We start from the raw sequence: 72,089 nt of genomic DNA on the forward strand, positions 1-72,089 counted from the left end.
CTCCAGAGACCAGCCCAACACCACTGTTCACTTCATCTGACCATCATCATCATCATCACTCCAGAGACCAGCCCAACACCACTGTTCACTTCATCTGACCATCATCATCATCATCACTCCAGAGACCAGCCCAACACCACTGTTCACTTCATCTGACCATCATCATCATCATCACTCCAGAGACCAGCCCAACACCACTGTTCACTTCATCTGACCATCATCATCATCATCACTCCAGAGACCAGCCCAACACCACTGTTCACTTCATCTGACCATCATCATCATCACTCCAGAGACCAGCCCAACACCACTGTTCACTTCATCTGACCATCATCATCATCATCACTCCAGAGACCAGCCCAACACCACTGTTCACTTCATCTGACCATCATCATCATCATCACTCCAGAGACCAGCCCAACACCACTGTTCACTTCATCTGACCATCATCATCATCATCACTCCAGAGACCAGCCCAACACCACTGTTCACTTCATCTGACCATCATCATCATCATCACTCCAGAGACCAGCCCAACACCACTGTTCACTTCATCTGACCATCACCATCATCACTCCAGAGACCAGCCCAACACCACTGTTCACTTCATCTGACCATCATCATCATCATCACTCCAGAGACCAGCCCAACACCACTGTTCACTTCATCTGACCATCATCATCATCATCACTCCAGAGACCAGCCCAACACCACTGTTCACTTCATCTGACCATCATCATCATCATCACTCCAGAGACCAGCCCAACACCACTGTTCACTTCATCTGACCATCATCATCATCATCACTCCAGAGACCAGCCCAACACCACTGTTCACTTTGAGCCCAATCACGCTTTCATCTGAGGCAGAGTTTACATGTCTTTCAGTGCAATTTGAACACAATAATACCAGAGAAGCAGCAGCCCAGTCTATATCAACCCCTTCAGCTGGAGCTTCTCGTTATCCTCACAGCTCCTCCATCTCAGCTGAGACTACATCTGCAAAATACAAGAAATGAGCAGAACAATAAACTGGATTCCAGCGCGGGACGGTCCGATGGCATGAACAAACACGTCGGTGCAGAGGCTGCTTCTAAAGTTCACTACACGTTTCTTCTGGACAGTCTGTGTGAATGGAGCAGTCGATCAGTGAGATCAACGGTTTGGTGTAGATCTTTCTTTAGTTAGATTTTTCAGTTGTGGTGCTTTGATTAGTGTGCTGTGTTTTCAGAAAAAGTTGCATTTGTAAAGTTCCTCTCCTTCATCCACACACATGCAGACGTCTTTGGCTGTTTTTGAGCATCTCACCATAAGCTTTGCTGTTAAAGATGGCATGGAAAGTTAAAAAGACTTCTGAAAGGTCGCAATGTAACAGAAGTAGCGGCAGATCTTTTCTTCTGTATTGTGCCTTACATCTGAATGAAACCGTTTATCGGAAAAGAAGAAATGTAGGGCGGGGCTTGGTTCTGTCCAGCAGTTGTTGATTGGATGGAGGCGGGTCTGAATGTAAGGGGTGGGGTTTAATTGCACTGAATGATTGGAGAGGTCCTGCACGCATCATCACCATAGAGAAGTCTGTCCTTTCACCGGACGTTATATTTAGATTTTTTTAAAGAACCGCTTTTTTCTGTTCCAGTCCAGTGCTCTCTAGAAGAAACCACTTGATCAGGGTTCCTTAAAAAGGTGACTTTTCTCTCAAAGATATTTCTTTGAATGCGTTTGTGACTCGCTGTCTAATACCATAGAAAGATGTAGACTCTTCTATTAGTTTGCAGAACAGAAAGTCTTTATAATAATGGAAGTCATTCTGTTTAAACGCAGAAATGAGAAGCTTGTGGGTTTTTTTAAGCACTTGTATTAATTCTTTAGTTAAACATGAGTGATATTCACGCTAAAGTTGTTCTTTGAGGCGGGACTAATGAGTGAGAATGATTGGCTGTGGTAAAGGACAGCTCACTCTACAGATACGGTTTAATAATTACCTGGAATATTCTTTTATGCACAATTTCACTCGGTTCTGCTGGAGGGTTTGTAGTTTGATTCTTTGATTGCTCATGTGTGGAGATTAATTGAATCTGATTTTATGAATGACCACAGCAGTGACTTACATGAATCACTTACTTCAGAGGACTAAATGCTTCCAATCTATATTTACTATAGCCATATATTAGCACAACGTGGCATGAAAGTGCATTTCAGACCTGAATGATGAGAACATTACTAAAATACTTAGTAGTCAGTTTCAGCCCTGATGGAAGAAGGTCAAAATGAGAAAGGAAGGATGTTTGTGGATGTGATTGGACAACGAATATTTTATTGCGATCATCTAAAGATGGTGATGTTGGATAAGGAAAATGTTTGTGGGGTTTACAAAACTGGACGCTGTGAAGTTCATTTCAATCAAGTGAAGCATTCAAACGCAAATCCTGGTGTTGAAGCATTTATACCTGTGTGAAATAATGTATTTAATTTGACCTCACCTTTAGAAAGCACTGATGATCTGGCACATGCTTTTCAGTTATTGCATGGAATAAATCAGCTATTCAGTTTACAGAAGCTGAATGTGTTCATGAAGACGCAAAAAGAAAAGACAGACATACAGTAAGTAGCAGCTGAAGAGAGTTTTCACTTCCATCATTCTGTCTGAGTCTGAGCTGATAATGAAGAATCACTGGAAAGATCTCCGTCGTTCTCTGCGGTTCAGCGTCTGGAAAAATTATGGTTTAAGTGATCGTTAAGAGACATTACAGGAGACCAATCAATGAAGCTGAAGGACATTAATGTCATTAGAGGCTTTATATATATATATATATATACAGTATATATATGCTGCACATGTGATGTAATGAATATCATCATACCGTTGATCTCAACTCATTTCTTTTGCATATGTAATCCACAACAATCTTGATGCTTTTCCATTATTAAAGCAGGGTGTTCATTAGTGACGCGTGTTCTTGAGACTCTTCTGTGTCAGTCAACATCGCAGAGGTTTATTTCTTTATTTTTGCTTTTCTACAGAAGACTTGTAGGTTAGATTAGTGTATTTTGTAGTTTTTGGTTTAAAGTTATTTGCAAAAATAGCTTTATTTTGATAGTACTTTATTATTTTGTTCAGACTCTACTAGTTATTAGTAGCCATTCAGCCATTACAGTACCATAAATGACTATTTAAACATTAAAAATGACAAAATCTTTAGTTTACCATCTGTTGATAATCTACTAAAGATCAGTTGGTTGTCAACAAATATATAGTTTGCGATCAGTAGACTGTTAGCAGAGATTCTCAATACATCTTTTAGGACTATCTTATTAGAGTGAAAAACTGTTGATATCAGTAGAAAGTCTATAACCTCCCCTCCTTGAACTGCCACCTTAACGTGGTGGAGGGGTTTGAGTACCTGAATGACCCTAGGAGCTATGTTGTCTGGTGCTATATGGTAGGGCCTGGTAGGGTCTCCCAAGGCAAACAGGTTCTAGGTGACGGGTCAGACTAAGAGCGGTTCAAAAACCTTTTATGATGGCATTAAATCCAAGGATCGTGATGTCGCCCGGCATGGCGCAGCCGGGGTTCCACCCTGGAGCCAGGCCCGGGGTTGGGGCTCGTATGAGAGCGCCTGGTGGTCGGGCCTTCCCCCATGGGGTCCAGCCGGGCTCAGCCCGAAGGAGCGACGTGGGGCCGCCCTCCCGTGGACCCACCACCTGTAGGAGGAACCATAAGGGGCCGGAGCTTAGTGGATCGGGCGGCAGTCGAAGCCGCCCAGCTCAGCCGCCATGTGTTGGAGTTCACCCCGGTGAACGAGAGGGTCGCTTCCCTGCGCCTTCGGGTCGGGGATAGGTCTCTCACTGTCGTGTGCGCCTATGGGACTAACTGTAGTGTAGACTACCCGGCCTTCTTGGGGTCTCTGGGAGGGGTGCTGGAAAGTGCTCCGACTGGGGACTCTGTCGTTTTACTGGGGGACTTCAAGGCCCACGTGGGCAGCGACAGTGACACCTGGATGGGCGTGATTGGGAGGAACGGTCCCCCCGGATCTGAACCCGAGCGGTGTTCAGTTATTGGACTTCTGTGCTAGTTACGGCTTGTCCATAACGAACACCATGTCCAAGCAAAAGAGTGTCCTTCAGTGCACATGGCATCAGGACACCCTAGGCCAGAGGTCGATGATTGAATTTGTGGTTGTTTCATCTGACCTCCGGCCGTATGTCTTGGACACTCGGGTGAAGAGAGGGGCGGAGCTGTCAACTGATCACCACCTGGTGGTGAGTTGGATCCGATGGCGGGGGACGAAGCTGGACAGACTCGGAAGACCCAAACGTACTGTGAGGGTCTGTTGGGAACGTTTGGCCGAATCCCCTGTCAGAGAGATCTTCAACTTCCACCTCCAGCAGAGCTTCGACTAGATCCCGAGGGAGTCTGGAGATATTGAGTCCGAGTGGACCATGTTCTCCACCTCCAGGTGGCCGTAAGGTCTCCGGTGCCTGTCGAGGCAGCAATCCCCGAACCCGGTGGTGGACACCGGAAGTAAGGGATGCCGTCAAGTTGAGGAAGGAGTCCTATCGGGCCTGGCTGGCTTGTGGGACTCCTGAGCCAGCTGACGGGTACCGGCAGGCCAAGCGGACTGCAGCCCGGGTGGTTGTGGAGGCAAAAAATCAGGCTTGGGAGGAGTTCGGTGAGGCCATGGAGAAGGACTATCGGTCAGCCTTGAAGAGATTCTGGCAAACCGTCCGGCGCCTCAGGAGGGGGAAGCAGTGCCCTACCAACGCTGTCTAAAGTGGAGGTGGGCAGCTGTTGACCTCAACTGGGGATGTCATCGGACGGTGGAAGGAATACTTCGAGGATCTCCTTAATCCCAGCGACACGTCTTCCATTGAGGAAGCAGAGGCTGAGGGCTCGGAGGCGGACTCGTCCATCACCCAAGCTGAAGTCAGCGAGGTAGTCAAGAAGTTCCTCGGTGGCAAGGCACCGGGGGTGGATGAGATCCGCCCTGAGTACCAGAGGGTGTGTTCCAACTATAGGGGGATCACACCTCTCAGCCTCCCCGGGAAAGTCTATGCCAGGGTACTGGAGAGGAGAATACGGCCGATAGTAGAACCTCGGATCCAGGAGGAACAGTGTGGTTTTCGTCCCGGTCGTGGAACACTGGACCAGTTCTATACCCTCTCCAGGGTGGAGGGTTCATGGGCGTTTGCCCAACCAGTCCACATGTGCTTTGTGGATTTGGAGAAGGCATTCAACTGTGTCCCTCGTGGCATCTTGCGGAGGGTGCTCTGGGAGTATGGGGTCCGGGGCCCTTTGCTAAGGGCTGTCCGGTCCCTGTACGACCGGAGCAGGAGCTTGTTTGCATTGCCGGCAGTAAGTCAGACTTGTTCCCGGTGCATGTTGGACTCCGGCAGGGCTGCCCTTTGTCGCCGGTTCTGTTCATAATTTTTATGGACAGAATTTCTAGGCACAGCCAGGGGCCGGAGGGGGTCAGGTTTGGGGACCACACGATTTCATCTCTGCTCTTTGCGGATGATGTTGTCGTGCTGGCCCCATCAGACCAGGGGCCTCATGTATAAAACTTTGCGTAGATTTCATCCTTAAAGTGTGCGTACGCACATAAGGCAGAATTTGCGTACGCACAAAAGTTTTCAGATTTATAAAACCGTACGTACGCCAGAACCTGCGCAAGGTTCACTTTATAAATCACAATTATCTGAATATTGTGCGCAGGTGCACGTGCTTATAGCTTACCCCAATCTCCTCCCGAAATAACCATATTTGGAGGTTAAGACCGCCTATTTTGAATATGTATGATCTCCCTGCATATTAATACGACCGATAATTGTCAATGATCTGTTTGGCTAAAAATGGAAGAACAGAAACGAAAAGCAAAAAAAATAAACTTCAAATAAAAGAAAGATATTAGAATGGGAGCAAGTAACAGAAGCAGTCAATGCTGTTACCTCGGTGCCTCGCACAGTCCAAGAGACAAAAAAAAAATGGTCTGACTTAAAAGTAGTCGTAAAAAAAAGAATATGTGCACACAGGCGCAGTGTCGTAACAACTGGTGGTGGTCAAGGAATCACTGACCTCTCAGCCTTTGATGCAAGGGTGGGTGCGATTATAGGGGAAACAGGATTAAGTGGAGTTCTTCCAGAATTCCAAGGTGATACGGATGTGATTTGTGGTGACGATGGTAAGTAATTGATTTATCTACACATTATATAAGTTTTTGTCTGTTTAAAATTCTGCTTTTTTATTGTGTATAATTTAAATCAACCAATTCAAATTCCGTGGAAGTGGAAAGTCCTAAAATATCCAAGTGACAAATCTAGCAATAGATGCAGCTGCCCTTAAGATATACGTTTATTAAAATAGTCGATTTTCCTGTTTATTCATATGCTAAAAATGTAACTTAAAAAGACAAAAGCAAGTCATCAAGTGCACATTTTATTTCACACATTTACAGATATGCAATACAACCTTTATTTAATTAAACGTTTTTTAATGATTAAAGGAACAGTTAATCCTGGAATGCCTTCAAGCCCGGTGAGTGGTCCAAGTGGGGTAGACAAGGGATGTAGGCTTAGATCCTACGTGCCACCGCCACTGCCATCCTGTGTGCCTCCACCTCCACCACCAGCACTAAACTAAAAATAATCACCTAAATACTTCATACATAACTAAATACAGAAGTACTCGGTCACGTGTTAACTCTGCCAACACACAACCCCAGGTAGGTGTATCTGATTCTGATAACATCATAAGCCAATCAAATGAAAGTGTGCCAAATCTACATTTTTGGGTTGTATTGTCGGACAAACTGCTTTAGTCAGCTCGATCCGCCAGCTCTATGGATTCACTGGAGAGAAAAGTCCCTTTTTTTTGTAAAGTTTATGTTGGAGAAACCAAGAAATCGTCTTTAAAATTAATAAAATGGTTGCAAATGATTGGCTTGTTGAAATGTAAAATTAAGTGCAAGAAATGCGGGCATAAAATGAACATGGTTGCCTCCCCATCCAAGGACTATTACTTCTAGTAAGAATAAATGCTTTGTTTTTATGATTTAATATAATAAAAAAACTTGTATATCTTAAATTATATGAAAAGTGTTAGTTATTATTTAAAGAGGTGTTTTGGGGAAGTAAAAGCAGGAATCGCGATATGACAATGTATTTAATAAACTTCAAAAGGCTATATTATTTAAAAAAATATGAACGCTAACTTACACGTTTCAAAATAAAAAATGATGGTCTAGTTGCGGGCTCTAGTGTGTGCTGTTTCAGAGCAGTTGGCAATGAATACACACCTACGTCAAGTGATCCACTGTTAATGAATTATGATTTATACTTATGGTGTTTATATTTCAATTTTGTTTTTATATTTTATTTATCTATTTGTATCTATACTTATATATTTATATAAGCAGCTGGAAGTAGTAAAAACATATTTCAAAATAAAAGTGCTTATTTATTTCAGGTTTGTTTATAATAAATAAAAAAGTCACACATTAAGGATAAAAATTTGGTAACACTTTTAATGTCCTTGTTACACGTTACATGTATTTACTACAGTAATAACTATAAATTGGACATTATTACATGCAACTAACCCTCAACCAAACCCCAATCCTACCAAAACGTTATAGTACGTACATGTAGTTAATTATTATTACTTAGTACTTAAATGTATACTTACACTGTAACGGGGACGCATAAAGTGTAACCAAATAGTTTTTTTTCCCCCACATTATAATTGCTATTTTGGTGACATAATAAACTGTAACAAAATATATTGAATTTAATTCGATGTAGCTTCTCTCTGGGCTGCCCGTCACAGAAAATAAGAACATAATAATGTAAAATAACATAATTTAACACATTTAACAAATATATAGATTTTACTAGTATCAGCACACTAATTTGTTTGCTGTCTTTTTTTAAACACATTATTGTATTACATTTTTTTTTATATTGCTCAACATCTGTATCGACATATTGGTACTTTCAAATTTTATGCGATACCAATACTTAACATGATTTTTACACAAGCTTTTGTAAGGGTTAGTAGTATGAAGTATTACTTATCGCAGTATTAAAGGTGCATTGCGCAACATTTCATGTTAAAAATACCCGTTTTTCTAACCCATACATGCTTAAACAATTGCCTGATGGGCTGAATGAGCCCTTCTCTGATCACTGCGATTGCCTCTATAATCCTGTACAGTAAAATAAATAAGAGGGATTCGGGTCGGAATTTGAGACTTGGCGTGGCGTCATGCGCGTTCAGTTGCGCTCAGAGACTTGCGCAATGCACCTTTAATTATATTAGTATTAATTATAACTTATCGTGTGTGTGTGTGTGTTCCAAGACATAGGCCTATATTAAAATGCTTATCATACAATTTGATGTCCTGAAACTTCCAGGGAGTGTTGATGTAAAAAATGTGGATGGTTGAGAAGTGTCAGGACAATCACACTGCAGTCTGTTTAGGTAAGCAATGCAAACATATTACATAACTAGATTATTTGACATATTTCAATATCTGTATGGTGCATTTTGAGTCCACAGAGCACAGTTGCATTACAGCATGTTATCATAGTTCATGGTAGCATAATAAATATTCTGGTCACTCTAATAGCAAAGCATATCCTATTCAAAAGTATTTCCTGAAATTACATCCCACCATATGTTTCCAGATATCTGACAGTAACCAAAAAACTCTTTTTAAAAGTTAATCAAGTTGACTATATTTTGACCATACTTTGAATTATTATTAAGGATGTCTTATAAAACATTTGTTTGGGCTTCTAACAGAAGATTATGGTGGTGACTATGTGTCACTGTGGTGCTTTTCAAAAGTTTAGTCAATTACTGTACTGTTCTATATTGCACTGTTTAGTCAGCTATGATCCGCGTTAGCTTGAGCGTCTGCTGTTGGATTCGACTGCTCTGTAAATTGGCCCAGTTATAATCTTCTCGGCAGAGATCAGTTCTCTGCTGCACCAGTTATTGAGATGGCCCATCGCTCTCCTACATTTAGTTCTGGCTCCAGGCCTGGGCCTAGACCAATCTTGGTCAAGTTTCTGCATTTTCAGGACAAAGTAAAGATTTTATGTTTGGCCAGGGAGAAAAAAAGAACTCTCTTATAAAGGTACTCGAGTGCACATTTATCCGGATTTTAGTGCCGGTTTGATCAAGAAGCGTCGGCAGTTTGATGCTGTGAAGAAGAACCTCCGTGCTGCGGACTTTAAATACTCTTTGCTGTATCCCTATACGTTGAGGGTGATGGTGCATGTGTAACGGAGGCCAGCTAGTAGTTGCTTTAGCCTCCTTGTTAGAGCGCCTGACTCTCATGCCGGAGACCCGGGTTCGAGACCCGCACGGAGCGGGGTGTGAAGGACCCGGTGAGAGGGGTTGCATTGGTGCCGTGACCCGGATGGGAGTGAGGTTTAGGGGGGTGAGTGTAACGGAGGCCAGCTAGTAGTTGCTGTGCGAGTAAACCTCACTCCTCTGATCTCAATAGGCGCTCTAGTGACAGACGCTAGAGGCTGCAGTCTTTAGCCTCCTTGTTAGAGCGCCTGACTCTCATGCCGGAGACCCGGGTTCGAGACCCGCACGGAGCGGGGTGTGAAGGACCCGGGTGAGAGGGGTTACACATGGGAAACCGATATTCCGCTGCCCTCCCTATGGAGGATCCCTTTCCCACTCTACAGATAAAGCGTTGTCGGGACAATTCGTTTCGCGTACCTACCCCTAAGTGACAAAATAAAATAAAATTCTGTATCAAAAATTATAAGGAAACGCCAGTACTTTGTTTAGGCTTGGTCTGTAGGGAATTCCAAACCTGCGCACATATATTCTAACGCACATAACTATAGAACCAATTGTTAATGCGCATGTGACCGCCATCAGCGTTTCTCACAGGTTCGCGTTTAACGTCTATGTAGAGAGAATGGTGTCGTCTTAGCGGCCCCTAATTTAATAACAAATGATCGTTGCGACGGAAGCGAATCAATCAAAACTAACTTTAGCTGGAAAATAACTTTATTAAAGAACCGCTATAAAGCCAAAACAATCTCTGTTACCTTAAATTATACGCTTATCTCTGTAAAGCTGCTTTGAAACAATCTACATTGTTAAAAGCGCTATATAAATGAAGAATATGACTTAACTTGAGAAGCACAATGAATTGATTATTTTGGGTGATTTTAATAGAAACTGGTTGGACCGTTCCTTTGTTAATGATAGAAATTTATTTTGTAGTGTAAATCTTACCCAGTTAATCAATGAGCCTACCAGAGTTAATTATCGTTCTTCGTCTTTGTTGGATTGGATACTTGTTACTAATCCTGAAAGGATAATTAAATCTGGTGTATTGTCTGATTGTTTAAGTGATCACTCGATTATATATTGTGTCTGGAAAATTAAAACTCCAAGTTCTCCTTGGAGAACTTGTACTCCTTTACCGTGTAAAAATATGAACGTGGGTGTTTTTTTTTAAGACCTAATTGATATAAACTGGGATGGGTTTCAGTTAATTCCATTTGTTGAGGACGCATTGGGTTTTTTTCATCCTGAGTGTCATGATTCCTGTCTTGTGTTCCCCTTGTCTTGTGTGGATTTTTGTAATTTCCTGTCCTGTGCCATGTTTTGTAGTCCTTCGTAGTTTTTCTCGTTTATTAGTCTCCCAGGTGTTTCTAATTAGACCCACCCCCTTGTTATCTTGTTTAGCTTTTTTGCCTGTGTATTTAAACCACTGTGCTTCAGTTGTTGTTTGTCGGTCGTTGTAGCTGTTTCCATGTTCCTGTCCTAAGTTCTGTGTTCTGTTGTCTGCCTGATTTACCTGTTTGTTTTATTAAAAGTAATGCTTGCAGATGGATTCTCTCCCTGCTTCATTCCTGCCTCATCATAACAGAACGACCGAGCAAACAATGAATCCAGCAGTTTTAAATGGTAATCTCCAGCCAAGTAGGCGTCCACGCCTTATTCTTATCCCCAGGATGCCTGCCGCCACATCTGCCGAGCCGGAGATTCTTCACGTCATGCCTACCAAGTCTAAGTCTCTTCGCGTCATGCCTGCAAAGCCTGAGTCTCTTCGCGTCATGCCTGCAAAGCTTGAGTTTCTTCACGTCATGCCTGTAAAGCTTGAGTTTCTTCACGTCACGTCTGCAGAGACCGTTCACGTCACGTCTGCCGATCCAGAGACCGTTCACGTCACGTCTGCCGATCCAGAGACTGTTCACGTCACTTCTGCAGAGACCGTTCACGTCACATCTGCCTATCCAGAGACTGTTCACATCACGCCCGCCAAGCCAGTGTCTCCGGACAAGATGGCCGCCGCCGAGGCAGTGTCTCCGGACAAAATGGCCGCCGCCGAGCCAGTGTCTCCGGACAAGATGGCCGCCACCGAGCCAGTGTCTCCGGACAAGATGGCCGCCGCCGCTGAACCAGTGTCTCAGAAAAAGATGGTCTCCGCCGAGCCAGTGTCTCCGGACAAGATGTCCGCCGCCGAGCCAGTGTCTCAGGACAAGATGGTCTCTGCCGAGCCAGTGTCTTTGGACAAGAGGGCCGCCGCTGAGCCAGTGTCTCCGGACGAGATGGCCGCTGCCAAGTCGCCTGAGCCCTCAGCAGAGATGGCCGCCGACACGCCTGAACCTGAGCCCTCAGCAGAAATAGCCGCTGCCACGGTCTCTGTTCCTGAGCCGGTTCTGTTCCTGTTCCTGAGCCGGTGTCTGTTCCTGTGTCATGGCCACCTGAAGGGTCGTCTCCTCCCTGGCCTCCTGAACCGTCTGCTCCGCCCTGGCCGCCTGAAAGTTCGTCTCCTCCTTGGACGCCTGAAGGGTCGTCTCCGCCCTGGACGCCTGAAGGGTCGTCTCCGCCCTGGACGCCTGAAGGGTCGTCTCCGTCCTGGCCGCCTGAAGGGTCGTCTCCGCCCTGGCCGCCTGAAGGGTCGTCTCCACCCTGGCCACCTGAAGGGTCGTCTCCTCCCTGGTGGCCTGAAGGGTCGTCTCCACCCTGGCCACCTGAAGGGTCGTCTCCGCCCTGGCCACCTGAAGGGTCGTCTCCGTCCTGGCCGCCTGAAGGGTCGTCTCCACCCTGGCCACCTGAAGGGTCGTCTCCTCCCTGGTCGCCTGAAGGGTCGTCTCCACCCTGGCCGCCTGAAGGTTCGTCTCCTCCCTGGCCGCCTGAAGGGTTGTCTCCTCCCTGGTCGCCTGCACTGCCTGCTATGCCTGCCTGCCTGCTTTTGTTATTTCCTGTCTTGTGCCATGTTTTATAGTCCTTTGTAGTTTTTCTCGTTTATTAGTCTCCCAGGTGTTTCTAATTAGCCCCACCCCCTTGTTATCTTGTTTAGCTTGTTTGCCTGTGTATTTAAACCTCTGTGCTTCAGTTGTTGTTTGTCGGTCGTTGTAGCTGTTTCCATGTTCCTGTCCTAAGCATAGCTGTCAACATTGAACATTGAAAATAAGGGAGATTTCCCGGAATCCATCGTCAAAATAAGGGATTTTTTTTTACACGATTCTTACCCAAAAACTTTTTAAAAAAGCACTAATCATTAACAGTCTAAAGAGTTTATAACTACACAATATATATTACAGACCAATGGATATGTTTAAAGAGCTTTATCTATTAACAAAGTAAACATTCAGGGTTTCTGCAGGTTTCAGTAAGTCAAATTTAAGACCTTTTTAAGACATTTTAAGCCCATAAAGATTCAAATTTAAGACCCTACACGTGACGACGCATTATCCAAGTTAGATAGATAGTTACCTCGGGATCATTATGTATCTATCTATCTATCTATCTTTCTATCTATCTACGATTATCTGATGTGTGTGTGTGTGTGAGACAGAGGGAGAGTTGAACAAACTTGAGCGCGCAAAAGACGCGATATGTGAACGGCGTCTGGCCGAGCTAGCTCATATCAAGCCACGAGCGACTGGTAGCACGCGAACGGAGGCTACAACTCCATACTTTTTTGCTACGTTTTGTGACAACTTTCTGCGGCCAGCGTTTCTGGAAATAAACGAGGGTAAACACTTTTTTAGACCTGTCACCTGACTAAATGAAATTTAAGACCTAGGATGAAAATCTGGCCGTTTTTAAGACACGGGATATTTTACGGGAAAATACTAAAACGGGAAGACAGCGGGAAAAGAGTTAAAATACGTGAGAAACCCGGAAAAAACAGGAGGGTTGACAGCTATGGTCCTAAGTTCTGTGTTCTGTTGTCTGCCTGATTTACCTGTTTGTTTTATTAAAAGTAATGCTTGCAGATTGATTCTCTCCCCGCTTCATTCCTGCCTCATCATAACACTGAGATTATAAATATAATTAATAAACATGCCCCTATGAAAACGGTTAGAGTCAAAGGAAGACATTTACCTTGGATTAGTTCTAATCTTATCAAAATTTTAAAGCAAAGGGATAAAGCATGGGCTAAATACCGGTTATCAAGGTATCCCATTTATTGGGAAAACTATCGATACCCACGGAGCAAGCGACGTCTGTGGACGTACAAAACAGGTTGATATCAAGTCCATCCGTCCAGGCCATGATCTGAACGTCCATTGACAGTCAGAATTAGTCGATTAATGACACTGAGAAATTATGTCCAATCTGGCCATAATCTAAACGTCCACAGACAGCCAGAACTAGTTCAGAAAAGACGTTCAAACTGGCTATAATCTGGACGTCCGTTGACATCCAGAAACAGTCCATAAATGACGTGAATAAAGATGTCCAATCCGGCCATAATCTAAACGTCCACTGACAGCCAGAACTAGTTCAGAAAAGACGTTCATACTGACTATAATCTGAACGTCCGTTGAAATCCAGAAACAGTCAATGACTGACAGCCAGAACTAGTTCAGAACAAAATGACAAACAATATCTGTAAATTAATTAACTGACTGTTAATTTACGGACTATATCATTAACTGTTAAATTGATCTTGCTGGTCAGACACCAACAGGGTTCATGATGCACACATGGCGCTTTTAAGTCCTCCTGGGAAGTTTGTATTCATGAGGTTTGACTATTTGTTTTTTTAATGTTTTAAATAAATTTATGAAGCCACTGTAAAATTTATCATTACATGTTATATTGTTATACTATAATACTGTCATATTTTGTGCAGGCATTAGCTTCCTTCATCGTAAATAGAAATGCCTGACAATGTAACTGCTAAATACCAAAGTATTGTGGTATTACATGTTTCTCACTGACACACTCATAACTCTTCAAGATCGGGCTAAAAGAAAATCCCAAGCTTCCTACTCATATTTTCATCATTGTGGCAGCGTTCATGTATGTTCAATTTGTAAATACGATCTTTATGATACAGGTATGTCTTGAATGCATCAATAGCTCTAGTTTAGGGACAATCCATACAAACAATCTTTACTAAACAGACTGTCACAGTGAGAAGATGTTTGTCCTTTATCAATGCTAAAGGCCTAACCAATGCAGTTAACACCATGCTGTTGAATAAAAGTCTGTAGACAAGTGTTAAGGTTAGGGTTAGGGTTAACCTTAACCCTTAATTTCTAACCCAGACCCAGTTTCACAGACATGGTTTAGATAAAGCCAGGATTTGTCCTTAGTTCAATTTGGGTATTTAATTATAGCTTTTAAAAATGTGCCTTAGAAAAAAAAAAAAAAAACATTACTGGCGTGCATCTTGAGACAAAACAATGGCACTGCCATAAGATATGTCAGTGCAAGTTGCTTTCAAGTAATACAGCTCAAACATGCATTTTAGTCTGGGACTACAGGCTTAAGTCTTGCCTGTGAAGTGTGAAACCCGGGGTATTATGTTGTAACTTGTATATAATTATGCCAATGTTACCAAAGTGTTGCGCTGGACAGAGGATTAACTCTAAACCAACAGGTTGTGTACCAGTGCCACACAGGGTGAAAAAGGATGTTGACATTATTAGGCATAAGTTTCTAAAGGAAAGGTCAAGAATTTGTGAAAGTGTAAAAGGGTCACTATGTGTCACATGAATGTAACTGTCACTACCATGATACCAAATCATTAGATTTTCATATAGATCTACATACAGAATTGTATATGAATATATGCAGTGTTTGCTCTGTTTGTTTGCTCTATTAAATTGCGCTTTATCAGAACAGTGGTAAATAAATATTATATATGGTCAGTTAGCCTACTAAGTTCTTACAGTATTTTTAATCTTTAATTTTTAATGTTTAATTTTTAATCATGCTGCAATGAAAAAAAAAAAAAATTTTAACCAATTGATTAAATATAAAAGCCAGCCTACAAATACAACCAAATAAATAGCACATTATATTATATATATATATATATATTCATATTTTCCTGTAATTGCAATGTTGCCACACTATTGGCTGTCTCTCCTAGCTGTTATGAGCATGATTGGTTATTCTCTGTTTATTCTGACTGTCATCCAGGAATCTAGCCAATGACAACTATGCGCGCCTTTACGAGTCAAGTTTGAATAAACGTCAGTTAGTTCAGTTGAGTGAGTCGGTGTTTGCTTTGCTGCTGCGCGGGATCTTCAATATTAGCCTATTCTGTGGGTTTTACATCGTTTAAAACATGGATTATTTTATGTAATTTATTATTTGGATGTAAATGAAGAACAAACAAGGAATATGGACAAAGAATTTTAACAACGGACATATTGCAATCTACGGAAGGTAAATAACTTTATTTTATACAAATTCTGCTACATCAAGATATAGTGTATTAAATTGAGAATCTAAACGCGATTAGAGCAATATTATTAGTGCATACGGTATTCCAATGTATTAATGTTGTGTGCTGCTAGCATGTGTAACTTGTCTAACTTAGTTTATGATAAAAAAATAAAAAAACTCAGCATGGGAGCTTTACAACGAGTGAATGAGAATATTGTATCTTTAGACAGAAAGGAACTGTCACAATCTTACTCTAAGAATCTGCAAACTAGGCGTTTGAATCTATTGTTGATCGCGGGATGGCTAACCGATCAGTTAAATTAACGAGTCGTAATAACTACACTAATATTTACTTCCACTATTATGCATGTCCCACCTGACCTGCCATTTCTTCTTAATTTTTGATTTTTGATAATTGTCTTAATAACTTCTTTACCAAAGGGAATGTTCATACGATACAGGATAGTCCCCACAAGCGCTGCACATTTGATATGTCTTCCTCATAAACACACCTGACTCCACTCATCTGCTCATTAGACTGCAGAAGCGGGTGTGTGTCAGATAAGGAGAGGTACAGAATGTGCAGACTGTAAAACATGAAATGGGAACATGGTTGGGAACCCCTGCTCTACTGCAGTGTGTAGAAGAAGTACCCAGAAAGATCATGAGCTTTGTAAAGACAAGGGGTCTCCATCTGTCCTAGACTTCAGTTCCAACACACCTGTAATTTTCAAGCAACCCAGAACACAGAGATTAACTGCTTTAACACCTAATTCAACTATTAATACAATTGGGAGTCAATTATCTACTTCAGGTTCTGTTTGGCTCAGCATTCTAGAATTTTATATAGTAAAATTATTATATAATAATTTACTGTTTTATTTATAACAAACATTTTCATTTTCTTTAACCCAACCTCTTGAGTTAGTAAACGGATATATAGGCCTATGGATTGCCAGGTGAATGTGCCAAGGAAGCCAAAGATATAGACATTAAAGTAAATTAGTAAGACTGAGGTGAAGTTAATAAAACATTGTGAAAAGTAGATGGCAGAGACAATGGGAGAAAGAAAAAAACAGGAAGATGGCTTTATAACATCCAAAGAAATGCTGGTAAACAAGGAGAAATAGAGAGGAATATTCTATTATTTCTAGACTTAGATTTGAGCATACATTTAGTAGCTTGGAAAAATGGGGAAACATGAGACAGGATGCGAACATTGTAGACCTGATGAAAGGAGAATATCGATTTACAATTTTAAAAGAATTAAGTTGAATTTCGACTTGCAAAACATATTACAAAGGAACTCATATGATGAAGTTTTGATTTGTTTTTTAATGCTATGACTGATTTAGATAAAAGAATATAGGCATTTAGGATAAATTAGGAAAATGGTGTTGCGATCTCGACCACACACTCCTAACCAGCAGGTGGCGGTACTTTGAGGTTGTATACCAACCGCCATAAAAATCATTAAAGGGTAACTAAACCCTAAAGCAGTTTTTTTTAGTTAATGATCTGTAAGAATGGGGCTTTATTAGTGCTGGTCATTGATTCGAGTAACTTTTTTGACATTCGGGTATAAAGTGTTTTAATTCTACAATGTATGGTGTAAGAACGTCTGAGTGCTGCCCTCTTCAGGCTGAACGGTGGCTACTGCAGTTGAGTTTCCCTATTGGATGTTTGCGGTGGCAGGACGTAGACTTCCGCGGGCAAGATGGCGAACTGAGCACTCGTTAACCCAGAGCTCCGTTTGTTTGTCCCCAAATTCTCAGACTAGTCCTTCTTTTAATAATTAAAAATTACACCAACACAGCTACGTGGATAGGTGACTAAGTGGACTTACTCAGCGCGAGTTCCACACTCTGAAATGCCGCTATCTAACAAGATGAAGAAAGCTAATGCAGCAACAGCACATCCTTCCAGCCGACCGGGAGGCGAGAGCAGCAGTGTGGCCTCAGATTAAGCAGGCCAGAGAAGCAGGTCAGCGGGCTTACTTCAGAGGCCCAATTGGATACATAAATGGAAAAAGGATTGTGGTTCCTTAACCACACATCGTTTCACTAGCATCTCACTGTCTGACGTGAAGAAATTTGTTTACATTTCTATGAAGGACTTCCGAGTTGACTGTTTTTAAGGGGACGTTGCCCAATGTTCACATTCCAAAGCAGTTTTCTCCTGCTGATATACCTCAGGTTAATTTATTCTTTTCTCAAGTGGTGAGTTCCTGTTTAATGTTTACTGTTGATTCTAATTTTTGTTTCATTTCATTTAATGCAAGGGGCCTTAGAGACAGCATCAAACGAAAAGCAATTTTCCTCTTCTGTAAAAGCAAAGAAACCAAACTGTGTCCTGCTGCACGAGACTCATTCAATCAATACGGATGAAAAATGTTGGTCCAATCAGTGGGGTGATGAAATCGTATTTTGTCATGGAACTAATCGTTCTGCGGGTTCTGCTGTCCTTCTGAACAACTTCCCTGGGAAAATTGTGACTTCCAAAAAGAGCACAGATGGTCACTGGATACTATGCATTCTTTCAATCAAAGACTCTTTTATCATCCTAGGAAATATCTATGGTTATAACAACATAAACCAAAACAAAAATCTACTCTCTGAAATTGATGGTCTCGTTAAAAATTTGAAATTGCGTTATCCAACAATTCATATTATCTTAGGAGGAGACTTCAATATAGTATTTAATGAATCGTTAGACCGCTCGCCCACCAAGCTTCATAATCATCACTATAACCCTCATTTAGTCAGCTTCTGTAGCACTCATAATCTGTCTGACCCAAGGCGCTTGATGCACCCCAACTTAAAAAAATTATCTTGGTTTAAGCCGGATGGTTCAATCAAATCAAGGATTGACTTTTGGTTAATCTCCGACAGTGTAAAAGATTTAGTATCTGACTGCTCTATATCTTCTGCTCCTCTATCTGACCACTGCTTTATTAATCTCACTTTGAAACCCAGTAATAATCCCAAACGAAACCAGGGCAGAGGTGGGTAGAGTACCCAAAAACTGTACTCAAGTAAAAGTACAAGTACTTATAGAAATATTTACTCAAAGTAAAAGTAAAAGTAATAATCTTAATAGTTACTTGAGTAAGAGTAAAAAAGTATCCAATGAAAAAACTACTCAAGTAGCGAGTAACTTACTTCGGATTATATATATATATATATATGAAGAAGACTTCAGATGCAAAAGCTTCTGAGTGCCATCTGAAACTTTCTTCTAAAACAAGCATTTTTATAAAGCTTGTATATTTAAGTACAGTAATTTCACTTTAATGCCAATTAATAGGTACTTTTCATTGCCATTTAAGTGAAATAACTGAACATAAACGTACAAGCTTGATAAAAATGCTCTTTTAGAAGAAAATTTCAGATGGTACTTAGAGGCTTTTGCATCTGAAGTCGTCATATATATAAAATTATATTATTTCAAATTTTTATTTTTATTTAAATGACTATTATTTTCATAAGTAGACTGTCTGGCTCTCTTTGCAACAAAAAGCATTTTCTCCCATCTGTAGCCTGAAAAAGAAAATCATTGCCTGTCCTTTGGTTTGTATAATAGTAATATAACTTATACAACTACATTTGGATTATTAGACAATGTTGAAATAAAGTGAATCTGTAGAGTGTTGCATTCAAAGGCATGCAATTGACACAGAGAAGAAAGAGTTAAAACTCTTCACATGTGCTCGCGCTCATGACTGCTACTGAATATCTGAACACACACAAAAAAAAAAAGTACATCGACGAATCTTCTTCTGTCGGTTCTCCAAAATATAATCAAATGTATATTTCTGCAAGCATGTTTAAACTGGTTAACTGTGTCTACGGCAGGCAATTAAAGGCATTTGTTTTCAAGTCGAGTTCGCACGCCACTGCCCAACAATACACACAAACTACCGCGGGATGGCGGGTGTTCATAAACTGTGGGCAATGGTAGATTATTTAATGTATAAATTAATGTATATGTCCAAAAAACGGGTAATGTCATACTTTCTAGAAGTGCTATCATGGCGTAATAATCTGTTTGGTTGTAAAATGTATTACCTGAGTGAAATGAAATCGAATATATCGTCCTGTGGAATCATTCATTCACAGACAGCTTACGAAGATGTTCAACTAATAAAGATTATTAGTCGCTGGCAAATATATGATGCATTTGCAGATTTGCTCTCACTTGACTGTACTGTAGGTCCACGTCCACTTCATCTAACGCTCTTGATGTGCTTAAATCTTCCTGTTACGACTCCGAGTCGAGTGTGAATTGAAATCGCTTCAGATGATTCAGTGCGTGCAGGAACTGAACAGTTCATTCAAACTGATTCGCGAACCGATTTAGACAGACCTGCCAACTTGTTTGATGAAGTCTTTGAACAGAATCGACTCAAAAGAGCATCGCTCAAGCCCAGAAAAAAGATACATCGCACTTACGCATTTAACAACACATATTGCATTAAAATAAAGTAACGAGAGGAACGTCGCCCAACGTAACGAAGTAAAAGTACCGTTTTTTCATTAGAAATGTACTCGAGTAAAAGTAATAAGTACCCACATTCAAATCTACTCTTAAAAGTAAAATTTTTCCAAAAAACTACTCAAGTAAATGTAACGAAGTAAATGTACTTCGTTACTACCCACCTCTGAACAAGGGTTATTGGAAACTCAATGCCAGCCTGTTACAATCTGAAAAATATAGCCAAGGGATTAAAGACATAATTAATGAAATTACTCAAGACCCCAACCTTCTATCTTATAGCTCCAAATGGGAATTTTTAAAATTCAGAATAAGAATTTTTTTCAATCTCTTTCAGTAAACAATTGCAACAATCTGCCCTTTTAGAGGAGACCAATTTAGCAAGAGAGATAAGTCTCTGCTGTAACAAACTCGCGCTTACGGACACTGACAAAAAGAAACTACTTACTCTACAAACCAAATTAGATCATATTTATACACGAAAAGCAAATGGAGCATTTATCAGATCCAGAGCAAAATTGATCGAGGAAGGAGAAAGGAATTAATCTTATTTCTGTAGATTAGAAAAAACTCGCCAGGAAAGGAATAATATAGGAATTAATGAAAATGATTATGAAATTAATGAAAATGAATGCTCTGATCCTAAAACTATAATCAATAAAGTTTATTCCTTTTACAGTAATCTATATTCTTTTAGATTCTCAGCTGATGCATCAGAGGCTTTCTTTAATAAAATTAGAGGTTTTATTCCCCAAATAAATGAGGACTTCCAAAATACATGTGAGGCAGAGATCACGTATAATGAGCTGGAAAAGGCGTTGCAATGTCTGACTTCTGACCGCTCCCCTGGCCCAGACGGCCTGGCAGACAACTATTATAAACATTTCTGGGAGCATATCAAAGCACTTTTATTTGAAACACTTAAAGAAGCTTTAATTAACCATTCACTTCCAGAGACGTTTAGGCAAGGTGTAATTGTTCTCATTCCAAAACCAAACAAAAATCCCAAAGTCTTGGACAATTGGAGACCGATAACACTATTAAACAATGATTATAAATTGCTAACACACATAATCTCAAATCGTCTTAAAGAGGGTCTTCCTCAAATAATAAATGACACTCAATCAGGATTTATGAGAAGTAGACCAATACACAATAATGTTCGCCTTGTCCTTGTTTCACTTGAGTATAATGAGCATGTTAAAGATGATGGCTTTATTCTTTATTTTTTATTTTTACAAGGCGTTCGACACGGTAGAGCACCCCTTTATTTTTAAGGCTCTGGAATTCTGTGGCTTTGGGGAAAAATTTAGAAACACTATAAAATGTTTTTATAACGACACCAACAGCTCAGTATCTCTCTCAGGTGGCACTACGCCTCGCTTCACTATCAACAGAGGGATACAACAAGGCTGCCCCATCTCACCATCACTCTTCATAATTGCAGCTGAAATGTTGTCAATCCTCATTAAAAATTCAGATATTGAACAGTTAAATGTCTTTGATAACCAAATAGTTATAAGTCAGCTGGCCGACGACACCACTCTATTTCTTAAAAATGTTGAGCAGGTCCCAAAGGCTATAGAAACTATAGACTCATTCTCAAAAGCATCTGGGTTAACACTGAACTTAAAAAAGTGTGAGTTGTTATCTATACATGACTGATGATGATGATGAATTTTATTTTTAATGCACTATACATTTGACATCAAATCTCAAAGTGCTACAAGGCTCAAACAGATAAAAATAATTAAAACAAATACACAGGCACTTAAAAATACGCTTTTCTGAAAAGAAAGGTTTTCAATTCTTTTTTCAAAACATCTGTGGTCTTGGGAGCTCTGAGTTTTTCTGGAAGGGCATTCCACAGACGAGGAGCGGATGCTTTAAAAGCCCTGTCACCCATAGTCTTGAGCCGTGTCCTAGGTGTAACCATGAGGTGCCGTTCGCCTGCTCTGGTCCGGGTGGAGGTGTGTGGGGAAAGGAGATCAGTGAGGTATGTGGGGGCTGCACCGTGCAGACAGTGATGGGTGTGCAGAAGGATCTTATATTCTATGCGGAGGTGAACAGGGAGCCAGTGAAGGGATTTTAGGATAGGGGTAATGTGCTCATGTTTCCGCACCCTCATTAGGACCCTGGCAGCACTATTCTGCACAAACTGGAGCTTTTGGAGGCTCTTGCCAGGGATTCCCAACAGGAGTGCGTTACAGTAATCCAGCCTGGAGGAGACAAAGGCATGGACGAGCTTCTCTGCAGCTGAAAGGGAAAGAGAGGAACGCAGTTTGGAAATGTTACGGAGGTGAAAAAAGCGAGGTTTTACAAATTGAGGTGACATGATTGTCAAAAGAAAGGTTGGGGTCAAACTTGACCCCAAGGTTAGTAACGGAGGGAGAGAGGGAAATAGTATTATCAAAAAATGAAACAAGTGTGATGGGAGACGAATGTAGTTGATGAGGCGTTCCGATTTGGATGGCTTCTGTTTTAGAGCCATTCAGCTGCAGAAAATTTTGATTCATCCATGCCCCGATCTCCTCCAGGCAGGAGGTAAGGCGGGAAATGGTGGCAGAAGGGGAGCCGGAAGGAGTGATATGAAGATAAAGTTGTGTGTCGTCAGCATAGCAATGGTAGTGAATTCCATGCCTGCTGACGACACGACCAAGGGAAAGCGTGTAAATTGTAAAAAGGGTTGGACCGAGTACGGAGCACTGGGGGACCCCACAGGTAACAATGTGTGGTGAGGATTTTGCCTCCCCCAAGGCTACATACTCAGTCCTATCTGTGAGGTAGGAGCGAAACCATTTTAGGGAAGTGTCGGAGAGACCAATATAGTGCTGAAGTCTGTGAAGGAGGATACGATGATCAACAGTATCAAACGCAGCAGAGAGGTCGAGAAGAATAAGCAGAGAAGTGGAGCCAGAGTCAGAGGCCATAAGGAGGTCACTGGTCACTCTGAGGAGGGCTGTCTCTGTGCTGTATTGAGAGCGAAAACCAGATTGATATTTATCATACAGACCTTTGGAACTGAGATGGGTATGGAGCTGGGAGGAAACCACTTTTTCTAGCATTTTTGAGATGAATGGGAGGTTAGAGATGGGTCTGTAATTTGACAGAGGTTCAGGATCTAGGGTGGGTTTTTTAAGAAGAGGTTTAATAATAGCTGTTTTTAGGGCTGTTGGAACATTTCCTGTTTGCAGTGAAAGATTTATCACTTTAGTTATAAGAGGGCTAATGGAAAGATGGTGGGTTTTGAGCAGAGCAGTGGGGAGTAGATCAAGAGAGCAAGTGGATGGTTTAGATTTACGGATGATATTCTCGACCTCTTGCTGCGTTGTAGACGAAAAATGTGACAGTTTTTGCGTGATCAGTACTGTAGGGATGTCGGGAGTGGAACATGTGAGAGGGGAGAGAGCTGAACGGATACAGTCTATTTTGGAAGTGAAAAAATGCAGAAATTTATTACAATTTGAGTCGGTATGGCTGAAAAATGAGGCAGTCTGTGGTTTGAGAATGTGGTGAATTGTGGAGAACAATTTTTTGGAGTCACCTGCATTGTTGTTAATCAGCATGGAATAATGCTGTAACCTAGCCTTTGAGAGAGCTCTAGCATAGGCCCTACGGTGCTCTCGGTAGGCCAATTTATGCACCATCAAGCCAGATTTTTTATAGGTGCGCTCCAGGACACGACCAGACTGCTTCATCTCTCTAAGTTCTCCTGTGAACCAGGGTGCGGACCTAGAGAAAGTGACAGTCCAGCTTTTAACTGGAGCATGACTATCCAGAATGGAGCTAAGGCTGGTGGTGTAAAAATGCACAAGTTCATCCATTGACAAATCTGGGGAAGGGGAGAGAAGATGTAAATCCTGACTAAAAGAGATGAAGTCGATGTTCTATATATTTTGGAAAGTCATCTGACGTTTTGGTTTATGAAAAGAAGATGACAGTAGGATTTTGAATAATGTTGCCAGATGGTCAGAGACGCCAACATCATACACCTCAAGGCCAGTAACTGTAAGAGAGTCAGTAATCGCTAAATCCAGTATATGGCCTTTAGTATGTGTTGGGACATCAACAAGTTGATGGAGATTAATACAGTCTAATGTGTATTTGAAGTCAGACGCCAGTCGGCAGGTCTGGGAGTCCATATGTACATTAAAGTCACCAATAACTAAAATGTTGGAGTATATTGTACAAAGGGAAATAAGAAAACTGTGTATGTCAGAGATGAATGTTGGATGTGGTTTAGGCAGGCGATAAATAAGAGCTATTGTTGCAGAAAACGGATGTTTACAATTAAAAACAAGACTTTCAAATGTGTCCGTATTGGGAATGGCCACGGGGGATAGCACCAGATTGCTGCGATGTATTACAGCAAGCCCCCCACCCCGGCCAGTTGTACGAGGCTTAGAAAGGTAACAATACCCAGGTGGGCAGGCCTCATTAAGAGACCTGCCACCTTGAGGCAGCTTATGGTATCCCTATTAAAACTGCAGTCAAATACTTGGGTATACATATAACTAAAGATACTAAGTTGAGTGAAACATTAAATGTATGCAACAAAATGGATGAATGTAAATTAGTGCTGCACGATTAATCGTATCGCAATCACAATCGCGATGTCAAGCCTACGCAATTATATGACGCAAAATACTGCGATTTTATATTAAATAAACAAATTAGTGCTGTTAACGCACTTATTAATGCAAATGCTTTTAAACCATTCATGCGCGATAAGACATAAAAGAACAAGCTGCCTGTGAATGTCCTCCTGACACACACACAGATAGACGCGCGCCAGTATCAAGTTCTCTTTCGCGGTAGAACGAACAACATGATGCCAAAATGAACGCGCTGCCTGTGAATGTCCTGACTGTGACAGACAGAAAGACTCGCGCTAATATCGTGCGTGCGCACAAAACAGCATGACAGAATAGTTCTCTTTCGAGCTTGAACGAACAATAACACACACAATTATGCCAAAATGTCATAACATAAGAGTAGTCTTATGATGAACATGAAGAGTTGTGATGACTCGTGAAAGAATGAGGCGCGTGTGAGATCCGCGTCTCTGACAGCGGCTGGTCTTAAAGGGACAGTACAGTAGCCACTAATGTCGCTAAAGTTATTCTTTTTTTTATTTTTTTATTTTTTATTATTATTTTTCTTTACCCCTGACATGTATGGTTATATGTACTCTTGTATGTAAATTATGTTTTGTTCTTGTTAAAATGCAATAAAAAAATAATTCTGTTGCTGAAGTTAATCAAAGAACAAAGGGAACAGAGAAAAACACTCACTGCTCTTGACTAAAGAACTTTTTTCTTTAGGCTGATTATCACTAATCTGTGTGTGCATTTATTTTCCTTGAGAACCAAGCAAGTTGACTCATGAAACCATTTGTTTATTATATCGCATATCGCAATCGTAATCGTAATCGCAATATTGACCTCAATTATCGCAATATGACATTTTCCCCAAATCGTACAGCCCTAATGTAAATCAAGATTAGACAGATGCACATGCATCGCGACTGAGTGTGTTGTTGTGATTGGAGCTCCGTTGAATTAATTTGTAATCCTTAATTTTCTTCTTTACACTCTTTTACAAACAAACATTTTCATTTTTACAGCGTGTGAACATATCTGGAATACTATTCTCTTTAAAAAACAATCGGATTGCTTTGATATCGGTACTTATATCCAACTTTCCGAACTTCCGCTACTAGCCTTAGCCCGCTAGCATTGCACGCGTGGTCGCGCCTATCGATCGTCTTATTTACACCCGTATCACTGAAAGCTATAATTCGCCATTATAGCACATCTGCTATAATGGCGAATATATTGAATGTGTGTCTAACGTTACCTGTGAGTGCAGGTGAGGACACGTTCAAGCTGCATTCGGTGCAGATGGACTTGGAGTCGGTGGACAAGCAGATCCGCGTCCTACTAGAGTATGTAAGGCCCGCTATTTTGGTCCAATCTGCCGGTTCGCCAATACACGGGGAAGGAATCACGTGTTCTGTCCTCACTCATGCAAAGTATTGGTTGGTTAAATTTGTAATTCATTAATCATATGTATACTCGTTTATTTCATCTGTCCTGCATCTCAGCTTCACATTGCGCATGCGTCGCGTCTGAACGCGTTGTCTTTGGAGCTCTATCGATTTGATTTATAATTCTTGATTTTCTCTTTAAACTCACTTACAACGAACATTTTCCACTTTTCCTCACTGAGAAGCACTACTGCTCAAACCTCATAGTTACAATGCGAACTGTTGAGCAGACGCGTCTCAAGCCTATTAGTGATCCAACGCTGGATACTCCTATAGGTTACGTCTGTGGATCACGACTGAACGCGTCTTCTCCACACTCACTTACAAACAAACATTTTTTTTCGCCTATCGTGCATCTACTCTACACCCGTACCACTAAAAAGACGGATTATATCCAAGAGTTTAGTCATAAAGTAGTATTAATACTGATAGCATCACTGGTAGCGTCGTTGCTAACTTACTGTCCATCTGTTAAAATGGCGAATATATCAGATGTAAGTAGTCTACCTTTTGGTGCAGGTGAGGACACATTTGAGCTGCACGCGGTGCAGTCTGAGCTGGAAGCTGTTGAGAAACAGATCCACGACCTTTTAGTGAGACAAGCCGAGCTAAGAGACCGGCGGTTAGCTCTTGAAACATCACGCACCGATGCTCACAAATCAGTGATTAACGTTACTAACCCACTGATTCCGACCTCGTCTACTCCGTGCGTTACTCAGCATCAGTCCGGAGCGCCGAGGTCGCGATCAGCCATGGTCTCGTTCACTCCGGCTCCAACACGCCACCACGAAGCCTGGATGGTTCCGCAGCGGAATACGCGAGTCAGGTCTAGACCAAGACTCTCTCCGACCCTCCCGGTTTTCGAGTTATCCACACAAAACCGCTTCTCCCCTCTTCGCGAAACAGAATGCGATGCTATGATCATCGGCGATTCCATCGTTCAACACGTACATGCTACGTTAGGTAAAAGTAAGGTGCACAGTCACTGCTTTCCTGGTGCTCGTGTTTCTGAAATCGCCGCTTGCGTTCCCGAGATTCTGAACAGTGACGAGCGCGTCGGAACTGTGGTCCTGCACGCGGGAGTGAACGACATCAGGCTGCGCCAGACGGAGGTTTTGAAGAAAGACTTCAGGAATCTGATCGATACGGTACGCAGCACATCGCCCGAAACAATGATTATTGATTCAGGACCGCTTCCCACGTACCGACTAGGACATGAAAAGTTTAGTAGACTATTCGCGCTAAATGAATGGTTAATGTCAAGGTGCAATGAGCAGAAACTGCTCTTTGTAAACAATTGGAATCTGTTTTGGGAGCATCCTAGGCTTTTCCGTGCCGATGGCTTACACCCACCCAGATTCGGAGTGGATCTTCTGTCGGATAACATCTCCAAAATGTTAAATACCGTTAGATGACTAGTTACCAAAAGTCCAAATCATAGTCTCTGCTGCACCAATTTAACTGATATAAATACTAGTGTAGAACATTGCATAGAAACTGTGTCTATTCCTCGTTTAGTGAGATCCAATAATAAATCTACTGCAGGATCTAGGGAAAATCTAATTGTTATTAAAACAGAAAATGTTGCTATTAGTAAACAAAAACAATTTCTAAAGCTAGGTCTTCTAAACATTATATCACTCACACCTTAGGCAGTTATTGTAAATGAAATTGTCACTGACAATAGCTTCGATGTACTTTGCCTTACTGAAACCTGGCTTAAACCAAATGATTATTTCGGTTTAAATGAGTCTACTCCATCTGGATACTCCTATAAGCATGAGCCCCGTCTGATTGGTCGTGGCGGCGGTGTTGCAACAATCTATAGAGATATTCTCAATGTTACTCAGAAAACGGGTTATAAGTTTATTTCGTTTGAAGTACTTGTACTAAATGTTACGCTCTTAGATGTTAGAAAAAAATCCCTATTATCTCTAGCCTTGGCTACCGTATATAGACCGCCTGGGCCTTACGCTGATTTCCTAAAAGAGTTTGCAAATTTTCTCTCAGATTTATTGGTCAATGTCGATAAAGCATTAATTGTTGGAGATTTTAACATACACATAGATAATCCAAATGATGCGTTAGGGGCTGCGTTTACAGATTTATTAAATTAATTTGGGGTCAAGCAAAACGTCACCGGACCAACTCATCGTCTTAATCATACACTCGATTTAATTATATCATATGGAACCGATCCAACCGATATAGATATCATTCCACAAAGTGATGATGTCACTGACCATTATATGGTAACTTGCATATTACGTACTGCTGTAATATGTCATGCGGCGCCGCGCTATCGACCAGGCAGAACAATCCTTCCAATCCACCATAGATAATTTCTCAAATTGCTTATCTAATCTGTCTCAGCTGCTCAGTGAACCCAAACAAACAGATGAATTAGAAGAACTAACTAGCACTATGAGCTCCATTCTCTCTGAAACACTGGATATTGTTGCACCAATTAGATTAAAAAAGGTCAGAGAGAAAATTAAAGCACCATGGTACAACATTACTACGCGTGTTCTAAAGAGAGAAACCCGTAATTTAGAGCGTAAATGGAAACAAACTAATCTTTCTTTAGAATCGCGTGGAAAGGTCTTTAGAATCGCTTGTAAAGACAGTATGTCACGTTATAAAAAGGCCCTAAAAGCGGCCAGGGCTGAGCACCTCCGCAAACTAATAGAAAATAACCAAAATAATCCAAGGTTTTTATTTAACACCGTGGCTAGACTAACAAATAAACAGACATCACCCGAACAAAATATCCCGTTACAGTTTAGTAGTAATGATTTCATGAAATTCTTCACTGAGAAAATAGAAAACATCCGAACCACAATTGTAAATGTTCAATTGCGCCTTATTATTCAGCCTCAATTATCACCCCGCAAGAACAATTACAGTGCTTTACAACTATAGGACAAAAAGAGTTAAATAAACTTATCATTTCATCTAAAACAACAACATGTTTATTAGATCCTATACCAACTAAACTATTGAAAGAAGTGTTACCTGTAGTGGAAGAGCCTCTCCTCAATATTATTAACTCGTCTTTATCTTTAGGTTATGTTCCAAGAACATTTAAACTGGCAGTTATAAAACCTCTCATTAAGAAACCACATTTAGATCATAATAATCTAGCAAATTATAGACCCATTCCAAATCTTCCATTTATGTCTCAAATTTACTAGAAAAAGTTGTGTCCGCTCAACTGGGCTCTTTCTTGCAAGAAAATGACATCTATGAAAAGTTTCAGTCTGGATTCAGACCACACCATAGCACTGAAACTGCGCTCGTTAAAATCACGAATGATTTACTTTTAGCTTCTGACCAAGGCTGTATCTCAATACTAGTTTTACTTGATCTTAGTGCTGCATTCGATACTATAGATCATACAATACTCTTAGATCAACTACAAAATTATACTGGTGTTCAAGGACAAGCATTAAGCTGGTTCAGATCATACTTATCAGACCGCTACCATTTTGTCTATTTAAATGGAGAAAAATCGATCATAACTCCAGTAAACTATGGAGTGCCGCAGGGATCTGTGTTAGGCCCTCTATTATTCTCAATATATATGATGCCACTTGGAAATATTATAAGGAAACATGGAATTAGTTTCCATTGTTATGCTGATGAAACTCAAATCTATATTTCATCACGGCCGGATGAAAACGCTAAATTATCCAAATTGACAGAGTGTGTTAAAGATATAAAAGATTGGATGACGCGCAATTTTCTTTTATTAAATCCAGACAAGACAGAGGTACTAATCATCGGTTCAAAAAACCACCCACAAAACCTCTCACAATACAACTTGTCCCCCGACTGAGTCTGGGTTCTCCCAAGGTTTTTCTTTTTTCTCCATTAGGTCACCTGATGGTGTCACGGTTCCGCACAAGGAAGAGAGCGAGATGAATCCAAGTGCAGTAGAGTGAGGTTTATTAAAGGGTAATCCAAAGTCGTGGTCAAAAACAGGCAGGGTTCAATATCCAGTCAGGCAGTACAAAAAAAAAAAAAAAACAAGCTCAGGTAGGGAACACAGGAAACAGACACGGTGTGACATTAACAACGATACACACAGAACATGGAACAAACAGGGCTTTAAATACATGAACAGACGAGATGACAACGAGAGACAGCTGGGTAAACAGATTACAAACACCTGGGTGCAATAACACAGACTGGAATTGTGGGAAAGGTAGTTCCTGTGAATGACACCGTGGGGGAAGGAGGACATCTAGTGGATACCCGGGGAAACACAACCAGACACTGTGACATGACCCCCCCTCTACGGAGTGGCTCCCAGACACTCCAAGACAGGACACGGAACAAAACGAGTTCAGGAGGGAGGTGGCAGGGTGGAGGATCAGGGGGAGGGACGGGGGGCCAGGTCCATGAAGGGAAACAGAAACAGGGGGTAACAGACTCAAAGGGGGCCAGGGTGACACAGACAGTACATCGGGGGAACAGGGCAAAGCAAACAGTCCATCCGGTCGCCGGGGCGAAACAAACAGTCCATCGGGCAGCCGGGGCGAAGCGAACAGTCCATCCGGCGACCAGGGGGGAAGCACCCAGTCCATCCGGCGGCCGGGGCGAAGCCAACGGACCATCGGGCGGCCGGGGCGAAGCGAACAGTCCATCCGGCGGCCGGGGCGAAGCAAACAGTTCATCCGGCGGCCGGGTGGAGACTTTCCCTCGGGCGGCCAGGGCGGAGACCTTCCCTCGGGCCGCCCTCGGGCGACCAGGGCGGAGACCTTCCCTCGGGTGGCCAGGGCGGAGACCTTCCCTCGGGCGGCCAGGGCGGAGACCTTCCCTCGGGCGGCCAGGGCGGAGACCTTCCCTCGGGCGGCCAGGGCGGAGACCTTCCCTCGGGCGGCCAGGGCGGTGAAGACCCCTCGGGCGGCCACGGCGGTGAGGACCCCTCGGGCGGCCACGGCGGTGAAGACCCCTCGGGCGGCCACGGCGGTGAAGACCCCTCGGGCGGCCACGGCGCAGGAACTGGAACAGACACCAGCGGCTCAGGAACTGGAACTGGAACTGGCACCAACGGCTCAGGCACTGGAACTGCCACTGGTACCACCGGGACTGGCACTGGAACCGGCACCACAGGCTCAGGCACTGGAACCGGCACCACCGACTCAGGCACTGGAACCGGCACCACCGACTCAGGCACTGGAACCGGCACCACCGACTCAGGCACTGGAACCGGCACCACCGACTCAGGCACTGGAACCGGCACCACCGACTCAGGCACTGGAACCGGCACCACCGACTCAGGCACTGGAACCGGCACCACCGACTCAGGCACTGGAACCGGCACCACCGACTCAGGAGCAGACACCACCGGCTCAGACACCACCGGCTCAGGAAGAGACACCATCGGCTCAGACACCACCGGTTCAGGAACAGATATCAGCGGACCAGGAACAGACGCCACCGGCTCAGACACCACCGGATCAGGAACAGATACCACCGGCTCAGGAACAGGAACCACCGGCTCAGGGTCATGCACTGGAACTGGCACCACCGGCTCAGACACCACCGGTTCAGGAACAGATATCAGCGGACCAGGAACAGACGCCACCGGCTCAGACACCACCGGATCAGGAACAGATACCACCGGCTCAGGAACAGGAACCACCGGCTCAGGGTCAGGCACTGGAACTGGCACCACCGGCTCAGGCACTGGAACTGGCACCACCGGCTGAGGCACTGGAACTGGCACCACCGGCTCAGGCACTGGAACTGGAGGCACTGGAACTGGCACCACCGACTCAGGCACTGGAACTGGCACCACCGACTCAGGCACTGGAACTGGCACCACCGACTCAGGCACTGGAACTGGCACCACCGACTCAGGCACTGGAACTGGCACCACCGACTCAGGCACTGGAACTGGCACCACCGACTCAGGCACTGGAACTGGCACCACCGACTCAGGCACTGGAACTGGCACCACCGACTCAGGCACTGGAACTGGCACCACCGACTCAGGCACTGGAACTGGCACCACCGACTCAGGCACTGGAACTGGCACCACCGACTCAGGCACTGGAACTGGCACCACCGACTCAGGGACTGGAACTGGCACCACCGGCACCACCGACTCAGGCACTGGAACTGGCACCACCGACTCAGGCACTGGAACTGGCACCTCCGACTCAGGCACTGGAACCACCGACTCAGGCACTGGAACTGGCACCACCGACTCAGGCACTGGAACTGGCACCACCGGCTCAGGAACAGACACCACCGGCTCAGGAGCAGACACCACCGGCTCAGGAGCAGACACCACCGGCTCAGGAGCAGACACCACCGGCTCAGGAGCAGACACCACCGGCTCAGGCTCAGGAACAGACACCGGCCGCCATCTTGTCTGAAGACACAGGCTCGGCAGGCGTGGGCGGAGCCGGCAGGGCTAGCAGCGTGGGCGGGGCCGGTAGGACGAGCAGCTCGGGGACGAGCAGCTCGGGGACGACCTCCGGGACGACGGCGGACTGCTCGGGAACGGCCTCCGGGTCATTGGGGAGGCCGGAGGTCTTCCTCCTCCTCCGCCGTCTTCGATGGTGAGGTGCAGGTTCAGGTCTGGAAGGAATTAATGGCGGATGGAGCTCTGGGCTAGGCAGCGGCGATGCATTCTCTGGGCTGGGCAGCGGCGATGCATTCTCTGGGCTGGGCAGCGGCGATGCATTCTCTGGGCTGGGCAGCGGCGATGCATTCTCTGGGCTGGGCAGCGGCGATGCATTCTCTGGGCTGGGCAGCGGCGATGCATTCTCTGGGCTGGGCAGCGGCGATGCATTCTCTGGGCTGGGCAGCGGCGATGCATTCTCTGGGCTGGGCAGCGGTGATGCATTCTCTGGGCTGGGCATGACAGCCATCTTGCTTGGAGACACAGGCGAGGCTGGTGTATCCCATTGGCTACGATGGTGTAGATACGTAGTAAACCCCCAAAAGTCAAGGATCTCCAGCCCCTTAATCTCCCAGTGCGGCACCGGGTCATCCAGGCAGTGATTAAAAAGGTCCTTCAGGGTTGCATCATTATAGTTTCTCGATAAAGTCCAAAAGGTTTGAGACAAACAACTCACTGTCTGACCCTGCTGGCGTAGGGCCATTAAATTTTGGAGTCTTCCCCTCCTCTCCTTCTCAGTGGTAGGGGGAAGGATACGAAACCCCGTACTGCTGGATCCATACATGGTGTATCGTTCTGTCACGGTTCCGCACAAGGAAGAGAGCGAGATGGATCCAAGTGCAGTAGAGTGAGGTTTATTAAAGGGTTATCCAAAGTCATGGTCAAAAATAGGCAGGGTTCAATTTCCAGTCAGGCAGTACAAAAACAATAAACAAGCTCAGGTAGGGAACACAGGAAACAGACACGGTGTGACATTAACAACGATACACACAGAACATGGAACAAACAGGGCTTTAAATACATGAACAGACGAGATGACAACGAGAGACAGCTGGGTAAACAGATTACAAACACCTGGGTGCAATAACACAGACTGGAATTGTGGGAAAGGTAGTTCCTGTGAATGACACCGTGGGGGAAGGAGGACATCTAGTGGATACCCGGGGAAACACAACCAGACACTGTCACAGATGGAGATTCAGGTCACCATTAGGTCACTTGATGGAGTTTTTCGGTTCCTTGCCACTGTTGCCTTTGGCTTGCTCAGTTGGGGATATTTTGGGGATATTTAATTTTATTTTATCAATCAATAAATTCCACTAGAAACTACGGAAGCCCTGAACCGCAAGTTGAGAAAAAAAATAAAGAAAACTTATCTCGTTATTTCGACTTAAGTCGTTATTTCGACATAATATCTCGTTATTTCGACATAATAAGTCGTTATTTCGACATAAATATCTCGTTATTACGACATAATAAGTCGTTATTTCGACATAATATCTCGTTATTTCGACATAATATCACGTTATTTCGACATAATATCTCGTTATTTCGACATATCTCGTTATTTCGACATAAGTCGTTATTTCGACATAATATCTTGTTATTTCGACATAATAAGTCGTTATTTCGACATAATAAGTCATTATTTCGACATAATATCTCGTTATTTCGACATAATAAGTCGTTATTTCGACATAATAAGTCGTTATTTCGGCATAATATCTCGTTATTTCGACATAATAAGTCGTTTTTTCGACATAAGTCGTTATTTCGACATAATATCTCGTTATTTCGACATAATATCTCGTTATTTCGACATAATATCTCGTTATTTCGACATAAATCTCTTGTTATTTCGACATAATAAGGGGACATTCTAATATGCATTAAGCTACATTTAGCGTTCTTATAATGAGTTTCTATGGGAGGAAAATGCTTAACGTCAAATTAAACGCTTTGCGTTCATATTCTGGACTTATCTGATTTTTGTAGTAGCCTATACTTTATTATGATTTTAGTATCATATTGATTAATAAATGCACGCACAATTATCCGTGAACTTGATAAATGTTGCAGATATGTTTTAGGCTACTCTCCACAAACAAATTGCTTTCAAATATGTGTGCAAAATTCAGAATTCAACGAATGCAGTGCAACAACAACAATAATAGTTCAATTAATATTAGTATTACTAATAATAATAATAATAATAATAATAATAATAATAGTCGCAGTAGTGCTAGGCTCAGGCAGTGCAAGCCAAGTCAAGTAAAACAGAGTTTCTTTGCGTTCATAGTCTGGACTTATCTGATTTTTTTGTAGTATACTTTATTATGATTTTAGTATCATATTGATTAAGAAATGCACGCACAATCATCCTTAAACTTGATAAATGTTGCAGATATTTTAGGCTACCCATAAACAAATTGCTTTCAAATGTGCAAAATTCAGAATTCAACGAATGTGCAGCAATTTGTACAAATAGAGACATTTTTGTGAATAAAAGACATTTTTGTTTTATTTTGTATTAGTGATTGTAATTTGCGCGTCCATTTATTGACGTCTGAGTCGATTTCATTTGAGTGTATTCGGCAATTTGCTTAACGTGGAATTAAACGCGTATATTCTGAGCTCATCAGATTTTGTTGTACATATACTTTATTAGTATGATTATTTACTGTGTTTGAGTCTGTTAGTAAATATGTTAAGGTTTGTATTCATTTCGATATGCCACTAGAGGGCAGAATAAGACCGGGAATTATAGAATGCATTGTAGTTATGTTGACCTACTGTTTTCATAACACTGGATATTCTACTAATTTATACTTTTCTAAAACGTTGCATATTAATGGCAAATAACTTATTTGGCAATTACACTAATAATAATAAAAATGATAACAGCCGCAGTAGTGGTATAAGGCAGTGCAAGCCAAGTCAAGTAAACATATAGTTTCTGATCTGGCCAATAATGACCAAGCACATGAAGCAAAATAGGCTATCTACGATTGAGTTGTGTAAAGTTAACAAATAAACCATATCTAATAGATAAACTATCAAGCTGGCTGAAAGAGCAATACTGACAACAAAACTAGCACAAAACTATGTGTAATTGCCTAATGTTAAACAGTTTGAGAATTCATGAGTAGGCCAACGGTTTATAAACTGAGCGGACGGGATGGGTAGCCTACTTTTCAATCAACATGATCTCTACTACATTCATAATCTGGACACCTGTTGGGTACGCACTGCACAGTGTAACGAAATGTTGTCTTTGCAAGTGTCTCAAGGACACTTCTCTTCACTTCAAAATCTTTTGTTTATTTGTGATAATCTTAGCACTTTATTATTATTGTCTAACCTGTATTATGACTGATATTTGACGAATTGCCTTATTCCATTTTTTTGTAAGTTTTGGACAAAAGCGTCATCTAAATATGTAGCCTAAAATGTTATTATTAATATTTGAGTTTATAACTATAAATGAGTTAACTTAAGACAGTAATATGTTTATCATAAAATAGTTTATGAATGCTATATTTGTAAGCAAAAATTATGCAAAAAATGTTGGCCTATTTTATCCAAAACTGTAAAAGCGTTTATAAAAATAAAGCATTGATAAATCATATTATTAAATTATATTATGACAAACATATTACTCTATTACTAAGTGAACTCATTTACAGTTATAAACTCTAATAATAATAATTATTATTATTATTATTATTATTATTATTATTACATTTTAGTCTACATATTTAGAAGACGCTTTTGTCCAAAACGTACAAAAAAGGAACAAAGCAATTCGTCAAATATCATAATAATACAGGTTAGACAATAATAATAAAGTCCTAAGATTATAACAAATAACCACAAGATTTTGACGCCCATCATTCATATTAAATCGTCTATTCCAACATATTCCACCATTATTGTGGAGCGCACACTGCATGATAAGTCCAGAATTCCACTGTTGATAGGAAGATGCAAGTGATCTCGCCGGCATGGAGGCGCCGGCGAGATCACTTGCATCTTCCTATCAACAGTGGAATTCTGGACTTATCTGATTTTTATAGTAGGCCTAGGCCTATTCTATATTACGATTTTAGTATCATATTGATTAATAAATGCACGCACAATTATCCGTGAACTTTATAAATTTTGCAGATATGTTTAGGCTACTATCCACAAACAAATTGCTTTCAATTATGTGTGCAAAATTCAGAATTCAACGAATGTGCAGCAATTTGTACAAATAGAGACATTTTTGTGAATAAAATACATTTTTGTTTTATTTTGTATTTATACACACACACACACACACACACACACACAGTAAAATACATTTAAAATTCAAAAGCATATGAATGTTGTTAAATAAGTTGAATGGTTAATGGTTAATTTGAAAAATGGAAAATGGTTAATTTAATATTCGGTTTAAAATTTCGACCACACACTACATTCTTACAATAGCCGTTCTTACAATATCATTAATTTACGTCAGGCAAACACATAGGGCAAACATTCGAGGTCCTATGTATAGCCTACTTCTGGCCTAAAGAAGTCACTAGGTGGAGGTAGGCCTACAGAGATTGCTAACCTGTTATGGATCTAAATCGGATTGTAGGTTTTTATTTCTATTTGGGTTTGCAATACAGAGAGATTCTCGAAGTTCTTAGCCATCAGCATGGGATAATAATGTGCCTCAGAACCCTCCAAACCATACTGAGGAAGAATAGGCTTTGCCGGAGGAAGGACTTTACTGATGTGTATGATGTTGCTAACTTTGTTAGTCAGCAGCTTGAAACATCAGGCCAGATGGTTGGCTATAGGATGATGCACCTGAAGTGCATTCAAGAGGGACTTGTTGTGAAAAGGGAAACGGTCAGATTGCTCTTAAATGTTTTGGATCCAGTTGGGGTGGCATACAGGCGAGCGTGAAAACTGCGAAGGAGGAGATACCACAACCCAGGGCCAAATTTCATGTGGCATCTCGATTCTTATGATAAATTAAAACCGTATGGCCTATGCATAAATGGATGTGTCGACGGATTTTCACGTCATCTGATGTGGTTGAAAGTCTCTTTTACAAATAGCGACCCAAAGGTGATTGCATCATACTACATTCAAACCGTGAAAGAAAGGAGAGGATGCCCTCAAAGGATCCGTGCTGATCGAGGAACAGAGAACGTCGCTGTTGAACAGATGCAGATATTCCTTCGACGTGCTGCTACAGATGACTTCGCCTACCACCGCAGTTTCATATACGGTTCCAGTAATCACAACCAAAGGATTGAAAGCCTTTGGAGTATACTGCGCAAGGAAAATGTTCAGTTTTGGATGAATTTCTTTCAAAATCTAAAAGAAGAAGGCCATTTCACTAGGGATTTCCTTGATCGATCCCTTGTGCAGTTTTGCTTCATGGGGATACTGCAGGTAAGTTAAACTGGTTGAATACATATTGAAATGTAAATACGCAGGACAAGTCGACTACATCCCAGCAAACTCAAAAATGTTGTAAATATAAGTAATGAGTAATGTCATTTCTTCACGTTGTGAAAAGGTCGTGATAACGTTGTTATCCGATGAACTTAATGACAGATGTGGGGGGTAGGGTAACTGAGACAACGAATGCTTGCCAGCTATGCTACGACAGGAAACATACTATCATACAGCATAGCCAGGTTTAAGACATTTAAATAGACACATCAAGTAGGCCTAGTTAGTAAGAATGTATATGATTCGGTAGTTGGTATGCTTCTGACAAGCGATTTCTGAGAGAGGCATGGCAGCTCGTCTATTTGATTTAGGCTATAGGCTACTATCGCGCTCATTTCATTCCTGTTTGCACTATTTCATATATCATATCGTGCAGCGTTTTAACACTTAAATGCACACAGCCTATCCAATAGTAGAAAATGTGTATGATGTAGGTATTGTCTTAGTCTTGAGTTGATAAAGCTTTGGGCTTGATTTCCCGATAACGTTGTCACTTAGCGCCCTATCTGAAGTGCTATCCACGGCAGTGGTGCTGAATTGGCTTGATATCGATGGCTCGAGAATAATTCACACTAGGGGCTGCTTCATTATGTTATGTGATAAGGCAGTGGTCTTTATAAAAGACGCACTTCAGAAGTTAAAATTGCATTTATCAGAACTTGTGGGATCTTATAAATTAATCCAAATGGCAACTAAATATGTAGCTGAGCCCCAAGCATGAGTTTTTTTTAGGCGACCGTTATTTTAGAACGTATTTATTCCTTTATTATATAGGTTCAGTGTATACACATAGCCTATTCACAAACTCGTTAACTATTTCATGAATTATATGATTTATACCGATTGAGGCTGAATCCAGCTTCTTATTCGCAGCTTCTTATTGACGCTACCCGTTCCACCTTAAATGACGCGAACTTCCGCGTTTGCTGGCTTCTTATTGATGCTCAACTTAGGGACCGTGCGGTTTTTCTCTTTTTCGCGTTTTTTAACGGAATTGTGTTACTGCACAATTTGTGGTGCTGCTAATCGGTAACCTCAGATGGTGCGTTAAATTGGACACTATCCCATTATAGTAGAGCTACTACTGTAACGAAATACAAATTTTCAGCAGTTTTTACTGTGGAATTATTTTTTTATGAATTTTTGAACTTGACACAGTACACAATGTACAATAATTCGCCTAATGTATTTTCTGCCCATTTCGCGGCGCTGCATCTCAGCTGCCTCAGAGGGTGCGTTAAATTGGACATTATCCCATTATAGTAGAGCTACAAATGTAACGAAATCCAAATTTTAAGCAGTTTTTACTGTGGAATTATTTTTTTATGAATTTTTTAACTTGACAGTACACAATGTACAATAATCCGCCTAATGTATGTCCAATTTAACGCACCCTCTGAGGCAGCTGAGAACAGCGCCGCGAAATGGGCAGAAAATACATTAGGCGGATTATTTTAGCCTACATTGTGTAATGTGTCAAGTTCAAAAATTCATAAAAAAAATAATTCCACAGTAAAAACTGCTTAAAATTTCGATTTCGTAGAAGCTCTAGCAACGCACCCTCAGAGACAGCTGAGAAACAGCGCCGCGAAATGGGCAGAAAATAGCCTACATTAGGCGGATTATTGTACATTGTGTAATGTGTCAAATTAAAACATTCATACAAAAATAATTCCACAGTAAAAACTGCTGAAAATTTGTATTTCGTCACAGTAGCTCTGCTATAATGGGACAGTGTCAAATTTAACGCACCATCTGAGGTTGCCGAGAAACAGCGCCGCGAATTGTGCAGAAAATGCAATAGGCGGATTATTTTACATTATTTTACTATGCATCCTGATAAAGTTCCCTTGGCCTTTGGAATTAAAATAGCCCCACATCATCACATAGCATTCACCATACCTAGAGATTGGCATGGTTTTATTTCAGTTAGCCTAATAGCTGGTTTGATTTGCATTGAGAGATGATCTTATGGAAAGTACTCCATGCCAATATCTAGGTATGGTGAATGCTATGTGATGATGTGGGGCTATTTTAATTCCAAAGGAATTTTAATTCCATCACTTCATTGCACGTGCTACTTGAAATAATTTTAAATGAAACAATTAAAAACGAAAATAAATAGGCTATTCTCTGATTGTGTAATCCTGTGCATTTCTCTCTTTAAGCGTTTCATTTGAATAGACGAGATAGCCTACATTACATTTAAAACCTAAATAACACGTCATATCTACATTGGCATTTGGCCTGGTTCTGCTTTGGTAGGCTACCGTCATGACGTTTTTTGAACGTCTTATTACAACGTGCAAATTACGTTATTTTAACGCCTAAATAAAACCTCTCTCAAAGTCTTAGTTTGGTCTGGTTGTGTTTTCGTTGAAACGTTTTATTTAGGTTAGGACTACATTCTATATTTAAATTTAAGGTGTGGTTTGTTGTAGGCTACTGCAACATGACTTAATTGCAAAAAAATAAATAAATAAAAAAGGTGAAAAGTTGTTAAAACGTTTCACACGTTGTGTTTGTAGGGGCATTATCAAACAATTTAGGCTATAGCTTTGCATTTGGAACTTATTCTGTTATGTCTTCGTGTTTTATCCTTGTCCACTAAGTACTAAACTGCTCTGTTTGCATTCGCGTAGTCTATAACAAGTTAAGTATACTAATCTTTATAAAGTATATTTTATAACAATATTTGTCTTTTTACTGTTATTTTCTTAGGAGGAGCTCGACGATTTTGCTCAAATGTGGAATGCACACCGCATACGAACACAACGTAATATTACTGCACCACATGGACGACCGGCCATAATGTATATGGCTCCTCATCTTTACGGGTCAGCCGATCATATCTTTCGGTGTGACCCTGCTGATGTTCAAAACTGCCAAGAGGAATGCGTAACACCGACCCACCCATGTGATGACACAGTTTTTGAACTTTGTTGTCTGATAATGGATGAACTTCATCTTAATGTCCCAGATGATGCTGTGAGTGGCAGAACCCTGTACATTAGTCTTAGGCAAGAGATACTAAGTGTGTTGTGATTTGTCTTTACAATATCTTTGGAAAGATGTAGTGTAATCTTTTGAGTTAAAAATGTATTATGCAAGTCATTTTTATAGAATTTTCATTTGTATTTGAGTAAGAGGCTGTGATTTAAATTCTAAGATATGTAGTCATATTTTACAACACTTGGACATGATATTGTAAATTGTAGATTTTAAATCATTTTTGTTTTTAAGTCTTTACTTATAGATCTGTCAATGTATAATGCACGTTAGCAAATAAAAGACAGCTTTAAGGATAGCCTACTTTATTTATTTAACAAAAAGCTTGCAAATGTAGTTACAGGAAATGAGAATGTGTACCAAGCGGTACTGACACAAGGTCATATAACACAAGATAAAATAGTATTGCAGGTAGGCCATTTCTATTTCTGGCTAAAATAAATTCTAAAACTTCCTTATAAGAACACAACTTGTATTCAACAGACCTTATTAAAACACTAGTGAGACTGTAACATGAACTTCTGGGACTTAAATGTGTAAGGCCAACAAAAAGAAATGTATGAAAATGTATGGTTTTCAGAACTGAAATGTTCTATAGGTTTATCCCAGAATACACAAATGTATTTTTTTATGTATTTGTACACATAACAGTATATGAAAAGAAGCCGGATTATTTTTTCACGGTCTACATGGAGAACAGTTTGCTGGAAACGCACAAAATTTACCTTACAAGCTATTATCAGCTTTACAACAGATCCATTTTCATGTAGTTGGCATCTAAGACACTCGCAAACTCTCTACGAAATTCAGAGTAGGTACTGTAAGTGCATGGTATCTGCAACAGTGGACCACATGTATGTGCCACTGGACACCTTTGTAACCCCCTGATATCTGTAAATTCAACATCAATGTGTGAAACACAGATAACATCAGCCCCAGTGGTAAAGCGCAGAAATTTATGCAATTTATCTTTGTCAAGTGATCGAATGAACAGCTTTAAAAACTGTATTGTTTTACTGTGAGAAGGTTGTTTCTCATTGTGTTTAAGCAACCCAATAATGCCTTTTGCTGTTGGAATTTTGGATTCATAAAGGGTTGAAACTGCGTACACAGTTGGAAGCAGACTTTTTAAAGTACACTGAGCACTAGCAGCCATCATTTCAAGAGCATACATTGGCTCCTGTATTAGTTGTTTGTGCGCAGTCTGTATGATGGTGTCCTTTATGGCATCTCCATCAGGAACAGCGTGCCCACCCATTCTGGAAAGCATGTCGAGTAGGTCATCCCTGTCACTGCATGAAAAGACTCAAATCCGGCAAAATACGGGCATGGTAAACTCCTGTGTAATTTGATGTTTGCCGGATGTATGCGGGAAAAAGCGGATCAGAGTAACATGGAACAGTATATTTCCAGATAAACCCGGAAACCTCACATATGCGGACATATACAGGAATCCGTGAAATTTCACGGACATATACAGCTGAAACACTGCTGGGTGTGAGAGGACTGACAACTGTAAGGTGTGAAGACCTTTCATATGTTAATGACTGACACTAAAGGTGCTGGCTGTTCTCAGAGGGAGGGGTGGCCAGGAAGGACTTCAGGGTTGAGAATTATCTCTGGATTACTATAGGCTAAAGCAAACAAGCTTTTTGTACAGAAAAATAAATAAATTCTTAAGGACCTGAAACACAAAACCGACGTCAAAAAACTAGCAATGACTAAAGCCGACTCTAGGGTTGGCTCACGTCGCCTGTGTCAGGGCCTTAAAACCACTGCATGAAAAAAGTCTCTTAATCAAATATTTTTTATAAAAACAGGACAAAATAAACACCCAGTCTGAACATATACGTTCACAAAAACATCTGAATATTTAATGAAATAAACAAAGGAATTTAATTAGTGCTGGGAAAAAATTAATCGCATCCAAAATAAAAGTTTGTGTTTGCATAATATATGTGTGTGTACTGTGTATAATTATTCTGTAAATACACACATATGCATGTATTTATTTAAGAAATATCTGCATGTATATACTGTATATACATTTATACACAATTTATATTATATATAAATATAAATAATTTAATAAAATAAAAAAAATAAAAATCTTAAATATATACATGCATATGTGTGTATTTATATATACAAAATAATTATATACAGTACACGCACATATATTATGCAAACACAAACTTTTATTTTGGATGCGATTAATCGCGATTAATTTTTTTCCCAGCAATAAATTTAACGGAACAAATAAAGAAAAATGAACCAAACATTTCAGAATATCTCAAATTTTATTGTGAAGTTTTACAAATTGCAGACAACAACAATTGTCACCTTTTTTACAATTGGCTTTTAGCTTGCTTAGTTGGGGAAATTTAATTTAATATTCAACAATATTATTGATCTGCCTGCGTTGACACTATTATATGAGATCTGAGCTGAGCTGGACGATGACATCACGGTTTTCTCCAAAGTGGCTATATATATCCACATTTAAATTTATTTATTTATTTATACAACAAAATGAATCACCACTGAACTGACTTAAGCTGGACTGTGAAGCTATTTTCTTCTGGAAACAAACTGTCTTGCATTACTTTCCTGTTATCTCTGTAAAGCTACTTTGAAACAATCTGTATTGTAAAAAGCACTGTATAAATAAAGGTGACTTGATATTTATTAAAAAGGTAGAAGGAACCTGAGCTTTTCTACTCCACTGAATTGAAGACCGAGGTCACTGAAGTTAAAATCTCTTGCTGATTTAATCCACCTTTAAACTATTAATGTCTATGAACAAATTGCCTATGTATTTTTATGTTTGTGTGCCTCAGCGTTTCTGAGTGAACACCGCTGGTTTACTCACTATTTTAAAGTGTACTGTCGATCACGTGATATGACGTCATGACGTGCAGCTGACGTTACCTGAAAAATCTGTCCAAGATGGCTACCCTCTTGAGCGACGTGTATCAAGAATGAAACAACTTGTAAGTAAACCAAAACACTTCAAAACTACTTTGCTTGTTGTAATATTGTAAGAATATCATATTACACGTGATATTTGACTTAGACGAGGCTATTTTTAAGTTGCAAGCGCGGTGCCGCGGGCGCGATTGCCGTCAGTCCGCCTGCTAGTTACAGATAATATCCTGTGTACTGTTAATGTCGTGGCAGGGCAATAATGTTAACGTTAGTCAATAACTCTTTTCAGCAAGCGATAGTCCTTCTGTTTTTGAGTGTGTTGCTGCTGTTTGTGTTAAGCGCCCTGCTCTGGCAAGTTCAATGTGATGTTATCTACATGCTGATGCACCCAAATGAGCTAGTGGCTAACGTTAGCAGTTACGTTAACTTTTACTCAAACAAAGTTAAGGTTATGGACATAATAGTTACCGAATGAACTATGCAAGTTTTTATTAAACCCTTTACAAACGTCTTTTCATGATAGGTTTAAGTGGAAGGAGTGCAGTGAGCATCCCCAAAATCAAGGTGACTCAAATGTTAATTTAGTCTGTAACTATTTTTCACCATTTCTTTTATTTGGAGCCTAATTCATTAGCATCAATCAAACGTCTCTTAAAAATTAAATCTCTTGCTGTCTGTTTTTGTGTGCATGTGCAGACCTACATTGTCACCAGAGAGCAACTTTATCGGTAAGTTACATTCACTTGAAATTCTGTATCATTAATTTGTCATTAAAGAGGTTGATTGCATAATTTGACTGGTTTCATATTGATTGTTTTATCTGTGCAGGTGAAGGACTTCTTGGGGAAATGGCCGGCTCTTCGGATTGAATCACAGGTAAAACAGACTCACTTCTCTTTTCTGCCACTCTTCACACATATTTCACTGCCAAATTTTTAATATGTATCACATTCAAATGGAACAGCAAATGCCACTATTCACTGTGTGTAAGAACTATCACTTTGCATGTGACCATGTTGCTCAACAATGTATTTTAACGGAACATGTTGCATCACAAATGTGTTTTCTGTTGCAAATCGAGTATTAGTCTTTTTATATAATTATTTTTGTTTGTTTTTGTAGCTTTGTGCTGAGTTCCAACGCATCACAAACGTCAACATACGGAACCAGTTCTATGCTGTGCTTGACCAACACACACCTGCACTGGTGGCCTTGTATAGGCAGAAGGCGGCACGAACCGGTAAGATATCAGAGGCGCTGAGTGACATCTTAAAGACTTATGAACTGATATGTTTTGTCTCTTATGTTTACTGTGATGGCCAACTTATTCAAACTGAAAATTCACTTTTGAGGTTCTTGCAGATTGTGAATCCATTTAAACGCTTTTTAATTTCAAACTTTACAGGAACCCGTAAAGCGCCTCCATAATTCAGAGAACAACCCACACAAATACGATCCACAAACCGGGTAAGACTGCGTATTGTATACTGTAAATGTTAGTTTAATCTACCACTATATGGATTTGAAATACTAAAACTGAATTTCATTAATGATGCCTGCAACTTTTTCCCCCAGAATAAATTCATCACATAACCTGGCTGTGACCACTTATCTCTTCAAAGAATTAAGGACAACTTTTACAGACGTTGACCCTGAATGTGCAAAAGGTAATCTTACAGATGTTGTAATCATTTTAATGTCCTCTGTTTTACTTAGTTTTATTGGCATTACATTTATTTATGATTTATTTAACAGGTTGCAAGACATATTTTGAGACTTTGCGGAGGAAGTATTCTTTGGCTCAGCCTGAAAAGGCCAAGAAAAGAAACACTATGAAGAACACTGCAAAGAACCATCAACGAAAGAGACGGGTAAGTTAAGAAACTGGTTAAGCAGTTGTTGTTTTTTTCTTCTTCAGAATGTAACTGTCCTCCTCTCTGTGTTTTAGTGGTTAAATTACTGTCATGTTTTGCAGTTGCTGGAGACCATGTCCAGTGTTGTACAAACCCAACACATAAAGGGAACTGTGGAAGACTGCAACAATAGAACTGATGTCTGATGAAGATGCTATTGTTGATGGAAGGCCAGTGTGGATGCTGAGGTCTCCACCAAACAGAACCACAGAGTTATCTGCTCCCTGCCAGGCACTACAAACCAGACTAGAGGCTGACCCACGCTACGTCACACCACCAGTGCATCATGGCAGTTTGAAAAAATTAATATTTACATATATACACTTTAATTTCTATATTTATTTATTGATTTTAAATTGTTTTATATTGTATACTTTGTATATTTGTTCCTTTTTGATGTGCATGTTGCTGATCTCCACGTTTTGTATTTTATTCCTTTACACCTTTGTTAACATTTCTTTTTCCCCATTCATTTTAATGTATGTTTATAATGTTCATGTTATATTTGTTTTTGTTCCTTTAAATTTTCATCCCCTCAAATATTTTTGTTCCCCCATTCCTTTTTAATGCTTGTTTATAATGCTCTTTGTAATGTTTTATTTACCTTAATAAAAATGTCAGACTTTCTCATTGTTCTTTGTGTGTGTTTTTAAAATTATATTTGAATGTATTAAAATTGGGGTAAGGGGGGTTTAGTGTATACTGAGCAATATCTGCATAGCTGGCCTATAACCAATCAAATCACTGTGCGAAAAGGCCTAGGGTGGGTTATGTTCTAAAAGTAACCAATCAAATCACTTTCCTGGGTTTTCAATGTATCCTGTCCTCCAATAGTGGTCTGGGTAATGGGAGTGGTTTTAAAAGAAAAGGACCAATAGGGGGGAAGGCCAAAAGGTGCACAAAGGTGTGAAAATGTTCTCTTGAAAAAACCTTTGAGGGATTACTTGCCATGGCAACAAATGGCTGTAGCACGGGAGTATACGTCCACAACATACATCCGATTTGGTATCATTTCGGATGTATACGGATATATACAGACCCATGGAATTTGAGCTATCCGGCCAGTATACTCCCGGATTCTTCCGAATTCCAGCAGTGTATACAGGAGTATACTGGTCCGGATACACCTCTTTTCATGCAGTGTGTCATACTCTTTTCCTTCCAGCACAGATCTGATGATGTCTCTCTCAAATGGCGTGACGAACCTTGAATAAAACAGAATGTATAAAACAGATCAATTAAGCCCTTTTCACACAGAGATTACGGAAAATACATGGATAATGTGTCCCGAGCTCGTTTTATTTTGGTCAATTCACATTGCCAGTAATTTTCCCGGAATCTGTGCGTGCCTTCACACTCTAGCTGAAACAACTAATCGATTTAATCGATTAAAATCGGTTATTAAAATAGTTGTCAACTAATTTAGTCATCGATTAGTTGCTAAATAACTTTTATTTACCGTAAGCGGCTCATTTCGTGCATATTTTAAATCTGCGGTGACCAAAGTGTGGCAGTAATGAGCCACCGGAGGTTTTACTCAGCCAGTACAGCAGGAGAAGTAGCGAATAGCCAATAGCTGGCCTCGTTTTATGTCACGTGCTTCCCGCACAGCGTCTCTGCAGCATTCAGCGAGATGGCGGAGGCAAGCGGCAGTGGAGTAACTGTACGTTCACACCGCTGCCGACTTGAGCTTCCAAAGTTATCGGAAGTCATTCATTTTCAATGGAAGCTGGCTTCTCTCAGTGTATCATTTCCATGTTCTTTTAAGTCCTGCCAGTTTAACAGGGCGCGCTTGACAGGGCATATGAACGAGCAGAGAGAGAGAGAGAGCCCAGGCCGCGCGCGCGCACTCACCCGAGCGCTGTCTTGTCCTCTCTCTCCCTCGCACATATTAATCAAAATCAATTGATACGCAGATTCTGCAGTACAATGTTGTTTGCAAATGTTTAGTCGTAAAAGCTGATAACATTGCTGTTTAAAGCTTTACAAACATGTTCTGTGATCAGTTTGTCGTTTACCAGTTCATAATTCAGTCTTGCAGCCTATTATGACGAGAGAGGGTAAATGTATTTGAAATGCACTTTTTTTTCTAAGTATTCACTGCTCTTTTTCACACAGCAGGTTTTTTGTGTGTTTCCAATTTTTTTCTGGACAACCTTCTGATGGATTTTACTTTAAATTTTACTTTAGTTCCTTTCAGGTTTCATGCCATTGGCACTTTATTCGAAGGATTGTTTACAATTTCACAGCATAAGCTGTGTGTTTACAGGAAAAAAATTATAAAATGCAATTTACTGCAATTTTATTCTGTTTTATTCTTATTCTTCGGGAAAATATGTCCTGAAAGATTTGTTCGGGATGTTAAACTACTTTAGTAGCCCTAAGGACAGCCATGGTGAAAAAATTATTTGAAATCTCCTTGTGAAATTTGCTAGAGTACGTATGGGTCAGTGTTTTGATCGCAGAAGAGTTCGACAAAGGATTACTAACACATAATAAAACACAACTCCGGGTATGTTTTTGAGGAGGATATGACAATGCAAAATGGTTAAAATCTCTAAAAAGTCTATGTTGAATGATAAAGACCCTTTGTTAATAATTTACTTGGGGAAAAAATGGGAAATACTAAAATCTAAATACATAAACCAATTAATCGTAAAAATAATCGACCGATTAATCGATTATCAAAATAATCGTTAGTTGCAGCCCTACTTCACACACATCACGTAAAGATGGCATTGATTCCGGCTTATGTTCACACAGAGCGCGTCCCGGGACTGATTCCGGCAATGTTACTAGGTCCCCTTCCCGGGATCGATCCCGGCATCAATCCCGGGACGTGTTTGCGTTCACACAGAAGGCAGTCTAGCAATTTTATGGCAATTTCCAGGGATGAACGCGCTGAGTGAAAGGGGCTTTACAGTGCATAGTGACAAATATTTGTCATAAAATTCAATGGCTCATATCCCATGCAGTACCATTCAATTGTACAATTGGCAAACATACTATACTACATACCTCACAAAAGATTCAATCAGCATGTCTGGTGTCACTTTGTTCTCTCCATGAAGGAGACACACTACAAAGGCCAACGACAGCTTCACTGGAAAAAATCCATGATCCTGGTATCCTTTTAGTAGAATTCGACCTACTGCCTCCCATTCTTCTTTTCCATACTCAGGCTTTAGTGCAGGGACACACTCAATTTCCCCATCTGCACAATTCAGGAAAAAAGCTTCCCAAAAAGCTGAATATGCATCCCGGGCAACACCAGATGCATCAATGCCACATTCATCAACAAAGAAAACTGACAGTCTGGCCTCCACAACACTGGCATCTTTGAACTGTTCCACCATATCATGAATGATGTTGACACGATGCAGTCTCAGCATCTTCGGAGCAGCATCTTCATGTGTTAACAAATGTGCTACCTCTCTTGACTGTGATGGTATCTCTTCTTGAGGTGCATCTATTGAAAGAGTATCATCAGAGTTGTACTCAGGATCCTCCACTGGACCAAACTGTATTTCATCATCAGATGACAAATATGTCTCGTCTGCTGTGTAGCAGTCATCATTTTGTTCTGATGGTGTGTCTGAACTTTGAAGATCCTCAGAAGCAGCTTCAGATTTTTCGAGATCAAGTGTTACCAAGTAGAATCTCAGTACTCCCAGTTTAACCGAGTCATACAGCCCTCCAACGGTGATATCATGTGGCATTTCACACTCTTGAAAATCATATATTTTGAAAGAGAAACTGACTTCAGGACCTTTCTTTGACTGACCCCGAGGAAAAAAAAGCTCCTTTCCCAGCTGGATGAGGTCATCATAACCAGCAGTTTTTGGAACAGCCAGCTTTCTTGTCCCACCACCACATTTGGTTCTAACTTGTTTTCCATTGTGCATCCAACCAAGTTCAACCCGTCTTGTATCTTTACAAGCATTTTTGTTTTCAATCAATGACTTTCTCGTGCTCCCACATTCCTCATTTTCACCGGCATCCTCTGAGAAGTTTGAGACATGTCGAAGTTTCATTTTCTTCCTTAGCTTTTCTAGAAGATTTAGTTTTCTGGTTTGTTTAACATGGTTGCCGTTGCCACAGTAATGCCTTAACGCAACCCTATCACCAAGGGCTGGCAGGAATCTCTCCAATGTGTTGTCATCCATTGTTGTTACTGTGGATTGGTCAATCTATGAACATATAAATGTACACATGTTTAGGGATACATAAAGGCTGCAGTTTCACCCAGCATGAGCAGAATTACTGACACTTAAAACTTACAACTCTATTCCAAAAATGGATTAGGTCTGATAATGTTCTATTGGTTACATTTTAAATGATTTCTCTTGCAATGTCCTTTTTTTACTCAAATTAATTACCAATATAATTACTAAAATAAGTTATTAATTTCAAATTGAATATATGCGTTAGTGGTTCATTGGATCACAAAACTCACAGTTTGGATCATATTACGTTTTTTGAGTCACGGATTGGATCATTTTTTGGATCAGCAAAATAATAATAATAATAATTTGGGGTAACTCTGCTTCCATTTATCACTTAAAGCTCACTTTAAAGGAGAAGTTCACTTTTAAAAAAACTTTTGCTGATAATTTACTCACCCCCATGTCATCCAATATGTCCATGTCTTTCTTTCTTCAGTCGAAAAGAAATTAAGGTTTTTGATGAAAACATTCCAGGATTTTTCCACATATTATGGATTCCATTGGGACCCAAACGGTTCAAGGTCCAAATGACATTTTCAGTGCAGCTTCAAAGGGCTTTAAACCATACCAGACGACGAATAAGGGTCTTATCTAGCGAAACGATCGGTCATTTCAAAAATAAATAAAAAAGTGTTCGCCTTGCTCTGTTCTGTGATGCGCGTTCGTGACGTCACGTAATACGCAATTACGTTGAAAAGGTCAAGTTTGATGTGTTTACAAATGTGCGGAAGGAGGACCATATACACATTTTCAAATGTATTTGTGTCAGTTTATCGTTTAAAATGCCCATTTCGTGTGTGCATCCTGGGTGTTTTAATATTAAAAAGCCAAAAAGAACATTTTCTTCAATTTTTCAAGCGTGACCTTTTCAACGTTATTGCGTATTACTTGACGTCACGAACGCGCATCACAGAACAGAGCAAGGCGAACATTTGTGCTTATAAAACTTAAACTTTTTTATTTATATTTGAAACGACCGATCGTTTCGCTAGATAAGACCCTTATTCGTCGTCTGGTATCGTTTAAAGCCCTTTGAAGCTGCACTGAAACTGCCATTTGGACCTTGAACCATTTGGGTCCCAAATTCCAATGGAATCCATAATATGTGAAAAAATCCTGGAATGTTTTCATCAAAAACCTTAATTTCATGGGGGTGAGAATTATAAGCAAAAGTTTTTTTTAAAGTGGACTTCTCCTTTAAGTAACCTACTCCAATAGAGCTGGTAAGTCCCGCCCCATCCGCAAAACCCCGCTGGACCTCAGTTGAAAAACTGTCAATGCAAGTGAATGGGAGAAAATAATTATTTTCTGGTCCCGTTTGAATTGTGCCATGAATGTGAACATATGTTGTCTGTGAATTTTTTATATAACTTTTCGTGTAAAGAATGATACAATTTAGCGGGTAGAAGTTTGATACGGTTAGACTTTGTGTGAGAGCACTTTGTGGACTACAACTCTTCACTGCTTTCGACGCGTTTGAAACGTCACCACCACTCGCACACGGACACTAGCTCACGGATCCCGCTAAACATGGCTGTGTCTTTGGTGCACTTCACCGCCTTCTTTCAGGGAGAGGACAAAATCGTTGAAGTTGGTGAAAACCACGGGTAAGTCAACTTTATGGGGTGACGTCACATCTGGCGACATGTAGTCTTTCTCGTTATGTCATTTCCACAACTGCTAGCCGAAGAATCATACCATATACTGTCAAACTCGTAACATGAAAAGTTATATAAAAATTTCACAGACAACATATGTTCACATTCATGGCACAATTCAAACGGGACCAGAAAATAATTATTTTCTCCCATTCACTTGCATTGACGGTTTTTCAACTTTGAGGTCCAGCGGGGTTTTACGGAAGGGGCGGGACTTACCAGCTCTATACCACAGCAAAAAAACTAGCCTAACTAATAAAGTTAAAACAATATTAAAGGCAAGTGAACAGACAGTAAGAACAAACAGCAATTACAAGCATAGATAAATAGAATGTAACATTTATAAAGTAAGGTCTAACTGCAGTATTAATGTCAGGTAGGCCTACAAAAAATTAATTAAATGTAAAATAACGCTATTTTTACTGTATAAACTTAATAGATTATTCTTTGTTAAAGCTGTGTTTTGTAGTTTGATTAACATTAATGACAAACAACAGCATACATTTAAAGGCCGCTGTCACTTTAACAATGCACGGCTGTATAATGATGATACACATCCGAGTTCTTTCTTAACTCGTTCACAAAGACATAACCGAATGTGTTTACGAGAATACTTGCTTACTTTGACTATGTGTGTGTATATAATGTCCACCGAATAGCGACGCGAAAGATTGAGGAATCGATTCGGAGTTCGCGCACTATCTGAAACGCGCCTCTCTGTGTGTGCGGCTGTGAGCACAGATAACCACGTGGGACGCTGAGTAACGTTAACGAAATAAATTCTCCTTTGCCTCTCCCAGCGCCGGCATGTTTTAAAATATATTGAGTTTGTAAACTAGCAAGTGCAAAATACGTGCAAACGATGACATTTCACTCTATTGCGGTTAAACTTGCAATGCCGCGAATCACATGCGCGCCGAACCGGATCAACGATCCGTTTAACCCCTAGGAAACGTTAACTGCATTCAAAATAATGAATATGTTTAATAAATATGCATGTTTAAATCACCTTTTGCTCAATCATGCGCTTTAACGTGTCCTCTGCTCTGGCACTCCACGATTGCGAAGGAAGTCATACAAGTCATCCTCCTCCTCCGCCATGACTGCGAAGATCTGTGGCCACTTTTTTTTTTCTCCGTTTGCTTCCGCCAGCTTTGACCTTGTGTTGCGATAAAATCTGGCCGATGTACAAATGTCCTATTTGCAAAAAACTCTTCTATCTATTCTGAAGTAGGTTTCAGTCTACTCTTAGCACGGACCATACGCAACAACAATAATAGTTAAATTAATAATAATAATAATAATAATAATAACAGTCGCAGTAGTGCTAGGCTAAGGCAGTGCAAGCCAAGTCAAGTAAAACATATTTCTGATCTGGCCAATAATGACCAAGCACATGAAGCAAAATAGGCTATCTGCGATTGAGTTGTGTAAAGTTAACAAATAAACCATATCTAATAGATAAACTATCAAGCTGGCTGAAAGAGCAATACTGAAACTAAACTAGCACAAAACTATGTGTAATTGCCAAATACGTTATTTGCCATTAATAAGCAACGTTTTAGAAAAGTATAAATTAGTAGAATATCCAGTGTTATGAAAACAGTAGGTCAACATAACTACAATGCATTCTATAATTCCCGGTCTTATTCTGCCCTCTAGTGCAGCCTTTCTCAAACTTTTTTCAGTCAGGGCACCTTTCAAAAGTGCATAAAATCTCAAGGCACCCCAGTGTAAAATATAATTTAAAAACACTGCATAACCCAAATGCAAATGCAAATTGTATATATATATAAAATGAATTGACAATTTTATTAATCCTTTCATAATATGTTTAACCCTTTCACACGTAAATTTAATATATTCTGGCTGACCCCCCCAGCGTGAGTTTTTCTAGGGGACCGTTATTTAGAATGTGTCACTTTATGGTTTCCATGGTGACGCGTCATTGCTTGTCACGTGACACACCGCTGCAACAACAGAGATGAATGAATTATGATCTGCTTTTATGTCATTTTTACTTTTTTATTCAAAATATTCACAAATTTGTTAGATATGGCATGAAATATCTGATATTCCGATTGTCAAATATATGCAAGTGGAAGTGTTTTGTTTTTTGAACACCATTTTAACGATCGCGTTAGTTGAGCTGTATGCGCGATGGGCGCCGCCATGTTAGTTTGTGCCGCAGACGCAGTTCAGAGAATCGGATCTGTTGGATTTACAACAAGTGAATTCATCCACTTCTCCCGAAATACATAAAAGTAAGTGGCAGGTGAACTGGGAGAAGAATAGAGTAAATTTTAAAGTTACTTACACAATGTGTATCTGATATGAATAAAACTAATTATAATATAAATTATTATTATTGCCTCTTCCTTTGACATCAGTGTGTATTTTACAAACTCTAAATGTATTGTTTTTTTAGTAATTATGTCTGAAACCTAAAACAAACATTATGTGGATGAAAACACTGAAAAGTTGGCTCAGCGCCAGCCAACGCGCGAAAGCACATTTGAATTTAGCAGTTGATCACGTCATGCACTGACCGTTCTAATCACACCGGTGCTCCAGGGACCAGCCTAGACTGATCGTACGTGCGAAAGGGTTAAAAGAAGAAGAATGTATTTATGTAAATTCAAATATATTTATATATGAAATGTCAGATTTTTTTTTTTTTTAGCCTACGTAATTTTTTGGCGGCACCCCTGACAGAGTCAGGAGGCACCCCAGTGTGCCGCGGCACCCACTTTGAGAAAGGCTGCTCTAGTGGCATATCGAAATGAATACAAACCTTAACATATTTACTAACAGACTCAAACACAGTAAATAATCATACTAATAAAGTATATGTACAACAAAATCTGATGAGCTCAGAATATACGCGTTTAATTCCACGTTAAGCAAATTGCCGAATACACTCAAATGAAATCGACTCAGACGTCAATAAATGGACGCGCAAATTACAATCACTAATACAAAATAAAACAAAAATGTCTTTTATTCACAAAAATGTCTCTATTTGTACAAATTGCTGCACATTCGTTGAATTCTGAATTTTGCACATTTGAAAGCAATTTGTTTATGGGTAGCCTAAAATATCTGCAACATTTATCAAGTTTAAGGATGATTGTGCGTGCATTTCTTAATCAATATGATACTAAAATCATAATAAAGTATACTACAAAAAAATCAGATAAGTCCAGACTATGAACGCAAAGAAACTCTGTTTTACTTGACTTGGCTTGCACTGCCTGAGCCTAGCACTACTGCGACTATTATTATTATTATTATTATTATTATTATTATTATTATTAGTAATACTAATATTAATTGAACTATTATTGTTGTTGTTGCACTGCATTCGTTGAATTCTGAATTTTGCACACATATTTGAAAGCAATTTGTTTGTGGAGAGTAGCCTAAAACATATCTGCAACATTTATCAAGTTCACGGATAATTGTGCGTGCATTTATTAATCAATATGATACTAAAATCATAATAAAGTATAGGCTACTACAAAAATCAGATAAGTCCAGAATATGAACGCAAAGCGTTTAATTTGACGTTAAGCATTTTCCTCCCATAGAAACTCATTATAAGAACGCTAAATGTAGCTTAATGCATATTAGAATGTCCCCTTATTATGTCGAAATAACAAGAGATTTATGTCGAAATAACGAGATATTATGTCGAAATAACGAGATATTATGTCGAAATAACGAGATATTATGTCGAAATAACGACTTATTATGTCGAAATAACGAGATATTATGTCGAAATAACGACTTATTATGTCGAAATAACGACTTATTATGTCGAAATAACGAGATATTATGTCGAAATAACGACTTATTATGTCAAAATAACGAGATATTATGTCGAAATAACGAGATATTATGTCGAAATAACGACTTATGTCGAAATAACGACTTATTATGTCGAAATAACGACTTATTAAGTCGAAATAACGAGATATTATGTCGAAATAACGAGATATTATGTCGAAATAACGACTTATTAAGTCGAAATAACGAGATAAGTTTTCTTTATTTTTTTTCTCAACTTGCGGTTCAGGGCTTCCGTAAGAAACAAACCTTGTTGTATTATTTTAATTTCATACTGTGAAGCTGCTTTGATACAATCTGTATTGTGAAAAGCGCTATACAAATATACTTGACTTGACATGACTTGACTCCATAAATTAAAGGTTTTAATAATATCTGTGCCTCACTAAAAGTGAGCGAATGTTTGACTATTCCTTTTAACCATTAAATGAACAATGTCAAAATCAGTTGGAATAATCACATTGTAGCAATTTAATATTTCAGGTATCAGAGATCAATTCCACAATCAATTCAAATATCTAGAACATTGTTATACATTGGTTACACCAAAGAATCTTACCCAGCTTGTACCTGAGATAGAGAGAGAGAAAGAGAAAGAGAGAGAGAGAGAGAGAGAGAGGGAGAGAGAAAGACCACCTGTGACGGCTGACTACAAACAAAAAGGTGTGAGGACTCAAAAGCTGGAGAAATAAGTATTTATTAAATAAAAACACAAAACAAAACCCACAAGGGGGAAAACAGAACTAAGTAAATACAAAAATAATAACAGACTAAACACTCTGGAAGATCTCGGGGAAACAGGAAACAAAAGACAATGAACCGACACAGACTGCAAACAAGAGGGGACTAATAAAGGGAACTAATCAAGAGGGAACAGGTGGGAGAACTCAAACAATAATCAGATAACAAGTGGGAGGGATCAGACAATGACATGAGCAGATGGCCCAAAATAACAAAACACCCATGTGCAGCACAAGACAGGACAGGCATGTGACATTACCCCCTCCCTACGACTACCAGACGCTCCATCAGACAAGGGCGGGACGGGAGGATAGACCAGGGCGGGACGGGACGGGAGGGACAGACCAGGGCGGGACGGGAGGGACAGACCAGGGCGGGACGGGAGGGACAGACCAGGGCGGGACGGGAGGGACAGACCAGGGGGGGACAGGGGGAACAGCAAAGACAGACCAGGGTGGGACAGGGGGAACAAGAGAGACAGACCAGGGTGGGGCATGGAAAATAAACAGTTCTGGAGTCCAGGGTGGAGCCGAGAGTCCATCGGACGGCCAGGGCGGAACAGAGAGTCCATCGGGCGGCCAGGGCGGAGAAGACCCCTCGGGCGGCCAGGGCGGAGAAGACCCCTCGGGCGGCCAGGGCGGAGAAGACCCCTCGGGCGGGCAGGGCGGAGAGGACCCCTCGGGCGGCCAAGGCGGAGAAGACCCCTCGGGGGGCCAGGGCGGAGAAGACCCCTCGGGCGGCCAGGGCAGAGACTTTCCCTCGGGCGGCCAGGGCGGAGACTTTCCCTCGGGCGGCCAGGGCGGAGACTTTCCCTCGGGCGGCCAGGGCGGAGACTTTCCCTCGGGCGGCCACGGCGGAGACGACCCCTCGGGCGGCCAGGTCTCAGGCACAGGAACTGGCACCACCGGCTCGGGCACTGGAACTGGCACCACCGGCTCGGGCACTGGAACTGGCACCACCGGCTCGGGCACTGGAACTGGCACCACCGGCTCAGTCACTGGAACCGGCACCACCGGCTCGGGCAATGGAACCGGCACTGGAACCGGCACCACCGGCCCAGGACCAGACATAGACACAGGAACAGACACAGGAACAGGCTCAGGAACAGGCTCAGGAACAGGCTCAGGAACAGGCTCAGGAACAGGCTCAGGAACAGGCTCAGGAACAGGCTCAGGAACAGGCTCAGGAACAGGCTCAGGAACAGACACTGGCTCCGGCTCAGGAACAGACACTGGCTCCGGCTCAGGAACAGACACTGGCTCCGGCTCAGGAACAGACACTGGCTCCGGCTCAGGAACAGACACTGGCTCCGGCTCAGGAACAGACACTGGCTTCGGCTCAGGAACAGACCCTGGCTCTACGGCGACCATCTTGTCCGAAGGCACAGGCTCGGCAGGCGTGACGTGAACAGGTTCGGCGGCGGCCATCTTGTCCGAAGACACAGGCTCGGCAGACGTGACGGGAACACTCTCGGTGGCGGCTATCTTGTCCGAAGACACAGGCTCGGCAGGCTTGACGCGAACAGGTTCGGCGGCGGCCCTCTTGTCCGAAGACACAGGCTCGGCAGACGTGACGGGAACACTCTCGGTAGCGGCCATCCTGTCCGAAGACACAGGCTCGGCAGACGTGACGGGAGCACTCTCGGCGGCGGCCATCTTGTCCGAAGACACAGGCTCGGCAGGCGTGACGTGACCAGGCTCCGGCTGGGCAGACGTGATGTGAACAGTCTCCGGCTGGGCAGACGTGACGTGAACAGTCTCTGGCTGGGCAGACATGACGTGAACAGTCTCTGGCTGGGCAGACGTGACGTGAACAGTCTCTGGCTGGGCAGACGTGACGTGAACAGTCTCTGGCTGGGCAGACGTGACGTGATCAGTCTCTGGCTCGGCAGACGTGACGACCTCCATGTCTTGAGGAACAGAGGACGCCTGCTTCCTCCCTCTCCGGACCACCCGACTCGAGACCACTAAACCCGGGACCACCGGACCTGGGACCACCGGAACTGGGACCACCAGACTAGGGGCCTCTGAATCAGGAGAAGCAACAGTAGCCCCCCTTCTCCTGTGCTTTCGAGGTTGAGGTTATGTGAGAATAACCTCCTCTGGAGATGCTGCCACTTCTGGAGAAACTCTAACCTCCTTAGCTGGAGAGTTGTCGTGACGATCAAGGAGTCTCACAAACCCCTCAAATGTCAAAAATGACAGTCCTCTCATTACTTCAAATGATATTGGCTCATCAAGGGCATAACTAAATAAATCCTTCAGAGCCGCATCACCAAGTCTCAGTCCCTCTGCCGCAGCACTGAATCTCTGGGCAAACTCCCTCACGTTGGTCCCCTGTTGGCGAAGAGAAGTCAAGTCTCTGAACTTCAATATGCGTTCATATTGAGGGCATGGCACAGGAGAAGCCGGTGGTTTGGGCAAATCCTTCCTCCGCTGAGTCCTCATAAATGGTCGGTTCATTCTGTGACGGCTGACTACAAACAAAAAGGTGTGAGGACTCAAAAGCTGGAGAAATAAGTATTTATTAAATAAAAACACAAAACAAAACCCACAAGGGGGAAAACAGAACTAAGTAAATACAAAAATAATAACAGACTAAACACTCTGGAAGATCTCGGGGAAACAGGAAACAAAAGACAATGAACCGACACAGACTGCAAACAAGAGGGGACTAATAAAGGGAACTAATCAAGAGGGAACAGGTGGGAGAACTCAAACAATAATCAGATAACAAGTGGGAGGGATCAGACAATGACATGAGCAGATGGCCCAAAATAACAAAACACCCATGTGCAGCACAAGACAGGACAGGCATGTGACACCACCTACTCCATTCGTACCCAGCCAAGAAGAGCCCAGAGAGCCAGAGCACACCTTCCTTTATCCTGTTTGACCAGGTGACATGGGGGATGGGGAAGCCTACCCTCAAATGGCTTAACCAGTTTTCTCTAAACTTCTATAAACCTTATTTCCTTTTATTTGATCTATCTGGATATGAGAGATCTGTACCACTCACTTTGAGACATTTCAAATGACACCAAAAGCATAAAAGTCAATGATAAACATTCACATTAAACCATGTTCTTGTGTGAGTTCTTTGTTTCTGAGAGGAAGAAGGCTGTATGGGGGAGGTCGAATGCTAATTAGCCAGCAGGGCCATTTTGTCCCATAGACCAGTATTTTCAGTCTTACAAGTACATGTGTCAATAACAAGGCCCGCGGGCCAAACACGGCCCGCCACGACTTTTAATCAGGCCCGCCAACAAATTCTGGTGATTAATTTAAAGTGGCCCGTCCACTGTTAAAATATACGTCTGTGATAATTACAACATTAAAACGCAGGTGGTGCTGTCGCGCTTCACTCAAGTCGCTAATTTTATCAGAGAATACGGCAATAAGTAAGGAATAATTGACGAGGGGCCGTTGAATTATTAGCTGATTAATGCTGTTATAGAGAGAGAGAGAGAGAGAGAGAGAGAGAGAGAGAGAGAGAGAGAGAGAGAGAGAAGTGTTCGATAAGTGTCTGTGCGATAAGTCTCTTCAACAGTGTTCGGCAGCAGCGGTTCTCCTATAGTGAGACTGTATCCGCTCCAGGATAAATGTCTTGTAGCTTTTAAGTTGTTAAACTATTTTACTGATAAAATCTTCAGAGCAGCGCTGACAACACTCTGCGAGTGTGTGTCCATATGTGTGCGTTTAGGTGGGAGAGAGAGCATGTGTTGTCTATGCATAATAAAGCGTAATTTTTTAGCAATACATTGAATGAAGAGTTTGGTTCCAAAACACAGTAAATCCATTTTGATTCTGAGTAAAAGTATTCTGATTCTGATTTTGAGTAAAAAATGTTTTTTCTTTAACAAGAAAGTGGCAAGATGAAAACCACTATTTTCTGTTTCAAATTTTCACATAGCATTATTAGGTTATAATAACATAAAATAATTTAAATCCAGATTTTGACTTTCAAAGACTTATTAAAAAAAACTGATTATTTATTCCCCCAAAATGCAATAAATCCATGACTTTTTTTTTCAAAATGCAATTAATCCACTGAATCAGGTCCGTGTACGGTCCGTGTACTTTTTCGTTCATTCATTATTCTATTTCGGAATGAAAGATGAAATTTAAAAAGGGTGCAGCTTTGTTTTTTGTTTAAAATAAAAAAGCAGAAATGGCTATATTTTGTTTTCAAAATGTATTGTTGTCATCAAATAATAATAATAGAAAATTGGTCGACATTTCCGATCGTTTTTTAATTTGTAATATTTATTTGTACGTTTATTGTATTTCATTTGACTGATCCTATCTGTACCCGAAAGTAAATTACACCGTCGTGCGAAGTCATAGATAGCCGATATGTCGGACATGTGACACGGTCAGACATGTATTTATCATTGAGTCCAGAGAAAATTTGGTTGCTAATGCGGGGCTAGCATGTGTTGTGGTGTCTCATGAATGGCTGTGTGCTGCCATCTCTTTATGATGTTCTGATGCAGAGACCTATCCCTGCCTCTGCTTAATAATTTTTATTTTTAAAAATTAAAATAAATGTATTAAATGATGTTTCTGCACAAGTTCAGCAGACAATGAGGTTCGGGTTTGTTCCGATCAGAGCTCGTGAGCGGAGAGCTGAATATTCCGCTCCGCTCGCTCATTCCGCTCAGGGTCGCTAGCTCGCTCAACCCAGAATGGCCTGAGCCTGGTTCGAAAATATGTGGAATAAGGGCTGCCTCCGACTAATTTTTTTTTTCTAGACGACTAGTAGGCTAGTTGTTCATTTTAAGCCATTCGTGGACAATCGCCTCTTTTAATTAGCCTACTTAAATATGCTATAAATATGCAATTGGTTGATAAAACATTGATCAAAATTAAGATACAATTTATACAAAACGAAAATCTTTTAAAAAGAGTTTTCTACAAAAAAAAAACTTAATGAAGTGGTCAAAATCATGTTTGACCAAAAACAGCGCCGTTGCTAGGAGGGCGCCAGCGCCTCTGCCTCACGAGTGGATGATAGCCCTGAAGACGCCTAGCAATGATATACCTTTAGTGGTAGTATACCTTTAGTTAAGTTATACCTTAAGAGTCTTAGTAGCGCGCTAAGAGAACGCAGCCCAGGTATGATGCGTATGATGCGTAATGGAGATTCCAGAGCGCTCTTCTTTGGTCAGAACCATGGAGAGCGATCGCGGATAGGTCCGTCCTAAGCACCGAAACTTTTAACTATGCAACAAAATATTTAAAGAGCATCAAGCTATTAAAATCTAGATTACGTATACGCACAGATAATATAACAGTAGGCTATATTAGTCTTTTTTTATTATTAGGTTAAACAGTGATTGGATAATGTTTTTAATTTAAAGTTTTTAATTTAAGGCCCACCCACAATTGGTCTGGCCCATCCAAAACTGGAATCCTGGCGCCGTGCCTGGGCTAAAGCAAAGTTTTTTTGACTGCTCACTCACTCTTGAGCGTCTGGCGCGAGTGATTTCAATGTTAAGTCAATGTAAGACGCGTTTACACGCGTCTAAATGTCCTGAATGAGGCGTTGAATGAGGCGTTTAGCGCGGAGCGGTAGACGCGAATGAGGCGAATTGACTAACACAGATTTATAATGCATCTGTCTTTTCTATCATTTCACTGTATCTCAGCATCGCGATGTAAAGTTAACGTTATTACTTTAACAGCAGCAGTAAAACTGTTTCTACTGTGGTGGTTTAACTTTGCAATCAATCCGTGGTTCAGCAGAGGCTGATATGACAATAGATGACATTGCGGCTAATTTATCTGATCCTGTCCATTAGCTTTGATCCATGTACGGCTTTTCAGAATGTCACCAAGTACAAATATTTAGGCCTATGTAATATTTCAGCGCGAAAACTCTAGCTAGCTAGCTGGGAACAATGAAAAGGGTCCAGAGCAGCATCATCATATTTTACAGGACCGTCACAAAAAAAAAAAAAAAAAAAAGAAAATGCAAATGAGAATGTTACTACAAGTACGATGGACGGCAACTCCCAACTTCAGCAGAACTCACAGTCCCAGTTTGACTCAAATGAACAAGGACCACAGTGTTGGGAAAGATAAGCTATTAGAGTAAAAATATTGCGTTAGGCTACTTCATGAGTTAATAAGAAAAAAGATTTTACAATTCCTGCAAATGCAGTGATAAAGTTCATGTTCTCATGATTTATTTTTATGAATAAATGTTTCAAAACACCCCCCCCCACCTCTGTTTTTTCTCAAATCGCACCCATATATATATATATATATAAGTAGCGATAGTTCATTCTAAGTTTACTCAAGTGGAAGAATGTGACTAATAAACTAACTCAATGATAAATACATGTCTGACCGTGTCGGACATTAATAGGTTACATGTCCGACATATCGGCTATCTATGACTTCGCACGACGGTGTAATTTACTTCCGGGTACCGATAGGATCAGTCAAATGAAATACAATAAACGTTCAAATAAATATTACAAATTAAAAAACGATCAGAAATGTCGTCCAATTTTCTGATACTATTATTTGATGACAACAATACATTTGGAAAACAAAATATAGCCATTTCTGCTTTTTTTCTTTTAAACAAAAAACAAAGCTGCACCCTTTTTTAAATTGCATCTTTCATTCCGAAATAGAATAATGAATGAACGAAAAAGTACACGGACCGGGTACTTTTGCGTCCATTCGTTTTTCCTTTTCTAACCAGTAATCGAAAAACGAAAAATTAACGGTTGTTGTTAATTTAACACCAAAATTTTAATTTGAACTACACACCAAATGCTGCACAATAAAATAAAATAACTATTGACATATTTTTTTCAGATTTTTGTTTGACTTTTTGCTCATTTATTAAACATTTAAAATATTCACAAATTAATATGGAAATGAGGTCGATTTTAATGGTTTTATAAGGCCAAATTAGAACCCGGAAATTATATTTTTACCGCCGTGCTGATGCTGAATGAGAAGAGCCATGAGAACATGCAACAGCCAGCATTTTTCCTCCTCCCGAGTGCCTCATCTTCTTAATCTCCTCACGTAAACGATTAGATTTCAATGGCTCACGTTTCTTTCCTACCACAGAAACCACCACAGGTTCATCAATGCCGTCAAATGTATTAATTTTTTTGTCTGTTTGTTGATCAAAAAGTACAAAGTATATACAGAAAACTAGGAAGCCGGATGTATTCAAAGCGCCACCGTTACTGTTTGGTACTGTTACTGTAATGCGTGGAATGGTGAGCTGTGATTGGTTGAGCGCATTTATCGCATTCTGCAGAGAAAGGAGACTGGCGTTTGTCGCGGTTTGGAAAGAAAGGGAGAAAACGTGACAGAATAACACGGCGGATATCGCATTTTACATAAAATTAAAAAGTGACTTTTCAGTACCAACCAGACACAATATTGAATTTTGCAGGTTCTCAGTTATTAAAAAAAATGGCGTATATCGCGTTTTGTAACAAAACTCTTCTTTGTCTTTTTTATCCTGTTTACTAGGCTATATTTATTTGCTTGGTCACATATTGCTGTGAGTTTTGGTTATTTTGCTGTTGTTGGCTGTTTCATTGAAAATGCGCACCAAAGAACGTTCGTCAACCAATCATATTCAAGCATTCAAAAGCCTGTAGTATAACTGTAAACAACGTAGCCGAATGGGCTATCGACAATTCCAAGCAAGATTGAAAACCGAATATTTATTCTGTGAATACAAAGAAATGCCAATGTGTCTCATATGTCAAGAGTCACTCGCAAATCTAAGAAGGCATTTCGAAACGAAACATGAATTGAGCGTTTTTTTTTTTTTTTTTTTTTTAATAGAGTTACTAATACACTTATATTTCAATTAATGAAAAATCCTCTAAATATATGGCCGGCCCCTGATTTTATTCACAACCCTCAGCATGGCCCTTACTGAGTTTGAATTTGACACCCCTGTACTAGAGAGACAAGCCGAGCTGAGAGAGCGGCGATCAGCGCTTGAAACATCACGCGCCGATGCTCACAAGTCAGTGGTTAGTAACCTTTTGACTCCGACCTCGTCTACTCGTGTGTTTCTCTGCACAGGACTCGAGCAACCAGGACGCGATCATCCCTGGTTTCATTCACTCCGGCACCGACACAACACCATGGACCCTGGGTGATTCCACAGCGGAAGACGCGGGCCAGGACCAGAGCAAGGACCTCTCCGCCCCTCCCGGCCTTCGAGATCTCCACCCGGAACCGCTTCTCCCCTCTACGCGAGACGGAACGCGACGCTGTGATCATCGGCACTTCTATCGTCCGGCATGTCCATGCTTCCTCAGGTAAAGGTAAGGTGCGCACTCACTGCTTTCCTGGTGCTCGTGTTCTCGATGTAGCTGCGCAGGTTCCCAAGATCCTGAACGGTGACGAGCGCGTTGGAACTGTTGTGCTGCATGCGGGAACGAATGACATCAGGCTGCGGCAGACGGAGGTTCTGAAGAAGGACTACAGGAGCCTGATCGAGACGGTACGCAGCACATCGCCTGAAACAACGATCATCGTGTCTGGACCGCTTCCCACGTACCGACTAGCCAAAACAAACAAACAGATGAACTAGAGGAAATGACTAGCACTATGAGCACCGTTTTCTCTAGTACATTAGACATTGTTGCACCAATTAGATTAAAAAAGGTTAGAGAGAAAACTAAAGCACCATGGTACAACAGTACTATGCATGTTATCAAGAGAGAAACTCGTAATTTAGAGCGTAAATGGAAACAAACTAATTTAGAGGTCTTTAGAATCACGTGGAAAGACAATATGTCACGTTATAAAAAGGCCCTAAAAGCGGCCAGGGCTGAGCATCTCCGCAAACTAATAGAAAACAACCAAAACAATCCTAGGTTCTTATTTAACACCGTGGCTAGACTAACTAATAAACAGACATCACCTGAGCAAAATATTCCATTACAGTTTAGTAGTAATGATTTCATGAATTTCTTAACTGCGAAAATAGAAAGCATCAGAAACACAATTGTAAATGTACAATCTTTAATGGTGTCTTATGATTCAGCCTCAATTATCACCCCGCAAGAACAACTACAGCGCTTTACAACTATAGGACAGGAAGAGCTAAATAAACTTATCATTGCATCTAAACCAACAACATATTTATTAGATCCAATACCCACTAAACTACTGAAAGAAGTGTTACCTGTAGTGGAAGAGCCTCTTCTCAATATTATTAAATTGTCTTTATCTTTAGGTCATGTTCCAAGAATATTCAAGTTGGCAGTTATAAAACCTCTTATTAAGAAACCACAATTAGATCATAATAAACTAGCAAATTACAGACCCATTTCAAATCTTCCATTTATGTCTAAAATACTAGAAAAGTTGTGTCCGCTCAACTGGGCTCTTTCTTGCAAGAAAATGATATCTATGGAAAATTTCAGTCAGGATTCAGACCGCATCATAGCACAGAAACTGCGCTCGTTAAAATTACAAATGATTTACTTCTAGCTTCTGACCAAGGCTGTATCTCAATACTAGTTTTACTCGATCTTAGCGCTGCGTTCGACACTATAGATCACAAAATACTCTTAGATCGACTACAAAATTATACTGGTGTTCATGGACAGGCATTAAGCTGAAGATAACGTCAGTAAACTATGGAGTGCTGCAGGGATCTGTGTTAGGCCCTCTGCTATTCTCAATATATATGCTGCCACTGGTAATATTATAAGGAAACATGGAATTAATTTCCACTGTTATGCTGATGACACTCAATTATATATTTCATCACGACCAGATGAAAACAATAAATTATCTAAATTGACAGAGTGTGTTAAAGATATAAATACTGGATGACGTGTATTTTTCTGCTATTAAATTCAGATAAAACGGAGGTATTACTTATTGGTCAAAAAAAACTGCCCACAAAACCTCTTACAATACAACTTTAATTTAGAAGGATGTCCTGTTACTTTATCCACTACAGTAAAAGACCTGGGTGTTATACTAGACCGCAACTTGTCTTTCGAAAATCATATTTCATATGTTACAAGAACAGCCTTTTTCCACCTTAGAAACATTGCTAAGCTACGTAACATGCTATCAGTTTCTGATGCAGAAAAGTTAGTTCATGCATTCATGACCTTGAGACTAGATTACTGTAATGCTTTATTAGCTGGTTGTCCTGCATCCTCAATAAACAAGCTACAGTTAGTCCAAAATGCAGCCGCTAGAGTTCTTACTAGGTCAAGAAAATATGATCATATAACACCGATTCTATCATCTCTACACTGGTTACCTATTAAGTTCCGTATCAACTACAAAGTATTACTAATGACCTATAAAGCCCTAAATGGTTTAGCCCCAGTGTATTTAACGGATCTTCTATCGCCCTACAATCCATCGCGCTCTTTAAGATCACTAAATTTGAGGCTTCTGGTCATTCCTAGGATATCTAAGTCCACTAAAGGAGGGAGGGCGTTTTCACATTTAGCTCCTAAACTCTGGAATAGTCTTCCTGATATTGTTCGAGGCTCAGACTCGCTGTCCCAGTTTAAAACTAGATTAAAGACGCATCTCTTTAGCCAAGCATTCACATAATACTTACCTTTTATACTAAAGTTAAATCTGATCAAATGCATTAATATTATGAACAGCAGCTACGCTAATTATTTCCCATCTCCTTTTCTGTTGTTATCTCGGGACGCTAGACGCTAGAGTTTGTCAGCTCCAGTTTGTATCCAGCCTCTCATGGAAACTTCAGATGCCCCAACACCCGTGAAGAGACGACTCGACGCCTGTGAAGACTCTCAAAGTCATGAATGACATTTATCCTTCAAGAGACCTCCTCTCACGTAGATTTAACTTTGATCTAACCAACTGTATATTCTGTGATGAGGAAATAGAGACCACGGATCATTTGTTTTTCTTTTGCCCTTATTGTAACACTTTTTGGTATGACATGTATGATTGGCTGGAGCCTTATCGCCAGTCTCGCTCCAGTTTCACCAGAGATAATATCACATTTGGAATTATATTGAAGGACAAAAATTATGAACTGCTTTTAAACACTTTAATTATCTCAGGTAAATTTTTCATCAACAAATGTAAATGGATAAAAACACAGCCTCTTTTTTCTGTCTTCAAAAGAGAATATGCATTGTACTACAAGTCCTTGTTGTTCATGAAGAAGAAAACAGCAAAAAAACTTCTTAATCTTATTGATGGCTTAAAATTAATTGAAGCCCCTTAATTGTTGTTTTATTTTATTTTCCTTTGTCATTTTGTTTATTGCTTTTTGTATTTATTTTTTACTTTCGTTTAATTTCCTCTTTCTAAGTTGTATATTATTTTATGTGCTCCGTTTACTGTTAGCAATGATATTTTTGTGTATTCTGACTAAGCCAGTTACTGTTGTAAATTTTACACCTCAATTAAAAAAAAAAAATGTTTGCGGTGGCAGGTGACGTAAGCAGGCTCCAGCTCAATGACAGACCTCTTTAAGGTCAATTATTCTGAGAGAGGCAGTTCTCGGAGGTCACAGGAGGAGCATGCAGTTGGCCAGTGGAGAGACTGGCTGATTGACATTGAGGTTATGCACACTTTAAGTATAACTGAAAAATGTCAAATATAAACATTGTGTTGCATAGTAATGTTAAGTTTAGTGGTCCACTTCACAAATTAACACACTGTCTGCAAGTACTTACATCAACATTGTCACGTGGTGGGTGTACATACTGAACAACATAACAGTTCTCACAAATTCATTGGGATTTGCCACATCCTGGGGCCCGTTCTTCATACGTCGCTAACTCAGTTAGCTGGATTTGATTGTTGGCGATTTGGCATGATCTTGGATTGTTTGGTTCTTCGACGCTCATCCTGGACTTGCTGTCATAACAACAGGTGCGCAAGCTTAAACCTGCTCGGGAGCAGCTTATTTCATGTTAACAGGATTAGATCCCGGCTTTATAAGCGGAGCTGACACGGGAAGTCCAGCACAGCGCGATAGTGCACTTTCTGAGATGTATATTTTTTCTCGTGACTCGTGAGATTGTCATTTGCATTATTAAACTGTTGGAAACGCACATTTATTTTCGACTTGTCGGAGTCGGGCTTTAACAACAACACAAACTGTTTGCATTGCCCTAAGTTTATTTGCGTGGCTGGCTCTTTCCTTTACACTATTGGAGATGCGGAGAACTTGATGGAAAGTGCTGTCTGTCGTGTCATTCGGAGTTTACCTGGCACTTTTAGGTTTAAAACACAGTTTTAGTTTTTTTTTGCCATTTCCAAGCCACTGAAGACCCAATGTTGTAAAACAGTTTTTTTTTTACGTATGTCACTCAGGCTTCACTAACGTGATCGGTACCATAGACTATAGGCTAGACCATAGACTGCCATCAAGGCCTCAATGAAGGGGATTATGTGAACAGAAAGGGGGTTCACAATGTAAATGTGCAGCCCAGTTACTATTGGGATTCTTAGTATTCCAGATTAATAATATTATATCAAAAAAAAAAAAAATGCAGTTGACTAAAATCTTCCATATCACAAATGTGAAAGCAAAATGGCCAGGATCTGTGCATGACTTAAGAATTTTCAGAGATTCACATTTATGCACATTATTTGAAAGTGGTAAGGAATGTTCCACAATTACATATCAAGCTCACTGTATTACATACACTTATGCTGATCCTAACAGAACTGCATTTGTTCATAGGTGATTATGACATGTTCCTGCCTGCAGACAGGTGTTTTATGACCCCATTCCCTGACCCAAACCAGTTACAATGCAGCTCTAGCCAGGACAAGGGCACACAATGAAATGAACTTTGGCTAAAGGGAAGATTTCAGTGTCTGAAAAGTCTGAGGGTTGCACACCTGACAGGGCCTGTGACATTGTTGCATGTGCCATATTACACAACATTGCCAAAAAAAAAAAAAAAACACTTTCCATTAAATGTTTAATAAAAGACAAATATGCTTAGTTCCTTGAGTTTTATTTCAATTGTTCTTTGTAAAGAAAAGCCAGTGGTCAAGTGCCTGCAACAAGAGATATTAGACACATGCCTCATGCAACAAATAAAAAGGAAAAGTTGGCTATTCATTGCCCACCTGTAGGCCTATGTCTCCTCTGTCTGTGCAGACTCTTCTTCTCTTTTATTCATTTCCAGGATATGAATCCTTGATATCAACAATTACATTTTCACTAGTTAAAATGATAATTCTTGATATCAGGAATAATGTTTCTACTAGTAACAATGGCAATTTTTGATATCAGGAATTACATTTCAGCTAGTAAAAATGTTCATTCTTGATATCAACAATTGAATTTTAACTAGTAAAAACTATAATTCTTGATATTAACAATTGAATTTCAACTAGTAAAAACTATAATGGTTTTCTGGAAAACTGCAAAATAGCACCAGGGAACGTTTGCGCCGGAACACGCCTCCTCTTTTCACTGAACTGCCTCCAGGAGCGCAAGTTCATTCCCTAATTTACCTACGTGTATCTGTGGAGGGAAAAGTCAAAATAGGGTGCAAAATAGGAATGATACATGTGTTGGTGTACAAAGTCAATTGCGCTGGGTGCAAGATAGGGCCCTGAGACTGAATGCCATCAGTGTAAGTCAATGTAAATGAGATTAAGGGGGATATCATCAAAACTGCACATCTATCTCTCCTCAACAAGCCACATTATTTTTAATATTCATATCTATAGCACAAATGGCACAGGACAGGAAACATGTCAGTGTTTTGGGTGGAAGAAGAAAATGAGTGAGTGCTCCTGGTCCAGGTGCTGCCACATTGCTAGGGTGGTTGCCAGGGTGTTGCTATGCAGTTGCAAAAGGTTTCTAAGTGTGTTTTTTTAGTGTGCTGCTATGTGCCTTTTAGGGATGTTGTGGGTGGTTGCATACAGGCCCAAAGTAAGTCCTTATGATATTTTTTGGGTCACTCATTTAGAGAACTTGTTAAAATTACCAACACTTATAACTATTAGCAGTAGAGGTAGTTTGCGTAACAGACTCCGTCTTTGTCAGGGCTAATGTTGATACTAACCCGTGGTTTTGCAGAGGTCGTGTGTTTACAAAGTCTTGTGTGTCTGACTCAACACAACGGCCCACCATGAGCTCAGCACGGTCCAGTGAGCAGTTGGAAAACACATGCAGGTCCAGCATCTCCATCCTGCCTGTAGACCGAACAATGGTAGGAAGACTGTTCCAAAGTTTTGGTGCTAAATAGGAGAAGGATCTACCGCCAGCAGCTGATTTTGATATTCTAGGTATTATCAACTGGCTGGAATTTTGAGATCGCAATAGACGTGGAGGACTATAATGCATTAAGAGCTCGCTCAAGCACTGCAGAGCTAAACCATTTAGTGCTTTGTAAGTAATCAGCAATATTTTAAAATGTATGCGATGTTTAATAGGGAGCCAATGCAGTGTTGACAGAACCGGGCTAATATGGTCATACTTCCTGGTTCTGGTAAGAACTCGAGCTGCTGCGTTTTGAACCAGCTGTAGTTTGTTTATTAAGCGTGCAGGGCAACCACCCAGTAGAGCATTACAGTAATCTAGCCTTGAGGTCATGAACGCATGAACTAACTGTTCCGCATTTGTCAATGAGAGCATATGGCGTAATTTAGATGGAAAAATGTGCTTTTACAGATACTAGACACGTGACTTTCAAATGAAAGATTGGTATCAAAGAGCACACACACACACACACACACACACACACACACACACACACACGCACACAGGTTCCTAACCGACGACGAAGATTTAACAGAGCAGCCATCAAGTGTTAGACAGTATTCTAGATTATTACGTGAGGAAGTTTTTTGTCCAATAATTAGAATCTCTGTTTTTTTCAGAGTTAAGTAGTAGGAAATTACTAGTCATCCAGTTTTTTATATCAGCTGTGCATTCCGTTAATTTTGTGAAAAGGTAAGTTTCGTCAGGGCGTGAAGAAATATACAGCTGAGTATCATCAGCATAACAGTGAAAACTAATGCCATGCTTCCTAATTATATCTCCTAATGGTAACATGTACAGAGTGAACAGCAGCGGCCCTAGTACTGAGCCATACTGAACTTGATCGATAAGACATTTCTTCATTTACTGCTACAAACTGATAACGGTCAGATAAGTATGATTTAAACCATGCTAGTGCAATTCCACTAATGCCAACATAATTTTCGATTCTATTTAAAAGAATGTTGTGGTCGATAGTGTCAAATGCAGCACTAGGATCGAGTAACACTAATAGAGAGATACAACCACGATTGGATGATAAGAGCAAATCACGTGTGACTCTAATGAGAGCAGTCTCAGTACTATGGTACGGTCTAAATCCTGACTGGAAATCCTCATTTCTTTCTAGAAAGGAACACAATTGTGAAGATACCGCCTTTTCTAGTATCTTTGACAGAAAAGGCAGATTCGAGATCAGCCTGTAATTGACTAATTCTGTAGCCTACGATCAAGTTGCGTTTTTTTAACAAGCGGTTTAATCATAGCCAGCTTAAAGTTTGTTGGTACGTATCCTAGAGACAAAGATGAATTAATGATATTAAGAAGAGGATCTATGACCTCTGGAAGTATTTCTTTCAGTAGCTTAGTCGGTATAGGGTTGTCGATTTA

At 40.8% G+C, this 72,089-nt stretch overlaps 2 protein-coding genes and 1 long non-coding RNA gene across 3 annotated transcripts in view; all 3 read left to right on the forward strand.

Annotated features, from left to right (window-relative positions):
- The window catches only part of LOC308691406 (suppressor APC domain-containing protein 2-like), a 32,499-nt gene extending 29,554 nt beyond the window's left edge, over positions 1 to 2,945 (forward strand). Inside the window, exon 5 of the mRNA XM_081366543.1 lies at positions 1 to 2,945. This exon is cut by the window's left edge and continues 144 nt beyond it. The gene's annotated coding sequence lies outside the window, so the exon portion shown is untranslated.
- A 6,527-nt stretch (positions 2,946 to 9,472) lies between these two features.
- Positions 9,473 to 44,935, forward strand: LOC308690408 (uncharacterized protein; the record flags this gene model as incomplete). The annotated part of the gene is made up of 4 exons (XM_081364809.1): positions 9,473 to 12,149; positions 40,851 to 41,149; positions 44,763 to 44,794; positions 44,895 to 44,935. The coding sequence occupies exons 1-4, from the start codon at positions 10,860 to 10,862 to the stop codon at positions 44,933 to 44,935; spliced, it is 1,662 nt and encodes a 553-aa protein (XP_081220935.1). The 5' UTR covers positions 9,473 to 10,859.
- Positions 44,936 to 45,186: 251 nt separating this feature from the next.
- LOC308690321 lies at positions 45,187 to 45,722 on the forward strand. The gene is made up of 3 exons (XR_014030146.1): positions 45,187 to 45,306; positions 45,472 to 45,533; positions 45,642 to 45,722. It is a non-coding gene; the product is annotated as an uncharacterized lncRNA (long non-coding RNA).
- The last annotated feature ends 26,367 nt before the right edge of the window (positions 45,723 to 72,089 follow it).

This window comes from Scardinius erythrophthalmus (assembly GCF_964197995.2).
Source record: "Scardinius erythrophthalmus genome assembly, chromosome: 5".
Classification (NCBI taxonomy): Eukaryota; Metazoa; Chordata; class Actinopteri; order Cypriniformes; family Leuciscidae; genus Scardinius; species Scardinius erythrophthalmus.